Source organism: Triticum urartu, chromosome 6 (genome assembly GCF_003073215.2).
Source record: "Triticum urartu cultivar G1812 chromosome 6, Tu2.1, whole genome shotgun sequence".
NCBI lineage: Eukaryota > Viridiplantae > Streptophyta > Magnoliopsida > Poales > Poaceae > Triticum > Triticum urartu.
In genome coordinates this window covers 379,792,563-379,864,503 of record NC_053027.1, presented here as the reverse complement: position 1 = coordinate 379,864,503, position 71,941 = coordinate 379,792,563, and the positions used below count along the sequence as shown (strand labels likewise).

Genomic DNA, 71,941 nt, shown 5'->3' with positions numbered 1-71,941 from the left:
GCTCCTGGGTCTTCGGAAACCGCCGCCGGATTACGACATTCCTGTGAAGGAATCCGCTTACTTGCCTCCAGAATCGTCTCCGACTGTGAACCGTACGGTTCGGAGACGCCGGTCTTGAGCCCAGAACCTCGAGTGACAGAGGCACCGCCTTCAGGTAACACCTCCTTCATTTCCTGCACTACATGGTGTTCAGGAGGAGCCCGTCGGGACGATACCTATCATCTCCCCTGTGGGGCGATGTGGCCGGAGGAGGCGTGTCACTCTCCATCATCTCTGGAAGAAGATCCCCCGAGGAGGAGGACGATTGAGAAGCACCAGGCATTAACCTGCGTGGATGAACATATATCGGATGATTACTTCACTAATAGGAAAAGAATGAGGTGCGCTTAAAGTACTCCAGCCTCGCTTACCATCTGCCTCGAGGCTCATCCTCATCATCAAACTCTACGGCAGCCTCGCGCGCCCGGCCCAAGCCGCTCGACGACGGCGTTTTTCCTCTATTGGAAGGCTTCCCCTCCCGATCTTCGGAGGCAGCCCTCATCTTGCCCTGGAAGGCCCCCTCTGCACTCTTGCCCTTTGGCAAAAGGACTTCGGTTTCCCCGAATGCAGCCACCTGGTACGGTGCCGGAATCAACATTCTCGTTAGCAGGTCGGTCGCAGGGCCTTCGGGAAGAGGCGCCGGACACCAGATTAGCGCCGCTTTATTTATCCAGTCTTGTACAGGGACGGATTGATCAGTATCTTGATTAAAAGATACATGAATGGAAGGTTCTCGGATATCGAGTACTTACCGAAGAGCTCGGACGATTGCAGTCAAGACCAACGTCTTCGGTGGTGTCCGATCATTGCTCTCGTTCCCCAAAATATAACTTCCACATTCCTTCATGAGTAGTGCCGAAGAAGTGTTGTATAGTCCGCCGCCCTTCTGGGTTAAACTCCCACATACGAAGAGGCCGCCGCTGACATGGCAAGATCCAGCGGACTAGCATTATTTGAACGACGCTCGCGAGATCGATGCCCTTCTCGGTAAGGCTTCGGATGCGACTTTGCAGAGTCTGCACTTCATTGGCGGATCCCTAGGCCAATCCCTTGTTGACCCACAAAGCGCGTTGAATTGGAGCGCCAGGTCAGAACGCAGGTGTTGCCGCCCACTTGGGGCCCCGCGGCTTGTTGATATAAAACCACCCCTGCTGCCATGGGTCGAAAGATTTGGCGAAAGATCCTTCGGGCCAAACAGCGTCGACCAGCTTGCCTATTATGACGCTGCCGCACTCTGCCTGCTCCTCTTCCGCCACATGTGGCCTCACATCAAAGGTCTTGAGCCATAAACCAAAGTGCGGAGGAGTCCGGAGTAAGGCCTCACACGTGACGATAAATGTCGAGATGAGGAGAATAGAGTCCGGGGACAGATCGTGAAAATCTAGCCCATAGTAGAACATGAGCCCCCGAACGAAGGGGTTAAGCATGAACCCTAGCCCGTGAAGAAAGTGGGATACGAATACTACCCTCTCGCCTGATCGGGGAGTCGGTATGACTTGCCCTTTTGCCGGAAGCCGATGAAAGATTTCCGAGGTCAGATACCTCGCTGCGCGGAGCTTCGCAATATCCTCCTCTGTGACAGAAGAAGCCACCCACCGGCCCTGATGGTTGGATCCGGACATGACTAGGGCTGGTGGCGATTGGAACCCGTGGTTTGGAACTTGGGGTGGCCAGGGTTGAGGAAGGAGCAAGCGCAAGGGAAGAAAACGAGACTGGGCCTCTATATAAAGGCCCCGAATATTGGGCGTCTCCCCCAGGGTCTCTAAACTTACCTATCACCAAGGAGTTGTGCCCGGGGGACAGTTGGGTTACCCACGCCTGCATTAATAAAGATTCCGTAAATACAGGGACATGATATCTGCCTTGACGAGACGTTCCAGTAAAAACGCACCCGAGACGTGGGGCGGCTCGCTAGCTAACGGTTGGAAATATCAACCAGGCAGGCATGATATGATGTCATCAACTAGTTGGGCTCGCAAGGTATTATATTCTCTGCGATTATATACACAGGTCCAGATATACTTATTTTGTCCAAAGACTATTCGGGAGTTCGGAAGGAGGGAACCCGCCTTGCAATGCCGAAGATAAATCTGCGCGTCGGACTCCTCGTCATTGAAGCCAGGTTCAGGGGCTACTGAGGGAGTCCTAGACTAAGGGGTCCTTGGGCGTCCGGCCTGTTATCCGTGGGCCAGACTGATGGGCTGTGAAGACATGAAGACCAAAGATTGCACCGTGTCTGGATTGGACTCTACTTGGCGTGGAAGGCAAGCTTGGCGACCGGAGATTCCTTTTTATGTAACCGACTCCATGTAAACCCTAGATCCCCTCGATGTCTATATAAACCGAAGGGGATAGTCCGGAAAGGACACCACATACACTCATTAACATATTCATAGGTTAGACTTCTAGGGTTTAGCCATTACGATCTCGTGGTAGATCAACTCTTGTAATACTCATACTCATCAAGATCAATCAAGCAGGAAGTAGGGTATTACCTCCATAGAGAGGGCCCGAACCTGGGTAAACATCGTGTCCCCTGTCTCCTGTTACCATCGATCCTAGACACACAGTTCGGGACCCCCTACCCGAGATCCACCAGTTTTGACACCGATAGTTGTGCCTACATTTCTACTGTCAAGCTCCTATGGCTAAATGAGGGTGATAAAGCCACATAGTCCGATTGTCTGGTTCATTGCGCTAAACACCTCCTTCAAGGACCAATTTCTTAGATCAAGAGTGTTTAGATTCCATCCCAAACACCCCTGTACTACCTACGTGGGGGCTGAAGCCGACGACTGGCCAACTCTCAGATTTAATAAAAACGGCCGCACAGGAGGTAAAATTCCAAAATAAACAGCAAGCGTTATATTACACATCAGTCTTGTTTTCATCATACAGGGTGGGATAACACGAAGGTACTCATTCAAAGATAATGTCTTTTCAGCACTGGCCCTCTACAGTGAGGGATCCCTTCAGGACATCATCAAAATACCGCTCTGGCATGTGGTGCTCCTTGCCAGCGGGCGGTCCCTCGGTTGCGAGCTTGACGGCGTCCATCTTCGCCCATTGTATCTTGACACGGGCGAAGGCCATCCATGCACCTTTCTGATGCAGACCGACCGCTTGATGACGTCAAGCCGGGGGCAGGCATTGACCAGACGCTTCACGAGCCCGAAGTAGCTGCTGGGTATGACTTTGGCAGGCCATAGCTGGATTATCAAATCCTTCATGGCTAGTTCGGCCACCCTATGCAGTTCCACCAGCTGTTTTAGCTGATCGCTAAAGGGCACCAGATGTTCTGGCACAAGGTATTGCGACCAGAACAGCTTCTCCGTCGAGCCCCCCTCTTCGGCTCGGAAGAACTCCGCAGCAGCGGCAACACTGCGTGGTAAATCCACAAATGCTCCTAGAGAACTCCAAATCCGGGTTAGTAAGAGATACATCTTCTTCATATATTTGCTCTGCATAATGAAGGCCTTACCCGCCGCAATTTTTCTGGCCTCTTGGATCTCCTGAAGGGTGCCTTGGGCTTCGACCCGAGCATCTTGTGTGCTTTGGCGGGCCTTGGTGAGTTCGGAATCTTGATCCGCAACATGGCGCTCCAAGGACTCGTATTTCTTCACGGCGTCCTGGAGCTCCTGCTGGATCTCACCAACCCTGGCCTCATGCTTTTCACGGGCGGCTTATTCCTTTGCCACTCTCTCCTCGGCCTCGGCCAGCGCCTTCTTGAGGTCCTCCACCTCGGTCGCCGCCCCTAATAAATATCATGGCCCTATGGTCAGCACAAATCACTCATCCTTTCCGGATATATACAAGGTCATTGCATACCTTGCTTGTCTTCTAGCTACTTTTTTACACGGCCGAGCTCTTCCTTGGGCCGCTCCAGACTCTGCTTTAGTCCGGAGACCCCAGCAACATGAGAGGTTGCGGCCAGCAACGACGCCTGCTTATTCACATAAGACATATTTAGTTAGTCTCTTGCGAAAATTACTTGATCCTTTGTCCGGCTTTTCTTCCCGAACACCGGACAAAGTCTCAGGGGCTACTGTCTATACTATGACATTCTTTTTATACAACCGCGTTGCTTACCTCAAAGCCTGTTAGAAGGCTTGTGGAGGCTTCGGTCAGTCCGCTCTTGGCGGACTGAATCCTCTCAACCACCGTACCCATGAGGGTACGGTGTTCCTCAACAATGGAAGCACTTCGCGGCGCTTCCAATAGAGTATCCGGTGCCTCTGGATGGATAGAGGTCACCGATGGAATTGGCGCACCTCCTTCCTTCGAAGGAGGCTGCCTGCCGGATTTCGGAGCCATATAGGTCTCCGGGATCGTATTTGGCTAGGGGCCGAATTGTAGATGGCCCCCATCGCCAGTCTCCATGGGGATCTGCTCCCCCATGTGTCCAGCGGCCGAGGTGTTATCCTCTGGCGCCACCGTGACGGCCTCCTGTGCCTCCCCCTGATCCGGGAGTGTCCTTCGGGATAGCACTTCAGTGTCTTCCACATTCTTGGGAGAGGAGGCCGCCGGAAGGGACTCGCTGACCATTACCTTCGGTCCAGCGAGTTTCCCGAAGATGAGGATTGCTCGAGGTCGGAACAAGCCAGACTGCAAGTGCATGATTCAACATGTTAAAACTATGAAGTAAAGAAGCTAGATATTTGTGTGCGTCTTTGAGTACTTACGATTCGGCCAGGGGCTTATCCCTGGGGCGCCGCTCGGAGCTATTGTCAATGTCCCACGCGGGGTTGTCCACGGCGAAGGCCTTCTCCTTCTTGGACGCCTCTACCTCCAGATGCATGGAGGCCGCCCTTTTCTTCCTTCCCCTCTCGGGGGGAGACTCGCTTTCGTCCTCTTCCTCGTCGTCGGTGGCGGGAGGGGAGTGGGTGTCAGTGTTTTCGGACGTCACGTCCGAAGTGCCTTTATGGCGGAGACCACCCCTGGTCCCCTTGGCCTTCTTCTTGGCCTTCTTCTCCGGTGCTTGATAGGGCGCTGGAACCAGCATCTTCGTCAAACGCGGGATAGCTGGTTCTTCGGGCAGCGGAGCCGGACACTGAATCCGCTCTGCCTTCTTTGTCCAGCCCTGAAAAAACAAATAGGGAAGTTTAGACATCTTCCTTGAGTATGCAAGTAAAGGGTACACCTTGAAATACGGAAAACTTATCGCACTAGCGGGATGGGCCAGGTCATGCCCGCGGTCCTCGGTCATCACCCGCCACGTCTTGTTGGCCTTGAAGAGCACCTTCCAGAAGTCTTCATGTGTAGAGCCTAAGAACTATTGTAGGGTCTGGTGCTTGGCCGGATAGAACTCCCACAAGTGGCAAGTCCGGCTTTGGCACGGCAGGATCCAGCGAGCGAGCATCACCTAGATCACATTAACAAGCTTGGCGTTCTTATCCACCATGCGCTTGATGCGCATCTAGAGTGCAGTCAGCTCATCCGACGAAGACTAGTCCAGGCCCTTCTCTAGTCAGGAGGTGAGCCGCATCAGGGCACCGGACTGGAATTCGGGAGCCGCGGCCCAGGTGGCGTCGCGAGGCTCTGTGAGATAGAACCACTGCTATTGCCACCCCTTGACGGTCTCCACGACGGTGCCCTTGGGCCATGTGACATTGGGCAGCTTGCTCACCATGGCGCCTCCGCACTCTGCATGTTGGCCATCCACCACCTTCGGCTTCACGTTGAAGATCTTCAACCACAGTCCGAAGTGGGGTGGGATACGGAGGAAGGCCTCACACACAACAATAAATGCCGAGATATTGAGGAAGGAGTTGGGGGCAGAGCATGGAAATCCAGCCCTTAGTAGAACATGAGCCCGCGGACGAATGGGTGGAGAGGAAATCCCAACCCGCGGACGAAGTGGGGGATGAACACGACCCTCTCATGGGGATCTAGGGTGGGGACGATTTGTCCCTTGGCCGGAAGCCGGTGGGTTATTTCCTTGGCTAGGTACCCGGCCTCCCGGAGCCTGGTGATGTACTTCTCCTTGACGGAGGAAACCATCCACTTGCCTTGCACTCCAGATCCGTACATGGTTGGAGTGCTTCTTGGAGGCAGAAAGGATGGAAGCTTGGGTGCTGGAGCTCGAGAATCGATGGGCAGAGAGGAAGAGGACATTGGTGAAAGAGGTGAATCCGTATCCCTTTATAAAGGCATTGAATATCAAGCGCCTCTCCACTCGCCTTAAAACTCGTCTATTCCCCAAGGGTCGTACAGGCGGCGCAGTTGGGTTACCCACGCCCGTATTGATGAGAATCCTGCAATGAGGGGACATGATCTTTGCTTTGACAAGACGTGCCAATAAAACCGCATTTTGAAACATGGAGCGGGAGGCTAAAAATAGTTCGAAATAATGACCGGGCTATGACATGATGTCACGCTACAAAAGTTGTCAGTGGATCGGACTCATAAAATATTATACTCTTTGCGGATATATGTGGTGTTTTACAGAGCCGGAGACGTTCTCTGTATTCGAGAGCTGTTTGGAGTATTCGGAGGAGGAACCCGCCTTGCAATGTCGAAGACAATATGCACACCGGACACCTCGTCATTGAAACCTGGTTCAGGGGCTACCGAGGGAGTCCTGGATTAAGGGGTCCTTGGGCGTCCGGCCTGTGTGACATGGGCCAAACTAATGGGCTATGAAGATACAAGATAGAAGACTCTTTCCCGTGTCCGTATGGGACTCTCCTTGGTGTGGATGGCAAGCCTAGCGTTCGGATATGAAGATTCCTTTCTCTGTAACCGACTTTGCACAACCCTAGTCCCCTCCGGTGTCTATATAAACCGGAGGGTTTAGTCCGTAGAGGAAATCATAATCATACAGGCTAGACTTCTAGGGTTTTAGCCATTACGATCTCGTGGTATATCAACTCTTGTAACCCCCATACTCATCAATATCAATCTAGCAGGACGTAGGGTATTACCTCCATCAAGAGGGCCCGAACCTGGGTAAAACTTCGTGTTCCCTGTCTCCTATTACCATCAACCTTAGACGCACAGTTCGGGTGCCCCTACTCGAGATCCGCCGGTTTTAACACCGACACCTGCCAAGTTTCATGATTTCCTGGTGAGTTTTGGATTTACAGAGATTTAAAAATCGAGATTTGCAATGCTTGTGGCCAAGGCAGGACATCGAGACGGTTGAATTCATTCCCATTCGTTCCATGGGACCTAAACATGCACCCTAAGGACATATGTACATTTTTCTAGCCATTTTGGTGCACTGGAGCATGTACTTGTAGTTTAGATTTGAATTGTGGACATTAAATGTCTAGAAAACTCAATTAATGAATAAAAAGGGTCAAACGAACCCTGAATAATTTCAAAGTGTAGCCTGAATCTCCCGTTGTTCCGTGTTGCGTGTAGAAGAAAATACGAGGCTAGAAGAGGAACCAATTATTGTTTGGCCCACAAGGGGACACGTTTCCCTATGGAAACCACGATGGTTCTTGCGACAGGCTCCGGTTCGTAAGAGGTTTGTAATAAAGCTTAGCCCAAATTGGCAATGCTTTTACCACGACATATATGTGTCATGACGTGACACCATGCCACCTTTGATGACTTCCTGGTGAGTTTTGGATTTATGGGGATTTAAAAACCAAGAATCCAAATGTTGGAGGACGAGCCAGGACGCCGGTACAATTGTAATTCGTTCCCATTCCTGGCATGGGACCAAAACATGCACCCAAGGACACATGTACAATTTTTCTAGCCATTTTGGTGAACTTGAGCATGTATTTGTAGTTCAGATTTGAATTATGGACATCAAATGCCTAGGAAACTCAATTATTGTATAAAAAGGCCAAACGAACCTTGAATAAGTTTAAATTTCAGCATGGATATCATGTCGTTCGATGTTTCCTATAGAAGAAAATACAAGGTCAAAAGAGGGAGCGATTACATTTCGCCACAAGGGGAACATGTTTCCCTATCGGAACCACGAGGCTTCTTTGAGAGAAGCTCCGGTTTGTAAGAGGTTTGTAATAAAGCTTGGCCCAAATTGGCAATGTTTTTACCACGACATATATGTGCCATGACGTGACACCATGCCACCTTTGATGACTTTCTGGTGAGTTTTGGATTTATGGGGATTTACAAACCGAGATTACAAATGTTTTAGGACAAGCCAGGATGCCGGTACGGTTGTAATTCATCCCCATTCCTGGCATGGGACCTAAACATGCATCCAAGGACACATGTGCAATTTTTCTAGCTATTTTGGTGAACTGGAGCATGTATTTGTAGTTCAGATTTGAATTATGGACATTAAATGCCTAGGAAACTCAATTAGTGTATAAAAAGGACAAACGAACCCTGAATAAGTTTAAATTTCATCATGGATATCATGTCGTTCCATGTTGCCCATAGAAGAAAATACAAGGCGAAAAGAGGCAATGATTACATTTCACCACAAGGGGAATACGTTTCCCTATCGGAACCATGAGGCTTCTTTGAGAGAAGCTCCGTTTTGTAAGAGGTTTGTAATAAAGCTTGTCCCAACTTGGACAATGTTGTTACCATGACATATATGCACCATGACGTGACACCATGCCAACTTTCATGACTTTCTAGTGAGTTTAGGATTTATGGGGATTTAAAAACCAAGATTCTAAATGTTTGAGGACGAGCCAGGACGCCAGTACGGTTGTAATTCGATCCCATTCCTTAAATGAGACCTGAACATGCACCCAAGGACACATGTATAATTTTTCTAGCCATTTTGGTGAACTGGAGAATGTATTTGAAGTTCAGATTTGAATTATGGACATTAAATATGCCTAGGAAACTCAATTAGTGTATAAAAGGCCAAATGAACCCTAAATAAGTTTAAATTTCATCATGGATATCATGTCGTTCAATGTTGCCTGTAGAAGAAAATACAAGATGAAAAGAGGCAGTGATTATGTTTCGACAACAAGGGGAACACGTTTCCCTATCAGAACCACGAGGCTTCTATGAGAGAAGCTCTGGTTTGTAAGAGGTTTGTAATAAATCTTGGCCCAAATTGGACAATGTTTTTACCACAACATATATGTGCCATGACATCACACCATCCCTACTTTCATGACTTTCTGGTGAGTTCAGGATTTATGGGGATTTAAAAACCAAGATTCCAAATGTTTGAGGACAAGCCAGGACGCCGATACGGTTGTAATTCATTCTCATTCCTGGCATGGGACCTAAACATGCACCCAAAGACACATGTATAATTTTTCTAGCCATTTTGGTGAACTGGAGCATGTATTTGTAGTTCAGATTTGAATTATGGACACTAAATGCCTAGGAAACTCAATTAGTGTATAAAAAGGCCAAACAAACCCTGAATAAGTTTAAATTTTAGCATGGATATCTTGTCATTCCATGTTGCCGGTAGAAGAACATAGAAGGCGAAAAGAGGCAGTGATTATCGTTTCCCCCACAAGTGGGACACGTTTTCCTATCAAAACCACGAGGCTTCTTTGAGAGAAGCTTCGGTTTGTAAGAGGCTTGTAATAAAGCTTGCGCCAAAATGGACGGAAAAAATTCCTCGACATATATGTGCCATGTCGTGACACCATGCCAAGTTTCATGATTTTTGGGTGAGTTTTGGATTTACTAGGATTTAAAAACCGAGATTCTTCTCACGGAAAGTTTTCAAATAGCACAGGGTTCACTCATGAAAGCCGTGTGCCTACCAAACCGTGGCCGTGACACCCCCTTCCCCCCTACTGCGCGTGCGATCTGAGTCGTGTGTTCTGATTGGCCAGAACCCAAACCCCACGAATCATACGTCTGCACCGTTGGATGCTCCCAGATCGAACGGCAACCCTCAGCCCTTTCGACAGCACATGCAGTACATGGGTAAGCACTGTGCGCATGCATCGTGCTAGCTGACGCTTCCTTCTCTACTACGTTTTGTAAACAGGCCACCGTTTCCCGCCACTCCTCTAATCGGTTTCCCGCTACCAGTGTCAGTGCCCATTGAAGGCTAGATGGCGACACACCAGCCATGTAAATATCGCACACGGTTTCTAAAAGCAAAAATGTGCGTGATAGGAGGGAGTAGGTCCCATAGGGTGACCAGCGTGAAACGCCTAAAAGGCAAGGACGCAATTCCTATCAGCAAGGTGCCGCTTCCCATCCGCTAGCCTAGTCGAATAGAACACAGAAGTTAAGCATGCTCAGGCTGGAGTAGTCCAAGGATGGGTGACCTGGTGAGAAGTTACATATCTCAAGATTCATTTAATTGCCATGACACGGTCATTATAGAGATAAAGAGATAAATATCTCTATAATAACCTGACATGTTGATTATATAAACCTTGGGATCCTTGTTTTCCTAACTTGTAGACTATGTTTTTATAGGTTATTTTTTGTTGTAAAATCACCACGACTGCGCAAGCGCGAGCAAATGGTGGAGGTACTAGCTTAACTATGTGCGATGCAAGTGCGCTGTAAGATCACCACGACTGCGCAAGCTAAAGGCGGGTAAGTTTATTTAGAAATTAGGACGAACCGTGTACGATAGACCATCTAGATAGAAATATAAAAATAAACTACACGGCTTGAGCATTGCAAAAATCGGTGGTTCCGTCACTTGTCCTTATTATCATACACGCATATTCTTATTGGACCATGCGCGATCTTGGGCACTCCTGCCCCGCATCAATTCCTTTACCCAAATTTTAGTAGCCGTTGTACTTCAACCATCGCCCACACTCGTCCATCACCGACCTTATAGTAAAATTGCAGTAGCCAAGGCATTTGAACCGCCGCCCTCCCTCGTCCACCACCATTTCCACCCACCATTACTAAAATTTTCCATAGCCGCGGCGTATCCTCAAACACCACCATCCCCCCTCCACAGTCCCCCTACCCGGCCCCCCCCCCCCCCCGAACCCTAGCTCGCGGTCGCCGCCACCGCCAATCCATGCCGGTCTGCCCGTTCCTCCTAGCTTAGATAATAAAGTTTAGGTTACCCAGCGATTCCCATACCGTCGCCCCACTCCCCTAAGTTTTTAGATGAGGCTTGCGGTGTCCCTCCCCGCCAAATCCACATCCCCTGCTCCAGAATGTCGCAGCCTAAGCTCGACCACGTATCCCGGGGAGCCCGACAACTGTTTGGCCAAGAAGAGGTTTATCATGGCCTCTCCGGTGGATGTTGGCGAGGTGGCCGCCGTTCGCCCTGACCTGTTGATCCCGGAGCAACACGTCGCCGCGGAAGCCGATGAATACGTTGGCGAGATGGCCATGCCGAAGGCTTCATGTCAGCGGGCTTGCGTATTACTGTATCTCGGGAAAGTTGGCTACGACTCAAGCTCGTCGATAGGGATGGCTTCACGCGGGCCATTTCACAGGTTATGTGGTCCATCCCCAACCCCTCTGGTTCAACCACCGTCGATCTCTTCGACGGCCCTGCCGCTGATCTCCTCCGCCAAGCGGTCAAGGATTTGTGATCCTTATACGCCATTGAGCCCATTTTGTCATTTCTGAAGGGCATGTTCTACGGCAGCAGCTTGGGATCCTCAATTGCCAAGTCAGATCTCATCGACCACGACCACGACCACGAGGAGGGCACCCACAAAGGTTCTTCCAAGGTGAAACAACCCATCTGTGACATCAGAGAGTGCACCATGGGTCTGTGCTCTTCCAACTGGAAGGATCCCGTCCATGAAATGTGAGGCAATATTCTATCAGCAAATCTTACATTTTCTAGCTTGCCAACTTGTACCCTTTGTTGTAGTAGCATTTGTCGTGCAGTGCTATAACTGTGTCGTGTTTAATTATTTTAGTTATGTAAAAATGTATTTTTCAATAGGACTATATGATGTTTAAGTATGAATTGTCCACTTCAGTTTCACGAATTGCTATGTTTGGTTGTTTATAGTGAGTAGATGCCTTGTTTATCTGTGTTTGGTTGTTAGGTTGGTTGCAGTGAGCATTTTTCCAGTTATCGAGCCGATGCCTTGTTTATATGTATTTGGTTCTTAGTTTGGTTGCAGTGAGCATTTGTCCAGTTATCAAGTAGATGCCTTGTTTATCTATATTTGGTTGTTAGGTTGCTTTTTTTAGCATTTGTCTAGTTTTCAAGCAGATGCCTTGTTTATCTGTATTTTCTTGTTAGGTTGGTTGCAGTGAGCATTTGTCCAGTTTTCAAGCATATGCCATGTTTATCTGTATTTGCTTGTTATGTTGGTTGCATTGAGACTCTGTCTAGTTTTCAATGGCTATATTTAGTTGTTATACTGATCATTTATGCCTTGTTTATTTCAGTCATTCACAATTTGTTGTTCATTATGTGCAAGTCGGAACAATGCCGCTCGACTGCATCAATACCAGCTTGAACGGCTATATTTAGTTCTAGTTTATGCCTGGTGTAGTTAACACATGCCCTTTATTTCAGTTTTACACATTTATCCAATGTGATGTTTAAGCATTACTTACGTTCTATTCATTTTCAAAAATACCAGTTTGAATTGCAATATTTGATGGCTGTTAAGCCTGCTATCAGTAACATTGCCTTCCATTTTATATATGCTTTAACAGCATGCTAAAACCAACACATTCAAGCTATCATTTGGACATGATGTTGTTTACCTTAGCTATATTTGTTTGATGTTAAGGTTGTTGTACTTATCATGCATTTCCACTACTTATGCAGGACAACAACGGGAGTGGCCACCATTTTCCGCCGAGGTTAGCATCATCCCTCGGCTTGTACTCCCCCCATCGTTCCATAATGTAGTGCATATAGATCCAGTCCTGGACACTTGTTAGCTTCTAATATTGACTTGTTGCTTGTAGGTACATATGACCTTGGCAAGGATCCACGCATCGACCCTTTTTGCGTATGGGGCAATGAGATATTCATGAACAAGCATCAAGTGAGGAAACTGATAAGGATTATTAGCAAAAAGATACGGATGGTGGCAAGCAAATTATTTGTTTATGCTCTATCCAACACAACAGTGAGTTGTAAGATGGTAACTTCAAACTCTGCAACCTTCTCTTTTGACTGCCCATAATGAGTTGTTAGACAACAATGTCTGAATCTTTTTCGTCCGCAGTGGTTCCCAAAGCAATTCACTCAAGATTACCTCGCAAAGTACATGATTGGTGGACACGCAATGAAGGTTAAAGTATTTCATCCAAACTACAATGAGCATTGAGAAGTTGTGATGAAGATAGTGAAGGATGGACGGGCAGCCATCACAAGGGGTTGGCCTAGAGTCATGCGCGCATTACACATGGAGGAGGGCATAATATGGGCATTCCGCTTCACCTTCTCCAACAACCAGAATGTCTTTCGCCTCTCTCTTTACAGTCTTTAGTACAACTATGGTTCATCATTCTTTACTTGGTGCTTCTGTAGTTCTTTAGTATATGTACCTTTGCATCGAATTATGCATTCGTGGTTGAACCTATATTTGTAATAAACATGACTGGATATGAAATAAGTGATTGCCTACTATCAAATTCAAAACATATGATTTTTAAATTAGGGATTACACTACACACAGTTGGTGAAAGCGAAACATCTGCGATAGACGTGGAGATTAGAAAAGTTTCTAGCATCCGCTACGTGTGCGATCAATCTCCACTGCACACATGATCAGCCAAGAAAAAACGTGTGCGATTAACAACAGCATCGCACACAGTTCTTTCTTATTAAATATTTGTGATGGTCACCTTATCACACACACTTCGAAATTATGGACACGTTTCTGATGAAGTATGCATCATAAATGTTGCACCATAGAATAGCGTGTGCGATAGTTGTCGTGTACGACGATGTTATGACGGTCCGACGTTTCGTAATTTTATCCGACACTCGTACAATGATTAGCTAATCTTCTAAATTAGTTATCACATATGGTTTGGGACACGCGAATGTGTGTGATTGTATGCTTATCATACACATTCTATAATAGTGAACTGTTTGTGATGGGTCGCGCATCGTAAACGTAGCACCACAGAATACCGACTGTGATGGCAATGCAAGCACAAACGAGTAGGAGTACTGTATATGCATCTTGGCTCTCTATCCCCGACGGTTTCTGGGTTGTGTGGGAAGGACCCCCCCCTATCTCCAACACTCACTTGGCGACGGTTCCAAATGCCGTTGCAGAAAGGGGTTAAAAACCATTTGCATAGCACCGACGCGTACCAGTGAATCAACACTACTAGTCACCCACAAGTACCAATCTATAGTTCCGGTACAAAGATTGAACACAAGAGATGAACTAGGATTTGAGAGGAGATGGTGTTGTTGATGATGTTGATAGAGATTACCCTCCCCAAGATGGGAGAGTTGTTGGTGATGATGAGGACGATGATTTCCCCCTCCGGGAGGGAAGTTCCCCCGGCAGAATCGCTCCGCCGGAGGGCAAAAGTGCTCCTGCCCAAGTTTCGCCTCGAGACGGCGGCGCTTCCTCCCGAAAGTCATCTCCTTATTTTTTTTCTAGGTCAAAATGACTTATATACCAGAAGATGGGCACCGGAGGTGGGCTGAGCACAACCCACCAGGTTGGTGTCTTGTGCTCACCAGGTGCCCCCCCTCCGATAGTTATTTGCTCCACTATTTCTTATTTATTCCATAAAAATTCCTCATGAAGTTTCACCTCATTTGGAGTTGTGCATAATAGGTAGCCTGGCGTAGCTTTTTCAGGTCTAGATTTTCAGCTGTCGGAATTCTCCCTATTTATGTGTACCTTGCGTATTATGAGAGAAAAGGCATTAGAATTACTCCAAAAAGCATTATTATGCATAAAAGCATTATAAATGACAGTAGGTAAACATGATGCAAAATGGACGTATCACACTGTTAAACTAAATTCATTTCCATGCACCTGGACTGATTTCCAAACCATCAAATACATAGTTGATTACAAGGTGAGTAACCACAAAACAAAATGAAGTAAATCTTAATTAAACCAAAAAGCTATACAGGAGTAGATTAATGCAAGAACATCGCGGGCCAATTCTTAAAAGGAGATTTACAAGCTGCAATTTAATACTTGTGAGATCATAGGAGTAGTCCGCCAGCGCTTACTGTTTCATTTTCATGGTTGAATATTGCAGAATTGCGTCACTTCAGGAGGTTATGGGAGAAAATCCGTAGAATCCTAGAAGCAATCCCCATGCTCTTGTTAGTGATGTTGTAGATCAGTAAAAGATTCCGGGAAATGAATAACAAGATCGAATATCAACTTCTGTAATAGAAAATTGTTCCAAAAAATAAAGCTCTGAAAAATAATCTTCTTATACTCATTAATAGCAATGCAGCAAAGGTCGGTCTTAATTTATAGAAGGACAATTATAAGTCTTGTATATATAATTCATTCAACGGGTTTAGGAGCCTAAATGTAAGAACATGTATTGACATATATTTAGCACTATAAATGAAGATAATTTTATGGTCTATTGACACCACCAGATAAATAAAAAATGAGCTTCTTACATGTACCCTTCTTTACCACCTAGATGTGAACTATCGTCAAGAATTTCGTATAGGCATGAACTGTTTTTGATGGAGTATCGGTGTGAACTCAAGCGTTCGACGAGGTTACCTTCATCGCTGCCACCACAGCATGATGCTTCGCCATCATCTCCATGCCCCACTAATCAAGTAGTAGAATTTAGAGTAAAACCAAACCATATTTAGCAAACTAAACCACATATAACTCCCAGGCAAAGAAGGGTACCTCTGCATCGGTTCCATAGAGACACAATAAACAACATATACAGATTTCCCATCAGAGATGAGTAGACAATGTTGCAAACCTCCCCGGACCATTCTGCAAAGGGTTACAAAACGGTGGAAGGAAAATTGGGAAAACATTTTAGATCCGCCTAGAAAGGACAGAAAAATGGCGAGTTAATTTATTTCTTCTGAGGGAAAGAATTTAGTAAGCTAATTAATACATGCAATGGGAACTTACATTTTTCTTTTCTTCTATAAGGCACTTATTTGCCTCACACAAGATCTCTTCCTGCAAAATTATTCAGCGAACTGTTAGGAACAGTCAATTTTATATTTGAACAAGTCTGTGTGAGAAAAATTATGGATACATATTATGATCAAATTTATTTTGTTAAGGACGAGACCACTACTTGTGATATAGTGTGTTGAACTGTTCAATACAAATAATAAAGGTGTATTCAGGAGTAGGTGCAAGACCTAGAATAGCCCCCCTTCCAATTAGTACTAGCATGATATACAAAGAATGTTTTGAAGGAAATATGCCCTCGAGGCAATAATAAAGTTGTTATTTTATATTTCCTTATATCATGATAAATGTTTATTATTCATGCTAGAATTGTATTAATCGGAAACTTGATACATGTGTGGATACATAGACAAAACATTGTGTCCCTAGTAAGCCTCTACTAGACTAGCTCGTTAAACAAAAATGGTTAAGTTTCCTAACCATAGACATGTGTTGTTATTTGATGAATGGGATCACATCATTATGAGAATGATGTGATGGACAAGACCCATCCGTTAGCTTAGCATGTTGATCGTTCAGTTTTATTGCTATTGCTTTCTTCATGACTTATACATATTCCTTCGACTATGAGATTATGCAACTCCCAAATACCGGGGGAACACGTTGTGTGCTATCAAACGTCACAACGTAACTTGGTGATTATAAAGATGCTCTACAGGTGTCTCCGGAGGTGTTTTTTGGGTTGGCATAGATCGAGATTAGGATTTGTCACTCCGACTATCGGAGAGGTATCTCTGGGCCCTCTCGGTAATGCACATCACAATAAGCCTTGCAAGCAATGTGACTAATGAGTTAGTTGCAGGATGACGCATTACGGAATGAGTAAAGACACTTGCTGGTAACGAGATTGAACTAGCATAGCAAAAAAAAACGAGATTGAACTAGGTATGAAGATACCGACGATCGAATCTCGGGCAAGTAACATACCGATGACAAAGGGAATGATGTATGTTGTCATTGCGGTTTGACCGATAAAGATCTTTATAGAATATGTAGGTACCAATATGAGCATCCAGGTTCCGCTATTGGTTATTGATGGGAGATGTTTCTCGGTCATGTCTACATAGTTCTCGAACCCATAGGGTCCGCACGCTAGACGTTCGATGACGATTTATATTATGAGTTATGTGTTTTGGTGACCGAAGTTTGTTCGGAGTCCTGGATGAGATCACGGACATAACGAGGAGTCTCGAAATGGTCGAGAGGTAAAGATTTATATATTAGACGATAGTATTCGGACACTGGAATAGTTCTGGAGCGTTTTAGGTATTTTTCGGAGTGCCGGGAGGTTACCGGAACCCCCAGGAAAATAATGGGCCTATATGGGCCATAGGGGAGAGAGAGGGGAGCCCGCAGGGATGGCGCCCCCCTCCCCATGGGTTGTCCGAATTGGACAAGGGGAAGGGGGCGCGGCCCCCCTTTCCTTTCCCCTCTCCTTCCCCATTTCCCCCTCCGAAAGAAGGAAGGGGGGCCGACTTGGACTAGGAGTCCTAGTCAGTTTCCCCCTTTGGCGCGCCCCTTGGACAGCCTCCTCCATCTCCTCCTTTATATATGAGGGCAGGGGGCCACCCCAAAGCACAACAGTTGTTTCTTACCGTGTGTGGTGCCTCTCTCCACAGTTTACTCCTCCGGTCATATTGTCGTAGTGCTTAGGCGAAGCCCTGCGCGGATCACATCACCATCACCATCACCACGTCGTCGTGCTGACGAAACTCTCCCTCGACACTTTGCTAGATCAAGAGTTCAAGGGACATCATCGAGCTGAGCATGTGCAGAACTCGAAGGTGTCGTACGTTCGGTGCTTGATCGGTTGGATCGCGAAGACGTTCGACTACATCAACCGTGTTAAGCTAACGCTTCCGCTTTCGGTCTACGAGAGTACGTGGACACACTCCCCCCATCTCGTTGCTATGCATCTCCTAGATAGATCTTGCGTGATCTTAGAATTTTTTTTGAAATTGCATGCTACATTCCCCAACATGTTTACCAATAGAAGGGACCCAAAATATTAAATAAGAAGTTAGGGGATCATGGACGTACATAGCCCAATGAAATGGGCATAATCAGGAGACATAAAAATCACTTACCAATCTTTCAATTGCTAAAACGGTTTGCTGAATAGTTAGTGCAGGCATGAACATCCTATCTGAATCGATTTTCATCCTAATGACATTCTCCTCCGGACGAAATAATAGGAAAGACCCATCAGTTTTCCTATATGCTTTTAGTCCCTTAAACAATTTCTAAATACCCAAATAACAAATGTCCTTGACGACATCCAAGAATACTGCATATTTGACATGTTATTATTGCTACCAGTTCCTATTCCACCAATTGCTTCTTTGCAGTCTGCATAGCAAATGTATTGATCCAACCCGGATGAACATACATTGAAGATGTCGATTTCACTTGATAGGAAGACTACGAAGGTGCTTTGCAATCTTGTAGGGAATGTACCCGACATACATTGGAGATGCCCAATCATCAGGGATAAGTACATATATGGATCCAGAATAATTCACCTCATATTGCATATAAGTAACAATTCAATTAGTTGGAAATTAAGGGGATTACAACTGTTGAAAGTTACCTGCAGAACATCACTTACAAGCGAATTTCAGCCAAGCTTTATAACCACCATCCGTTGTAAATTTTTTAACCCACACAACATGATAATGAGTTAGGCATCTTGTTCCCTAGAAGACTTTTGAATCAACAATCAGACTGAATATTCATATAATATAGTAGAAGAAATGGAATCAACAACGTGTTAGGGACACCCCTTCTTTGTGCCAGCATACCTCCACATGTAGAAATCAAAATTTTGCAAATATGTAAACCCATCACAGTTTTTTAGACAAGTTAGCATATCCCAAAAAACAAAAGAAAAAAGGCTAATGCATCAAACGGAAGAACTACTTTGAGGACCCTTCTGGATCACTACAAGAAAAAAGAGAGGCACACCAACAAGCAAATGCACTCGAGTATGCGATCAAGTAGGTATGTTACCTGTAAGAAGAGTACCCATGATGCCTTACATGTATAGAAGCAATTGATTTCTATTCCAGCAGCTATTCCTATGTGGGATGAAACAAATATCTCCAAAATAAAAGCTCCTCGGAGCCTATTATGATGTTCAACAATCCTTCTCCCAAAATAGACCTTAACATTTTGTGGGCTCTTCCTCAAAATGGAATAGAATGACAGAAAAAGTATACAGAGACCAATGCTGATTCCAGCAGAGGTCAGAACAGCGCCAATTTTCATCTCTTTATAAACAATCTGAACTGAACTCCCTCTCCTGCAGATTTACAAGGGAACAGAAAAACTAGCTGTAAAATTATATTGGGAGGAAGACAGTTAAATACAGCAAATGTGGAAGTGAGCAGCAATGGTAAAGTCAATCATAACATAGACTTTATGCAGAAAACAAAACAAACGGGGTTTGAATAAATAAGACGATCTTTCATCTTTGAATTGAACATTCACGTCTCTCCAGCTGGCTTTGATCCATCTTTCACTTGGGAAAAATAGTAAAGAAGTGTGTGTGGGAGGGGGAGCACCGACAAGGGAACTCGCCTTGATCTCGAGCTTAGAGCAACTCCAACGGGCCGACCCAAACGGACGGCGATTTCGTTCGCTTTTTGTCCGTTTGGGTCGGCCAGACGGACACGGATGTCTACTTTCGCATTTGGGTCGGCGCGTGCGCCCAACGCTGGCCTGAACCCATTTTTGACGGTGCAAAAAAAATGAACGCATGCATATTAAAAAGAAAAAACGGCATTAATTAAACATTAAAGCTGACCACGAAGGCCGGCTAGAGTCCACGCGTCCACATTTGCATTTAAAAAATAAAAACAGCCTAAACTACGAGGCGGCGCGCTGCCTTAGGCGTCCTCGTCGTTGTCATTGGGGTCCGTGAGGTCGATGAGCGTCGGCGCCGGCCCGGCCCAGGTGAACGTCGTGTTCCAGAGCGCCGTCATGTCGGGCTGTGCCGGCGCGGGGGGTTGTGCAGCCGCCTGTGCAGCCGCGGCCTGGCGCGCCTCCTCCTCGGCCTCGCGCTGCTCCTCCTCGAGGTCGCGCTCAAGCATCTCGAGGTACTCGCCGTCGCGGCGCTCCTCGGCCACCCTGATGCTGCGGCAGTGCTCGAGGTACGCCTGCTCCTGCACCGGCGTCGCTCCCATCCAGACCGGCGGCGCGCGTACCCACTCGAGCACTACTCCCATCCAAGAGTAGCGCTCGATGGGGGACGGCTTGGGCTCCGCCTCCGGCTTGATGGGGGACGGCGGGGCCACCGGCGGCACCACGCTGTCACCCGCCGCGGAGAGGGCAAGGGCCTGCGACATTGCCGCCTCGTACCGAGCCTCCTCTTCTGCCTCCGCCACCTCCGCCGCCTACGCCCTGCACCGCTCATCCTCCTCGCTCTCCCGGAAGACGGCCGCAAGTGTCTCCTGGTAGGCGTCCTCCGCCGCCTGGTCCTCCTCGCGGACGACGAGCGCCGGTGGCGGCGACCTCCGGTCGACCTCGCGCACGTCTCGTCGCCTCGCCTCCTCGTGCTCGAAGGCGAACCACCTCGCCCAGTTGGGCGAGTAGGTTGCGTAGGCGGCCTCGCGGCGCTGCTCCGGCGTCAGCAGCGCCTGCCGGCGCCGCACCTCCTCCGCGTGAGCATGAACCGACTGTGGCACCGCCGGCACTGGGATCCTCACTGGATCCAGATGACAATCGTGCGGTAGCGTCATGTCGGGATACGGCAGAGGCTGGCGATGCTTCCAGTGCCACTCCGCCTGGTGCATTGGCACGCTCGCGCGCTACCTCTGCCGGCGAGGCGCCGGCGCCGACGGAGGCGGGAGGAACTGTGAGGGGAAAGAGGTGGCGGGGGACTTGCCCTTGGCCTTTCTGCCGCTGGCGCCGGAGAAGAGGCCCATCTCTGCTGTGATTATGGTGGCTAGGGTTTGCCGGCGACGAGGGAGCAAAGGATGGCAGATGTGGACGGCGAGTTTGGATGAGGACGGCCCCGCCGCACGGTCGGCTTAAAAAAGGACGAGCGCCGTCGCTAACGCGTGGGCCCGTCATCATAAATTAAGCTGACCGCGTGGGCAGCGGGTAGTTGGACGGCCGCCATGTAGGGACGCGGCGGACAACGAGAAGGCGCACGAAGCTGTTGGGGAACGTAGTAATTTCAAAAAAATTCCTACGCACACGCAAGATCATGGTGATGCGTAGCAACGAGAGGGGAGAGTGTTGTCTATGTACCCTCGAAGACTGGCAACGGAAGTGTTGACACAACGTAGAGGAAGTAGTCGTACGTCTTCCCGATCCGACCGATCCAAGTACCGAACGTACGGCACCTCCGAGTTCTGCACACGTTCAGCTCGATGACGATACCCGGACTCTGATCCAGCAAAGTGTTGGGGAAGAGTTCCGTCAGCACGACGGCGTGGTGAAGATCTTGATGTTCTACCATCGCAGGGCTTTTCCTAAACAGCGCTACAATATTATCGAGGAGTATGATGGAAGGGGGCACCGCACACGGCTAAGAAAACGATCACGAGGATCAACTTGTGTGTCTAGAGGTGCCCCCCTGCCCCCGTATATAAAGGAGCAAGGGGGGGTGCGGCCGGCCCTAGGAGGAGGCGCGCAGGAGGAGTCCTACTCCTACCGGGAGTAGGACCCCCCCCCCTTTCCCTAGTTGGATTAGGACTTGGGGGGAAAGGAAGAGAGGGGGGAAAGGAAAGGGGGGGCGCCGCCCCCCTCCTTGTCCAATTCGGACTTGGGGGGGAGGGGCGCGCGGCAGCCCCTAGGCCTCCTCTCCTCTTCCTCCACTAGGCCCATTAAGGCCCATTAGGTTACCGGGGGGTTCCGGTAACCTCCCGGTACTCCGGTAAAATGTCGTTTTCACTCGGAACACTTCCGATGTCCAAACATAGGCTTCCAATATATCAATCTTTATGTCTCGACCATTTCGAGACTCCTCGTCATGTCCGTGATCACATCCGGGACTCCGAACGAACTTCGGTACATCAAACTATATGAACTCATAATGAAACTGTCATCGTAACGTTAAGCGTGCGGACCCTACGGGTTCGAGAACAATGTAGACATGACCGAGACATGTCTCCGGTCAATAACCAATAGCGGAACCTAGATGCTCATATTGGCTCCTACATATTCTACGAAGATCTTTATCGGTCAGACCGCATAACAACATACGTTGTTCCCTTTGTCATCGGTATGTTACTTGCCCGAGATTCGATCGTCGGTATCTCAATACCTAGTTCAATCTCGTTACCGGCAAGTCTCTTTACTCATTTCGTAATACATCATCTCGCAACTAACTCATTAGTTGCAATGCTTGCAAGGCTTATGTGATGTGCATTACCGAGAGGGCCCAGAGATACCTCTCCGACAATCGGAGTGACAAATCCTAATCTCGAAATACGCCAACCCAACATGTACCTTTGGAGACACCTGTAGAGCTCCTTTATAATCACCCAGTTATGTTGTGACGTTTGGTAGCACACAAAGTGTTCCTCCGGCAAACGGGAGTTGCATAATCTCATAGTCATAGGAACATGTATAAGTCATGAAGAAAGCGATAGCAACATACTAAACGATCGGGTGCTAACCTAATGGAATGGGTCATGTCAATCACATCATTCTCCTAATGATGTGATCTCGTTAATCAAATAACAACTCTTTGTCTATGGTTAGGAAACATAACCATCTTTGATTAATGAGCTAGTCAAGTAGAGGCATACTAGTGACACTCTGTTTGTCTATGTATTCAACATGTATTATGTTTCCGGTTAATACAATTCTAGCATGAATAATAAACATTTATCATGAAATAAGGAAATAAATAATAACTTTATTATTGCCTCTAGGGCATATTTCCTTCAGTCTCCCACTTGCACTAGAGTCAATAATCTAGATTACACAGTAATGATTCTAACACCCATGGAGCTTTGGTGCTGATCATGTTTTGCTCGTGGAAGAGGCTTAGTCAACGGGTCTGCTACATTCAGATCCGTATGTATCTTGCAAATCTCTATGTCTCCCACCTGGACTAGATCCCGGATGGAATTGAAGCGTCTCTTGATGTGCTTGGTTCTCTTGTGAAATCTGGATTCCTTTGCCAAGGCAATTGCACCAGTATTGTCACAAAAGATTTTCATTGGACCCGATGCACTAGGTATGACACCTAGATCGGATATGAACTCCTTCATCCAGACTCCTTCATTTGTTGCTTCCGAAGCAGCTATGTACTCCGCTTCACATGTAGATCCCGCCACAATGCTTTGTTTAGAACTGCACCAACTGATAGCTCCACCGTTTAATGTAAACACATATCCGGTTTGCGATTTAGAATCGTCCGGATCAGTGTCAAAGCTTGCATCAACGTAACCATTTACGATGAGCTCTTTGTCACCTCCATATATGAGAAACATACCCTTAGTCCTTTTCAGGTATTTCAGGATGTTTTTTACCGTTGTCCAGTGATCCACTCCTGGATTACTTTGGTACCTCCCTGCTAGACTTATAGCAAGACATACATCAGGTCTGGTACACAGCATTGCATACATGATAGAGCCTATGGCTGAAGCATATATAGGGAACATCTTTCATTTTCTCTCTATCTTCTGTATTGGTCGGGCATTGAGTCTTACTTAATTTCACACCTTGTAACACAGGCAAGAATCCTTTCTTTGCTTGATCCATTTTGAACTTCTTCAAAATTTTGTCAAGGTATGTGCTTTGTGAAAGTCCAATTAAGCGTCTTGATCTATCTCTATAGATCTTAATGCCCAATATGTAAGCAGCTTCACCGAGGTCTTTCATTGAAAAACTCTTATTCAAGTATCCCTTTATGCTATCCAGAAATTCTATATCATTTCCGATTAGTAATATGTCATCTACATATAATATCAGAAATGCTACAGAGCTCCCACTCACTTTCTTGTAAATACAGGCTTCTCCAAAAGTCTGTACAAAACCAAATGCTTTGATCACACTATCAAAGCATTTATTCCAACTCTAAGAGGCTTGCACCAGTCCATAAATGGATCGCTGGAGTTTGCACACTTTGTTAGCTCCCTTTGGATCGACAAAACCTTCTGGCTGCATCATATACAACTCTTTTTCCAGAAATCCATTCAGGAAAGCAATTTTGACATCCATCTGCCAAATTTTATAATCATAAAATGCGGCAATTGCTAACATGATTCGGACAGACTTAAGCATCGCTACGGGTGAGAAGGTCTCATCGTAGTCAATACCTTGAACTTGTCGAAAACCTTTTGCGACAAGTCAAGCTTTTTAGACAGTAACATTACCATCAGCGTCAGTCTTCTTCTTGAAGATCCATTTATTCTCAATTGCTTGCCGATCTTTGGGCAAGTCAACCAAAGTCCATACTTTGTTCTCATACATGGATCCCATCTCAGATTTCATGGCTTCAAGCCATTTTGCGGAATCTGGGCTCACCATCGCTTCTCCATAGTTCGTAGGTTCATCATGATCTAGTAGCATGACCTCTAGAACAGGATTACCGTACCACTCTGGTGCGGATCTTACTCTGGTTGATCTACGAGGTTCAGTAGTATCTTGTTCTGAAGTTTCATGATCATCATCATTAGCTTCCTCACTAATTGGTGTAGGTGTCATAGAAACCGGTTTCTGTGATGTACTACCTTCCAATAAGGGAGCAGGTACAGTTACCTCATCAAGTTCTACTTTCCTCCCACTCACTTCTTTTCGAGAGAAACTCCTTCTCTAGAAAGTTTCCGAATTTAGCAACAAAAGTCTTGCCTTCGGATCTGTGATAGAAGGTGTATCCAATAGTTTCCTTTGGATATCCTATGAAGACACATTTCTCCAATTTGGGTTCGAGCTTATCAGGTTGAAGTTTTTTCACATAAGCATCGCAGCCCCAAACTTTCAGAAACGACAACTTTGGTTTCTTGCCAAACCACAGTTCATAAGGCGTCGTCTCAACGGATTTTGATGGTGCCCTATTTAACGTGAATGCGGCCGTCTCTAAAGCATAACCCCAAAACGATAGCGGTAAATCAGTAAGAGACATCATAGATCGCACCATATCTAGTAAAGTACGATTACGACGTTCGGACACACCATTACGCTGTGTGTTCCGGGTGGCGTGAGTTGCGAAACTATTCCGCATTGTTTCAAATGTACACCAAACTCGTAACTCAAATATTCTCCTCCACGATCAGATCGTAGAAACTTTATTTTCTTGTTACGATGATTTTCAACTTCACTCTGAAATTCTTTGAACTTTTCAAATGTTTCAGACTTATGTTTCATTAAGTAGATATACCCATATCTGCTTAAATCATCTGTGAAGGTGAGAAAATAACGATATCCCCACGAGCCTCAATATTCATCGGACCACATACATCTGTATGTATGATTTCCAACAAATCTGTTGCTCTCTCCATAGTACCGGAGAACGGCGTTTTAGTCATCTTGCCCATGAGGCACGGTTCGCAAGTACCAAGTGATTCATAATCAAGTGGTTCCAAAAGTCCATCAGTATGGAGTTTCTTCATGCGCTTTACACCGATATGACCTAAACGGCAGTGCCACAAATAAGTTGCACTATCATTATCAACTCTGCATCTTTTGGCTTCAACATTATGAATATGTGTATCACTACTATCGAGATTCAATAAATAGACCACTCTTCAAGGGTGCATGACCATAAAAGATATTACTCATATAAATAGAACAACCATTATTCTCTGATTTAAATGAATAACCGTCTCGCATCAAACAAGATCCAGATATAATGTTCATGCTTCAACGCTGGCACCAAATAACAATTATTTAGGTCTAATACTAATCCCGAAGGTAGATGTAGAGGTAGCGTGCCGACCGCGATCACATCGACTTTGGAACCATTTCCCACGCGCATCGTCACCTCGTCCTTAGCCAATCTTCGCTTAATCCGTAGTCCCTGTTTCGAGTTGCATATTAGCAACAGAACCAGTATCAAATACCCAGGTGCTACTGCGAGCTCTAGTAAGGTACACATCAATAACATGTATATCACATATACCTTTGTTCACCTTGCCATCCTTCTTATCCGCCAAATACTTGGGGCAGTTCCGCTTCCAGTGACCAGTCTGCTTGCAGTAGAAGCACTCAGTTTCAGGCTTAGGTCCAGACTTGGGTTTCTTCTCCTGAGCAGCAACTTGCTTGCCGTTCTTCTTGAAGTTCCCCTTCTTCTTCCCTTTGCCCTTTTTTCTTGAAACTAGTGGTCTTGTTGACCATCAACACTTGATGCTCCTTTTTGATTTCTACCTTCGCAGCTTTAAGCATTGCGAAGAGCTCGGGAATAGTCATATTCATCCCTTGCATATCATAGTTCATCACGAAGCTATTGTAGCTAGGTGGCAGTGATTGGATAATTCTGTCGATGACGCAATCATCCGGAAGATTAACTCCCAATTGAATCAAGTGATTATTATACCCAGACATTTTGAGTATATGCTCACTGACAGAACTGTTCTCCTCCATCTTGCAGCTATAGAACTTATTGGAGACTTCATATCTCTCAATCCGGGCATTTGCTTGAAATATTAACTTCAACTCCTGGAACATCTCATATGCTCCATGACGTTCAAAACGTCGTTGAAGTCCCGATTCTAAGCCGTAAAGCATGGCACACTGAACTATCGAGTAGTCATCAGCTTTGCTCTGCCAGACGTTCATAACATCTGGTGTTGCTCCAGCAGCAGGCCTGGCACCCAGCGGTGCTTCCAGGACGTAATTCTTCTGTGCAGCAATGAGGATAATCCTCAAGTTACGGACCCAGTCCGTGTAATTGCTACCATCATCTTTCAACTTTGCTTTCTCAAGGAACGCATTAAAATTCAACGGAACAACAGCACGGGCCATCTATCTACAATCAAACATAAACAAGCAAGATACTATCAGGTACTAAGTTCATGATAAATTTAAGTTCAATTAATCATATTACTAAAGAACTCCCACTTAGATAGACATCCCTCTAATCCTCTAAGTGATCACGTGATCCAAATCAACTAAACCATGTCCGATCATCACGTGAGATGGAGTAGTTTCATTGGTGAACATCACTATGTTGATCATATCTACTATATGATTCACGCTCGACCTTTCGGTCTCCGTGTTCCGAGGCCATATCTGTATATGCTTGGCTCGTCAAGTATAACCTGAGTATTCTGCGTGTGCAACTGTTTTGCACCCGTTGTATTTGAACGTAGAGCCTATCACACCCGATCATCACGTGGTGTCTCAGCACGAAGAACTTTCGCAACGTGCCATACTCAGGGAGAAACACTTCCTTGATAATTAGGTGAGAGATCATATACCGATCAATCAGCAAGATAGATTGCATAAAGATAAACATCACATGCAATCAATATAAGTGATATGATATTCCATCATCATCTTGTGCTTGTGATCTCCATCTTCGAAGCACCGTCATGATCACCATCGTCACCGGCGCGACAATGATCACCATCGTAGCATCGTTGTCGTCTTGCCATCTTATGCTCCACGACTATCGCTACCGCTTTAGTGATAAAGTAAATTACAGCAATTGCATTGCATACCAATAAGCGACAACCATATTGGCTCCTGCCAGTTGCCGATAACTCGGTTACAAAACATGATCATCTCATACAAATAAAATTTAGCATCATCTTGACCATATCACATCACAAACATGCCCTGCAAAAACAAGTTAGACGTCCCTTACTTGTTGTTGCAAGTTTTACGTGGGCTTGCTACGGGCTTAAGCAAGAACCATCTTACCTACGCATTCAAAACACAACCGATAGTTTGTCAAGTTGGTGTTGTTTAACCTTCACAAGGACCGGGCGTAGCCACACTCGGTTCAACTAAAGTTAGAGAAACTGACACCCGCCAGCCACCTGTGTGCAAAGCACGTCGGTAGAACCAGTCTCGCGTAAGCGTACGCGTAATGTCGGTCCGGGCCGCTTCATCCAACAATACCGCCGAACCAAAGTATGACATGCTGGTAAGCAGTATGACTTATATCGCCCACAACTCACTTGTGTTCTACTCGTGCATATAACATCAACACATAAAACCAGGCTCGGATGCCACTGTTGGGGGACGTAGTGATTTCAAAAAATTTCCTACGCACACGCAAGATCATGGTGATGCATAGCAACGAGACGGCAGAGTCGTCCACATACCCTCGTAGACCGGCAACGGAAGTGTTGACACAACGTAGAGGAAGTAGTCGTACGTCTTCCCGATCCGACCGATCCAAGTACCGAACGTACGGCACCTCCGAGTTCTGCACACGTTCAGCTCGATGACGATCCCCGGACTCCGATCCAGCAAAGTGTCGGGGAAGAGTTCCGTCAGCATGACGGCGTGGTGACGATCTTGATGTTCTACTGTCGCAGGGCTTCGCCTAAGCACCGCTACAATATTATCGAGGAGTATGGTGGAAGGGGGCACCGCACACGGCTAAGAAAACGATCACGAGGATCAACTTGTGTGTCTAGAGGTGCCCCCTGCCCCCGTATATAAAGGAGCAAGGGGGGTGCGGCCGGCCCTAGGAGGAGGCGCGCAGGAGGAGTCCTACTCCTACCGGGAGTAGGACTCCCCCCCTTTCCCTAGTTGGATTAGGACTTGGGGGAAGGAGGAGAGGGAAGAAAGGAAGGGGGGTGCCGCCCCCCTCCTTGTCCAATTCGGACTTGGGGGGAGGGGCGCGCGGCAGCCCCTAGGCCTCCTCTCCTCTTCCTCCACTAGGCCCATTAAGGCCCATTAGGTTACCGGGGGGTTCCGGTAACCTCCCGGTACTCCGGTAAAATGCCGATTTCACCCGGAACACTTCCGATGTCCAAAACATAGGCTTCCAATATATCAATCTTTATGTCTCGACCATTTCGAGACTCCTCGTCATGTCCGTGATCACATCCGGGACTCCGAACGAACTTCGGTACATCAAAATATATAAACTCATAATGAAACTGTCATCGTAACGTTAAGCGTGCGGACCCTACGGGTTTGAGAACAATGTAGACATGACCGAGACATGTCTCCGGTCAATAACCAATAGCGGAACCTGGATGCTCATATTGGCTCCTACATATTCTACGAAGATCTTTATCGGTCAGACCGCATAACAACATACGTTGTTACCTTTGTCATCGGTATGTTACTTGCCCGAGATTCGATCGTCGGTATCTCAATACCTAGTTCAATCTCGTTACCGGCAAGTCTCTTTACTCGTTTCGTAATACATCATCTCGCAACTAACTTATTAGTTGCAATGCTTGCAAGGCTTATGTGATGTGCATTACTGAGAGGGCCCAGAGATACCTCTCCGACAATCGGAGTGACAAATCCTAATCTCGAAATACGCCAACCCAACATGTACCTTTGGAGACACCTGTAGAGCTCCTTTATAATCACCTAGTTACATTTTGACGTTTGGTAGCACACAAAGTGTTCCTCCGGCAAACAGGAGTTGCATAATCTCATAGTCATAGGAACATGTATAAGTCATGAAGAAAGCAATAGCAACATACTAAACGATCGGGTGCAAAGCTAATGGAATGGGTCATGTCAATCACATCATTCTCCTAATGATGTGATCCCATTAATGAAATAACAACTCTTTGTCTATGGTTAGGAAACATAATCATCTTTGATTAATGAGCTAGTCAAGTAGAGGCATACTAGTGACACTCTGTTTGTCTGTGTATTCACACATGTATTATGTTTCCGGTTAATATAATTCTAGCATGAATAATAAACATTTATCATGAAATAAGGAAATAAATAATAACTTTATTATTGCCTCTAGGGCATATTTCCTTCAGAAGCGTCCGTTCGGCGTCCGCGCCGACGCATTTCCGGCGCAAATTTGGGCCGCAAATGCGTCGGCGCGGACGCGACGCAGACGTGATTTGGGTTTGGGTTGGCACGTTGGGCCATCACTTTTGTCCGTGCCGACCCAAACGGACGCAGGCGGATGAAATGGGTCGGCCCTTTGGAGTTGATGAAGAGTTGCTTTTTATGGAATGAGTTGATGAAGACATCGTCGGCGTCCACAAACTATTCGAACGGGCCCACCACTTCATGCAACAGCTGGTATGACTATGGCGCTGCCACAAACGACGACACTTCCATCGCTCAGCAGGCCCCGCAACGTGCTCCATTCCATGACCGGCGGGTCGAAGCGGACCGAGTAGACCTCCCCGTAGATGACGTCCACCAAGCAGAGCCGCGAGAAGAGCGTGGCCGTCGGCACGCAAGCGGCACGCGCCATGCAGCCCGCCCACGGGAGCCGCGGGTCGTACACAAGCACGCGCAAGCGCACGGGCCTCCCCGTCGTGGCCTCGAAAAGAAATAGCGGCTCGAGGGTGTCAAACACGCGGCCCTCGGCAGCGGTGTCCAGACAACGACCTGGAGGTACGCAATGAAGGCGGCGGCGGCTCCTCTAGCACCTCGGCGGCGGCAAAGGAGGATAGATCGGCGGCGGCGTGGACGTGGTTCCTGTTGTCATAGTGAATAGATCGAGGGCGGCCTCATTTTTTTGTGCGAGGGGCCTCGATACAGGGTTTGTGGTCTGATTTTTCATGCGAGGGGGGATGTGGGAGGAGAGACAAAAACAAAATCAGAAAAGTTACCAAATCTCTATAAAGAAACTGTAATTTTGCCAGTATGAAAAGATTAATTAATGTGATTGAATGATTTATGGTAAGGTTAATTAATTTAGATTTGATCTTTAAAGATCGATCGTGATTGATTTTTTCACACAAAGACATTACTAAATAATTTGCGTCATTATGAAAAGTTCTGATCTGTTTAGAATTTTTTTTCTTGTGTGAGAGGGTGACGTGAAACTAAACCGGTGGTGGGGTGGGGGAGGGGATGAAAAAAACAAGTCAAAAAAACGGACAAAAGTGATGGGATGAAAAAACCTGAACGCAATCATACCAACTGCTCCATCTCTACTCCTAACTAGTAGAACGCTCGTGCGTTGCCACGGGCCCATGGAACAATAAACTTAAGCAAACAAACATTATTAAAAAATATACGCTAGTTCACAATATGTCGCATGTGGCTCCAAATATCACATTATACTTGCTCATATTCAAAATCTTGATGAACATATTTATCATCATGATTGTCTTCTACACATCTAATGATGACAAAGGCGCGATAAAGACTGACCTTCGAGGCTACACTTCCCTTCTTCACCCAACTTGGTCAAATAAATACCGCTCTCATCCATCCTAATTTATATGGCACACACAGATTTCAAAATTAAGTTTTACCATCAACTTGATACTCTAAACGTGGGCTATGTGCACACAAAATATTATCAGCATTGGATGAAAGCCCCGCTTTAATATGAATAATGAAACTGAGACATACATCATTTGATAACATCTACACATTCAACAACAACTGAATCGAAGAGCGCTAACTCTGCTCTACTCTACAACATGTGTTACCTTCACTATACGTGACAGACTGTTCAGTAGCAATCACAGAACAACACATATTTCGTAAAGGAGAAACTGTTCGGTAGCGACCAATCACAGAACAACATATTGTATAAGGGTTAAATAATGTTTTTGTTGAAACTTGTATACATATTATTGACATATTTCAATAGTCATACACTGCTTGCACTGTTTTAGACAGCAAGCCTTTGCCCTTCTTCTCCCCATCCTTGCATAAGACACCATGATGGGATTATGCCTTCCTCTCAGTGTCGTCGCGACTAAGACATGAATTTTTTCATCGTATCTCATTTTTTTAGTATCTCTGTTAGTACACAAAAGCTGAAATGGCATCCGCAAGTTACAGAAGAATCATGTGGCTTTGGGTGTCGCCACCACAAAGAAGCAGAATACATGAAGAGTTAAAATTAATGCACATAAAGACTGAAACAATACGATAATATCATTTTTGTTGTTTCTACTTTCCTATGAGCGTAGGCCGCCATATTAGATCAAATATCCACCTACAATCTAAAGAATACAAAGTTGAAGTTGTGATGGAGCAGTGAGAATTTCTACTCAAATCATTAAGACAGCATATGCTAATTAAATGTAAAGTTTAGCTTAATGACGACCATAAATCTATTGGAAGTGCATTTGTTCATGGATGTTATGTAGTAGCTTTCAACTAATAACAAAAATACAGAGATAAGATTGTACCTCCAATAGTAAGATCGGCCAAGCAGCAAGCTTTCAGCTGTCAGTCAAAATGCAGTTGATGTCACAAACAAAATCATCTTCTTGGTCCAGAACATAGGAGGAGTTTACCACAAGAGCATCTTATCCTTAATGATCCAAGTTCTTCTCTTGCATGAGTGGAAAAGCATGGAATATGTACATGCACAATCAGAAATACTACTTAGGGTGCTAAATATCTTTGTGTTGGACTTCCTTATGAGGATATCACTCCAATCATATCCACTAAGCTCTAGTAAATCTAAAGCATGATGTGAGAAATATCAAGCGGCCGGCACATGTTTTTCCTCAATTTATGATGAGCAAGTACAAATGGCAATGTGACCATTCCAACAGATCAAAATATTTTGGTTCTAGTGATCACTTAGAGGCGCATGTAGTGGCTGATCCCGAAGGAGATGTCCCCGAGCGGCCACTTTCCTAGCGTCTATCTGTACGCGGATGACACATCCTCGCCGCCAAGGCCTCAGGTTCCCTCTCCAGCCATGCATGCCTTGTCTTCCCCCTCAACGTCAGTCTACCCGTGCCACAGAGATGTACTTGTAACAATCTAGTCACTACCTTTCTACGGAAAGGCTTGATAAATAAAAAGGAAAAATAAGGTATAGAATAGAAGTCTCTCATACTGCTTTTCAAGAGTGGCTTTGAGATGTTCACATTAATTATCTTAACAGAGCAGCATGGAGTCCTCACATTCAAAATTTGTACAAAATATATGAAATGCATATCATGTCTCTCACTGTGGAAATGAAGCAATGAAGAATGAGGCAGTCAATTGAGCAGTGCATCAAACACACACAAAAAACTATTGTCGTCCACATCAATGTCACTGATAGTAACACTAAAATATCATTTTTACCCTCTAATAAGAGCTATGAAGCAAAACTACAAATTTCATTTTTTTGGCGCATAAACAGAAGGGGAAACCCCTGTCAGCACTAATCTTGACGACGGCGTGGAGCGGCAAGCTGGCGGAGTCGCGTTCGTGCATAAGCAGCGTCCAGGGCGTTGTGTAGCTACATGCATGTTTGTTTTTGCTGGGTCAAGCGGCTGGTGTGGGCTGCCCACGTTCTAAGGATGACCTTGCATGTAGCTAGCAGGTTGTTAGTTGGCGCATGGGTTAGTGCATGGAGCGTGTGCTGTTAGCGGCCGGTTACGATGGGTAGTGCGTGCGTGCGTGAGGCCAACGCCTGATGAGTCTGGCTATATAAGCCATGTATTGGTGTTGTGTAGAGTGCCGAGTAGCTAGGAGAGAAGTAGTCTTCAGTAGCCACTGTGTTGTTGGGCGCCGGTATGAGCCGAGCCTAGAAACCAAAGATGAGGTAGTCTCCGCCAGGACCGTGGTATGCGCCCGGTCGGCTGTGAGAGAGCTCCTCTGGGTAGGCTGCGGTGTGTTGCCGCGTCCGGGGTATGTGCCCAGTAAAATAAGGCCGTTCGTGCGGCGGGGCGTATGTGCGCCGGAAATATCTGTGTCCCTCTCCTTCCACTTATGTCCGAGCGAGTGTGAGAGAGAGCGACAACAACAACCCCTACTGTAATTTTGTATTAAATAACAAAGGAGAAAAACTATAGAATAATACTGTACTACATTTTGTAAGATCTAATTTTGGCAAAACCGTACATCTAACTTAGGATCATAAGAGCCATTTGCATGAGGCACATCCATCTCGTGCCACCATCCAACAACTTCTTGAAACAATAACATGGACGTCAATATTGCTCTCCACCTCCAGATCCTTACGAAAACGGATGCAACTGCATTATGGCATACAAATAATAATAAGAAAAATACATTCTAGAGTCATGGTGCAAGCGCAGCAGCTAAATCATTTTAATTATGGTAGGTCACATATTGGTCTCTGTACCTGCAAAATGTGAACTACCAAAGTCCTCTGGCTTCTTGCCCATGCCAAAAGGATCATAGCCATAACTGGAAGTACAAAGGGACGACAAATAAGTTTGTTGACATGCATATCACTTACTCTCTCTGTCTCAAAACATAAGACATTTTTTGGTGATTACAAAAACATTTCGATCATGCAAGATGCAAAATGCTGCTAAAGTTTATCACATTTGGTTAGCAAGATTGATCAAACAATGATTCTCTGCAAAGATAAAAAGTAATTATCTCAAATAATTAACCCTAACTCATTTCGTTCTTATTTATTTATTGGGCACTTCAGGTAAATGCATTGATCAAGCAAAATAAAAATACTTCATCACATGCTCAGTGAAAGAGTTTAGTATATGTAGGCTGATTTACAATGTTTTACAACTTACCAGAATATGAGGTGTCATGATGGATACTTCTTCTTCCTATAGCAAGTGACAACCATTCTTGTAGAATTTCAACAAAATTCATATCTGACACTCAATAGGGACAAAGTTGTTTAAGTACTCCACGCATTAGCAAAGATCCTATCGTTTGATTGCAAAAAATAGACGGGCGCAACAACACGCGGCATTATGATCTAGTTGTTGGTAAAAATTTCCAAAAAAATTTAGTTCGATCAAAAAAATTAATTACAAAGTTCTGTGATTAAAAAGATTCGAAAGATATAATAGTACAAGAGCAAGCCAGGTCAAGAATACATGATGGGATGATGTAATAATTAATCCATTGCCTAGTTCAGTAAGCAGGGCTTCAGCCTAATTCATGTTCACAAAGCAACACTGTTCTTTGCATTATTATTCTACGTTCTCCAAATATGAACAGAACAATAAATAAAGCAAGTTAGAAGGAACCAAGAGAAGTTCATGTGGAATGGCAAGATAATTACGATTGTAGGCTTTTAGCGTTGGAGGCTAAAACAATTTTCCAAGAAATGAAACAACATGCCCATGCAAGGGGCTGCACTAAGGGCAGTAGTCTTGACCCGGAGGCGATACCTGCCGCCTCAGGGTATTCCTTCTCACCGTGCTTCACGTAGCGTCGCAGCCGCCGAGCCAGAGGGTGATGGAGAGGCGCACGTTGCGTCGAGCGAAAGAGGACGATGAGAGGGAGAACTCTTGATGCCCCAGTCGCGCGCCATTGATTGCGGCAAGCTAGACGAGCGCGTATATAAGAGCTCATCCTCCATAGCATTGGTTTAGATGGGCGTCGGGTTGCGGTGAAACTCATCGATGCTCGTGCTCTCCAGCTCCTCCACGTCCTCCTCCTCCCCTGTGACTGTCGCCATCGCCACTGCCACCACAACCTTCTCCGGCTCGTTGTAGGCGAACTGAGCGACGGCATCGGCACCGGAACCCTACACATACGGTTTGGGAGGAGATATTGGCCAGAGGGAGAGGGGCACCGAATTTGTGGGGGGTTGGGGAGGGGTGTTTATCCTGAGAAGAAGCTTTTAGGAAAGAAAGCGATGGTGGAGAAAAAGCACTATAATTGGAAGGAAATGCTTTCATAATAAGATTTGTTTGTCATGATTTACAGTTAATCTCCTTAAAATCCCTTATTTGTTTCCTGCAAATTGTTGTTTGTTTCCTAAAATAAATTGCACTAATGAGAAGGATCGGTTGATTTGTAAAGTTAGATCCGTAATCTTTTGTATGATAGGAAAGTGCTAAAGAAAATAGTGGAGAGGAAATAAACCAATGGATAAGAAAACCAGCATGGAAGGAGGTGGTGGGAAGTGGGAGGAAGTAAAACCAGACGAAAATAAAACCGGCGTACCAGGCTACCAACTGCTGCATTAGGAGTAGAGATGTCTGAGTTGGTTGAATAGTATGGTTTATTTTCGTCCCACCACTTACAACCGTTTTTTCGCTGGTTTTTTCGTCTCCCCTCCCACCACCACTCTCCACATTGGTTTATTTTCTCTTTATTTTTTTAGCAAAGCAGCACTTTCCTAACATATAAAAAATCACGGACTAAACTTTTCTAATTTATTGAAATCAATCAATCTCTCTTATTAATGCAATTTATTTTAGGAACAAATAACGAGTTTTCTGGAAACAAATAAACCTCATCATGAAAGCATTTATATACCAATTTAATTTGTTATTTGTTTTATGATTTTTTTGTCGTTTTTTCGTCACACCAACATCCTCGTCCACGGGTTGTTTCATCCTGTTTGGCAAGCAAACGGTTCCGCTCAGAGGCAGCCTGCTCGGAAGTTAGGTTTGTGTGCCGCCGCCGTCTTTCTGTTCGACGCCGACCTCCCACGGGCGCCGTCTTCCTGGAAGATGACGACTTACTGCGACTTCGTTGGCCGCACCCATCCCCGCCTCGCAATCTCTACTCCCAAAAAGGAGTCCGCGATCGTGATGGTAGGTCATGGTACGTCGTTTGTTTTGATCGTTTTGCTTCCAATCATACATCAGATCTCTTTCCTTCACCCAGGTCTCTCCTGATGGAATAATCGGCAAATTATCTCCCTGTTTTCTGGTAATAATGCAATCTCTTTGCATAATAATCCACAGTGGAGTGGAAGAAAAAAGGAGTGTCGCCTTCTCCCACCCCCTCCACGCCGCCTCCACGTCAGTGATGCCGACGCCCCCACCAGATGGACCACCACCCCATCGGCGACCCCGGCGGCCTAACACATGACGACCATTAAACCTAAGCACCCCCCCCCCTCTGCCATGATGCCCTAGCCGTCGCATGTCCCTCCACCGGGAGCCTCACGGCAACCGGGGAACGGGATCCAGTGGCGTCTTGGAACAACGAGAGGTGATGGAGAGAGGCTTGGAACGACATCCAAATATCCAGTAGTGGCCTCTCATCCGCCTAGGTCAGGTGGTTATTTCCTATCCGCTGATGCACTTTGTAACAAGGCGAAGCTAGGTTGGGTCAGGCTTGGGCAGGCGTAGCTTGAATAGATGGAGCGAAGCGGAAAGTACATCAGGTATGCAGCTACGTCGGGCGAGATGGCTGTAAAAGAAGTGGACGAGTTCTCGAAGATTCTTTGGCTTGCCGTGTTCGTCGGGCTCTCTTACTAATTTGTTATTGAGCATGCCAACTTACTGATTTGATTTGATAAGTTGGCTTCGGGAATTGGCGGTTGGGATTGAATGAAGTTGTTAATACAAATTCTTTTGGTGTGTGCTAATGATATATCCCTGAATCTGCATCTCTATTGTTTGTGTGTCAGGGCTATATTTGTGGTGGATAAGGCTGATGGGCATTGATGAATTTCATATAGAGCTTATAGCATGGCAAGGGAGAACCTTGATTTCTATCTCGTGTTACGTCTTGTACCGGTAATGTTTCATGCTGTGGTGGACCACCAAATTTTCAGAAATATAAGCATTAAGCATCAGAGCTTTCTCTTTCTCAGCATGACAATTGATGTGGTTGTGAATGAATCATAGTTTAGATGAATATATACTAAAGCTGGACTGAATAATTTGGTAGCTTGCCCCTAGCCCCTAACTGCATGCGCACATGTACATGCTAAATTCTGTAGCGTGTTTTACCTTTGAGTAAAAGGGATCAGGTAAAATGTAGATGTAAGAATATAAATTTTCATAACATATACAAATTTCAAATTTATATTCAGTCTCGTGGCCAGTTCAAATACTTCTCTTTTGATGTTATTGGTGATATAATAAATTGGCTTTTTAGTTTTTCACATCATTGCAATTTAAAATAATTTAGTCCACACTGTTTTGGAGATTAGTTTCGTCGGCAAAAAAATTACGAATTGAATTGGATGCACATATACTGGCACACTCACTGATATTTACTAGGTGCACATTCACTTTCCATGTTAAAATTATGTTAGAGACCTGGCCTTTGTAGCAGTAAGTAGAAAGGAGCAGATCAAGGAAGAAAAGAACAAAAAGATTGGGTATAGGCAGCTATAGCAGCAGCAGGTAGACTCAGAGCAGAGGAGGATACATGATTCATGTTCAATTTACAATCTGCCCAAAAGCAACCAACATATAGAGTAAGCAAAAGCTACTAAAATAAAAATCAATAAACACCTACATGCCGGCTCCTCATTAGACACAACCAATCTCATTACTTGGTCCGTTCGGGGCCAGTGATGTGCGCTGGACGCCGACTGGAAGGTCGAAGCTTCCTCCTATTTACCTGTCGGCTTTCGTTCAGCGTAGCTTATAGGCCCTAAGCATCTGCAATATGCAGGCCCATGAAAAATAATCGATAGATTGATTCTCATTTATGAAATATTTCTATTTTTTCTATAGGGGCTTATCCAATAATACGTTGAAGGATACGGTCCCGCATCCTCTTAACTTACACAGTTGTATCTGGTTTTCTTCATGTGCATAAACATGTGAGCGTGGTATGGTTATGTGTTATGAGTCAATGAAAAAATGATTATTTTCACAACCTATCTAGCAACCTATGCATGAAGATTCTAATAGGAGTAATACTATAAGATAATTTGCCAATTTTATTGAAACTTCGTGGGTTATCTTTTAGTTTGTTACTTGTAGCTATCTAATTCAATCTGCATATTCAATTCGTAAATGCATAGATATTGTTGTCATATACTTACTCTTTCTTTAAGGCCACCAATAATAAGCTATGCTACATTCCTTTTATATTGTTTCATCTGTATTTTCATATGTTAATGCAGCTTTACTGGAAATCCAATAAATAAAACCTCGTTTGGTATTGAAGAATAAATAGAAGATGAAGCAACTTGCACCTATTATCTAGTATTCCTTTTCCAATTCTAATAGTACTTACTTTTCTTGCCTTATAAATATGTTGGGCCCGTTCGAAGTGCAGTGGATGCGGTTGTGTTGGCATCGGGCGGCTGCGTGTGGGCCAAGTCCTGGCCAGATTCGACAGGTTTGTAGCTAGGATTTAGCTTGTGGCACGGGGCGTGGACAGAGGACCTCTAGGTCTCTGGTGGGGAGTGATCTGCCACGGCGGCTTGGGCGTGGCAGGAGTGGCTCCGGCTTGCCTGGTCTGTTCCAAATGGGATCCAGCTGGTGGAGGGCTTGGGCGTGGTGGGATGTGCATCCGGCCTAGCGGTGGCGTGTTGGCTTTGTTCAAGTCGTCTCCTTTGGCGGCTAGTGTAGAGCGGGCAACACGGGGTGGTGGCGGAGACCCTTGCAGGTCGAGGCGATGGGCGTGGTGAAGGCGGTGCAATCCTGTAGAGACATCAACATCAAGGATCTGACGGCCTGGTCTTGGATCTAGGGCTCGTGCTCAGGCGGACCAGATCTAGGCTCGAGGCAGGACGGTGGTTCCTACTTCGGACAGGTGTGGTTGGGCTCGGTCAGGGTGATGCCCGCGTGCAGCAAGATTTCTCCTTGTGGGCACTAGGCGAGGTGGAGGTGGTCGTTACGTTGCCATACCATCGAGTGCATCGGCGACGATGGTCACAGACATGGCGTCATGATTGCTTTTGGGCCAAGGTCACAGGGCTATGGCCGAGGCTTGCTTCACGGCGGTCAGCAGCAGGCAATGGATCCCCCCCTCCCCCAGTCCACCAAGATTGGCTGGGGAGGCAAGTGTGGTTGGTTCCTACCGTGGAGGCGCTGACTCAGACCCAGTTTCTGATGCTCGGCTAGCAGTGGATGGGATAACTCTGCTTCTTCTACTACGGTTCAGTCAGTTGCCATTGAATACTTATTCATGTTGTCTATGCTTTGAAACAGTAAGAAACATAGTTGATTATTCACCTTTCAGGGTATATCTTTTATAATATTTCTTATATTCCACAAGTTCTGGAGCTATTGAGTAAGTATAAATTGGTTGAACAAATTGAGGATGCTCGTGAAATTTTCTTTAAAGTTCATCAAATCCCTTTCACAATGGTTAAAATAGATTGGTTTCAGCTATTTCTCAACAGATTTCGAAGCCATTGGTTAGTTACTGAATAATAATTGACATGTTTTTTGTATACATCTTTCTTTCTTGGTTCTTATTTAGCTGTTTTCAGTAGGATCAAAGTAGATTTGGAGCAGGGTGACGAGGTAACATACTAGTGACACAATGACCAAAGAGGTTTTCATTTAGTTATATTCTGTAGAATCGAAGTGGAAGGGCTTGTGGAGGAGAAGATGTGATGACAATGATGCAACAAAAGCCTTAGGGTATCTCTAACACCGACCTTCAAACCGCCAGCAACCCTCCGGATGTGTTCTTCCATCGGACGCGGTCCTGTATCGGTCCGCAGGCCAGTCTAGACACGCTTTTCCCCACAAACGGAGACAAAGTGGGAGGGGGGCCTTTGCGAGCGTACGGACCGCTACCATGCCCTGCTCTTGACTACCCTGACTCACCCAAACCCTCTTCACTTGCCCGTGTGCGTTCCCGACGGACGCCAAATGTCCTGCATTCATGCCACTGTAGAGCGGACGCTTCGCAATGACGCAGGCCCAAAGCGGATGCTGCATTTCACTGGCGCCGACATTGGAATGGCGCGCACGTCATTTCATGTCCATATGCCCCTTTTTCTTACTATTTTTAGTACAATGGGGTGCCTTATATCTAATATCTTTTATGGTGTTTTACTTTAGACGGCGTACATAGTAAGAGTGAGACAACAAGATGATGACATAGAAGTTACATGTAGAGTCAAGAAGAACAATTAAGAGGATAAATGATGTATGGGAAGTAAGGGGCAATGATTAAGATGCTAAATGATGTATGAAAAGAGAATGTGATGGACGTCAAGTTCAATGAAGCCAAGTTCAATGAAAAGGAGCATGATGTTTGTTAGAATAGAGAGAAAAAATAATTGTTGGTCCGTGACAACACACGAACAGTCAATCAACTAATTAAAAATAGAGATTAGGAATAGAGATGTCATACTACGTATGTACTCCCTGTGTCAAAAATGCTATTATGGCACAGACGGAGTAGAAGAATTTATTCAATAATCCTACGAACCAAACAGAAGACATCTCGCCGTCGCCGAAGAGTGCCCCGCCGTGCGAATGCCATCTCCGCCGCCTTCACTCTCATCGCTATGCCGCTGCCTGTGCTTCCTCCTGACCATCCTCTTCCTGCTCTCCTCCGCGCGCAGGTGCGCTTCTTTCGTTGCCTCCATCCGCGGCTCTTCCTTGTACTGTGCGCCAACACCTCCCCCGTCTGTACCCCCGCAGCAGCCTGGAGGAGGCCAGGGCCCTTAGCGTCGGCGATGAGCTGGTGGGCGAGACCATCCCGCTTCGCTACGGCCGGAGGCTCTACAGGCTCGCCGAGCTACGGCCGCCCGCGTGGTACGAAATCAAGATCTCCTACCCGACCTCCGTACGATCCTGCCCTTCCCATCGACTGAAAAAGAAGAAGATAAGAAACCTTTTTCACCAGTCAATTGCAGCTTCTGGCTGCTGAAGGCTCTGCTTGTGTTTATAGATACCGTCCAGCTTCTCGATTCGCCTCGTGAACGGTCCTAATGCCGTTGAGGATTTGGGGAGTAAGAACAGGAGGTTGCTCAACACGGAGAAGATAATTTTCAAGGCTGAGAGGACCAGGCCGGTTGGTATTCAGCAACTCTTTAACCAGATCTGTTGTTAGGCTGCGATGATGATTTTACAATGTCTGTTTGTGACCGAGAATTTAGGTTTATGTTCTTGTCATGGTGGAGCCTGAGGGTGTGGTTGCAAAGCCAAATGTGCCAGAGCGAGAGCTTGCCCTGTTCAACATTGGTATGCTAGTGTTGTTTCATTACAGTTCATTTTCCCTAGTGATATTCAGAACTGAATAGTCATTGGTATGCTAACGGTAGTGTTTATATATGTTTCCTGTTTCCGCTGATATTCATTCATATCCAATTAGTCTAACTAGGACAGAAATTTTAGTAACTGTACTGACCATGCTGAGCAAACTTACCATTAGATTGGTCTGGTATGTAGTTTGGTCATTTTTGTGCAATCCCATAGAATGAATCTTAGTTTTCAGCAACATCATTTATTTGAAATCTTGGCTGACCCTACTCATTGCTCAATGTTTGTTACCCGGTTTAACTAGGAAGAAAAGGTCAATCCTAACAGGCTTAATAAGTGCTTGAAATTTGGATAACACCTTTCACACAACAAAATAATTTACCGATTTTGTACCTTTTCTTCTTCGAATAGGAGGTTGCACCCCTGGCCTCGGCATCGAGCAATGCACACTGTCTCTTTATTTATTGGTTGGGTTTAATACAAAATTATCTCATCATAAAGACTGAAGCAATACACCCATGCTACAACTCATGCATCAAAAGTCTACTGCTAAGCCGCCATCCATATTGGGGAAATAAACCCTGTGCTTAGCAAAACTCGTCCATATCCACTAACAATGAGCACACACTCCCACAAGAACTTGCGTCTTAAGCGGTCTATCAATACCCAAAAGTCAATTCCCGAACATATTAGAAATACTTCTATGCGGCACAAGGTTCAAAGCCACAAAAATCTCTCACCACACTAATTGAGCAAAGGGGCATGTGAAGAATAGATGTGGCATCAGTTCTTTTTTACAAAAGCAATATGCTGCCTCCCTTCCAAGTGTGTTTCGCCAAATTATCATTTGTTATAATCACTCCGAGCAGAGAATTCTTGTGAAGGATAGCCTGACATACTAATGTATACTACTAGTTAACCTGTAATACTAATGTGTATGGGTGAAGGAGATGATCTGCAGCCTGAAAATTTAAATGATATAGACATAGGACTGAGATCCAGTGACTTCACTTGGTGAAGTCATGTTGCAACTTTAGGCTCTTCATCTCCATCCAAAACAGATCCAATGGTCCATATCACACAAAGGCAAAAAGTTCACTTGGCCAGTTTTGCAGCCCAACAGCGACAGAACACTGCTGGTAGGATTCAGTTAAAACAGATTACATGCCAACTATCTAATCTTCATTTCTGAATATATAAACTGCATGTCTATAGCTGTTTCAACATACAGGAAGCGAGGTTATCATTTGGCTGTACCTTCCACTTAGCTGAAATAAATAGATCATACATGCACATACATATTTTTACTGACAATACTCATGAAACAGATTATATAGTAGCATTTGACATTGAAAGGCTGCATCATAGAACATCCAAATGCTACAGCAAAAAATGCCAATGTCGAGTAGTCATTCAAGTACACAAAAGCAGGCCATTTCACTTGTACACTTAGGCCAAAAGAGACTATGGTTAAACCCCAAAATATTGTAGTTAGTCCTGTCCAAAATACTACCTAACCACTTTGAAGATACTAGATCAGATCATCATAAAGATATGATCGTCAACTCGTGAAGTTGTCAAGAGCTCGGTAAAGCTGCCGATTGCATCATATTCTTGACGCTTCTCACTTTCTCCCATGGGACTCCCTCCTTTGTTTGTGCCATCGTTCTCCACTTGCACTTGAGGTTGCTGGCTATCTTTTTTCTTTTGTTGTTGCTGCTGCCAATGTAAATGAGAAATCATTTTGTTAGTTTAGCAATGAATAACAACTCATTATAGATACATACTGCAGCTTACCTTTGCTCCTTTTTTTGTTGTTGCCGCTGATTTAGTTGGCTTTCGCCCCTTGCGTAACTTCTCAAACCAAGTTAGCTTCCTTCTTAAATTTTTAGATGGAACCTCCTTTTTCTTCAGTCGTGCTGAACTAAGCAACTCATTGGCTTGCTGCACATTTGGATCAACATTTTCTTGGTCATTGGAACATGCATTTGTAGCACTCGTAGCTGATGCATTGAGTTTATCCTCTAGTTGTGGCCAAACACAATGCATTCGCTAGCAGCAAACGACATTCGGGAGAGTTGGCTATTTTATATGCCATATCATGAAATTTATGAGACATGTCTTTGTACCAAAGTTGAGCTTCCAATTTTGGATTTTCTACCACTTTCCTTCCTTGCCTATCATGTATACTTCCATTTCGTGCTTCTCTAGTCCATCTCTTTAGGACATAGTGTGGTGGCAATGTCTTTACATTCATCAAATCAAGAACTTTCAAACTATGTCCACACAATATTCCCGCTCTATGGAACATTTGACAACTACATGAAACTCTTTGGTTCAAAGGATCACCAACCACTATGCGCTCCTCCTCCTCCTCATAAGTCAAATCACCATGCAACCTCTCAATAGTAACAGCGAATTTGTTATTTTCATCCAACACTCTAGTGCAAGCAGCCATGGATCTTTCATATTCACTTTGGAAAGCTTCAAGAATAGTCGGAGTGTACACTTTGCTTGCTTGCACCAACATCCGTGTGCTCATTTTTATTCTTGGCAACTTTTTTCTTGCCTCATATTCCGATTCCAATTCCTTTCTTCTTTTTACTTCAACTGTTCTCTCAAAATGCATCAAGAATCAAACAATATGGAAATCAGATTTCAAATGGTTCTTCAATGCCGCTTGGTTCGCAAATGATTTTTTTGGTCACGGCAAGTATATCCAAGGTTAATCGGTCCACCAACTTGACGAGAAGCAAACTCATGTGCAGCTTGTGGCATAATGCCGGAATCATCAGCGGTTTCAATTTCAAAAGCTTGTCTTTCTGAAATCTTTCTTTGGGATATCATCAAGTGGCGAGTTTGTGGCAATTGCAGCAAGTGGTTGTGTTCAAGCACAACCTCGGTTACTTCATAATTTCCGGCCTCTCGATCCAATTGAAAACACATATGAGCTTGGCAGTCAGTTCTTGTTTCAGCTCTAAAACGCTTTGGTGCACGATCAGTTTACCCTTTTCTTTGACGACCCTCGTTGGAACAAACAAATCTGCATGAACCAACCTTACCATCAAGTCTACTTTTATTTGTGTATGTCTCTCACATCAAAGCCGGTGTGACCCCCATATGCATCCCAAAATGCCCAAGCCTCATCTACACTTCTGAACCTCATACCAACTTGAGGTATTCCCTTACCAATTTCTGTCATCCCACAACACTGAAAATTGTGAGGCACAACAGAATTCTCGATTTTCAGAGCAGAGCACTCGTGCTGATTTCAGTTACTCACACCTGAAAAAAGTTCAGTTAGTGACAATATTAGTATGCTAGAGTTCAGTTAGTATGCTGGAGATGTAGTTTTACTTACATATCACTAAAATAAATCAGTTTCAGTTTAGTAAAGTTAATTAAAATATGACTAACAGTAATCAGTTTTACTTAGATATGACTACATGTACTGAATCTGTACATGAGCCTGATCAGTAATCAGTTTGCTTATGTACTGAACCTGATTGGTACTAGTATATGGACCTGTACATGTACTGAACTTGTACGCCCGGCCAATTGGCCATGCCAAACCTCATGAGCTACATACATGTACTGAACTGGCCAGCAGGGACATGTAAAATTACCTCGCGGGCGTGACGCTGATGGACTTCTCCTTCAATGGCGGCAGCGATGGACTTCCCCTTGGCGGAACGATCTTGTAGTGGCGGCGTGTCCCTACTCCTCTCCTCCGGCGGCGGCCGCCCCTGCTCTCCTCCAGCGACGGTGCGACCTCAACTGGATGCGGAATGGCAGAGGTCCCGCCCGACGGCAGCGGCGGCGGCGGCACGCGTGGCCCTCGTACTCCTCCGGCGGCAGCCCGCCCCTCCCTCTCCTCCAGCGACGGTGCGGCCGCGTGGCTCCTTTTCCTCTTTGGTGCGGCGGCCGGCGCGGCCGCGCGGCTCCTGTTCCTCTCCGATGCGGTGGCCGGCGCGGATCCCTTGCTCTCTCTCCGTGATGCTGCAGTGTGGTGCGGTTCCCCTTCCTCTCCGATGCGGCGGAGCAGCGCCGTCTCCCTGTACGACACGCCGGCGCGGCGCGGGAGAGCGAAGCAGATTCCGGCGAAGTGTTTTCTTCAGTCCGCCCTCGTCCAAAACTGCGAAGTGCTGAGGGCTTTTGCCTTTGTGTGATATGGACCGTTGGATCTGTTTTGGATGGAAATGAAGAGCCTAAAGTTGCAACGTGGTGAAGTCACTGGATCTCAGTCAAGCCACCAAAAGTAACCAAATGATATAGACATTCATAGGTCACTGGCTTTAATGGATAAAAATTCGAGAGTGGTCTTGAGAAGTTGGCCCTGGTAGAGATCTTGGGTTTATACATTATGAATTCCGACAGAAGCAATTCTCAGTTGGAAATATCTAAAATTGGCTCTTGAACATTGGTTCTATACACATAAGCAACAATAACTATAAGTAGTAAGTTTCCGTATTCACAAAGCAGAAATGTGCAGCTTATTTACTCTGAGACCATCTGATGACATCGATAAGTAAGCCCAAACCTGTCTGGTAAACTGTGGCTTGCGCATATTCAGTGGTTTCTATTATAAATCATTCACCGTCCTCATCTCACAAAAGGAATTTAGAAAATTGCATAGCATGAGCTTCACTGAAAATAGTTCCAGTCATTCTCTTTGAATTTGTCAAATTATTTAGATCTGGTTATGCATTTCTTTGCTCTTGGCCATCATTGCCTGGCCCTTGTATAGATTAGATTGATAGTTTGATGCAAGCACCTAAACAGCATGTCTAATACAATGTGTGTGATTTCCATTGTTGTGCAGTTTGCGACGAACTTTTGCTCGGGATCCCACATTTTGCCTGGTGGGTGGGAGCTGCAGCATTAATTTGCATTGTGTTGGCATCAATAGCACCATATTTCCTCCCGCTGCACAAGCTACTTAACTATGAAGCTGCAGAATTGAGCAGCGTTGATGCAGCTAAGCTTTCCTGATAAGGCCGAAATGTGAACTATGAATGTTCAGTTTTGTATAGCAGGCTAGTAATATACATCGGTACATGTACAGATGTGGAGTTTTTAAGCTTGAGCTCAAATGCTCCCGTGTGAACAGTAAATTTGAAAAAATAGAAAAAAATTCAAAAAATTCTGAATATTTTTTGTGGCAAACTTTAAAGAATGTTTGGAGTGCATGCGAAAATTCATCACAAAATCACATCGGTGCAAGGCGTGGTAGAAAACAAAATCGATACTATGAAAATGTTACTTTCAAACGCATTTTGAGCGCTGATTTTTTTTTACCACGACTTGCTCCAATGTGATTTCATGATGAGAATTTGCATGCACTTCGAACATTTAAAGTTTGCCATAAAAGAAAATCAGATTTTTTTGCTTTTATTTTATTTTATATTATATTTTTCATGGCAGGAGCATTTGAGCTCGAGATTAGAAGGATACTTTGGCCAACCTTCTTCTTTCTATATTTTTTGCATCCTATTAGTCGCAGCTGTACACAAATCTGATGGCGACTGCACCCTAGAGTTCAGCACTAGATAATTTTTGGCTATTTTAGATATCTATCACTCCATGTGGCAAACCTCCAAATTTCCCATGAATTTTAGATGTCATTTTCCATCTTCATTTTATTATCGTGACTCATAATCAAGATATCATCTTGATTGAAGATCTTTTATGCCCTAATGATCTGGAAACATGATTTGACGTTGACGCTACAAGTTTTGAGTACTCTCATCTTGTTACTGTCTTTTCAGCCATACCTTCCTGCACTTCACAGCCTCTTACTCTACCATGCCATTAAACACATTTTCAGGGTTAAACTTTGCCATACAAGTGTGACTACTGTCTATGGCTATTGTTTGTGTCATTGCCACAATTATGGCATGCCACACTTTCTTAGGTCGCTTCACATGCCGTAGACTCAAATCTTGCCACGGTTACAGCCACCAATTTCACCGAGCTATTTGTGGCTTTTGACAACTTAGTAGACAAGGTGTGGCAAGGTTCTGCTAATTTTGTTTACCCCAAAACAGTAAAGAGTTTGCTACTGCAATTTTGTATCAAGTAAAAAAAAAGTTTCATGCACATCTGGAAAAAGCTAAGAAGCTACAAGGAAATACTTGTGGTAAAAAGGGAGCATTATGGAGTGCTGAAGCCATTCGGAAAGAGGTAATTTGCGCAGAGGACCATGGTAATATCTACTTCTACCCTGTGCTTCCAACACCATCCAAAGAAGGTTTTTCATTCTGAAAAATGAGACCGTTTCTAGTTTTCCAGATCCTCCAGATTGCAAGAATGATGATTTCCATTGGAAAAGGGGGCTTGAGGAAGTTGAGATTGTAAATTTCATCAATATGAGAGATGCCTCTGTTTATTAAGGGTCAGAAAATATTCCACATTGTTCTGCAGAAGGGCAGTCCGAGAGATGGAGAATGGGGTTGTCCCAAAGGAGATGCAGAAGGTGCATGTTTTTTTCCCTTTGCAGAGGACTACTCGTATTGATTTTATCATGTAGAACTAGCCAAAACTAAACTTTCTGCTTCAGTTTTTTAGCCGATTTGTGCTTAGCAAAGTACTATAAAGAAACAAAGTATCAAAAACTAGAGTAACTAGCAAATATGCCCGTGTGTTGCAACGGGAGAAAATTATTAGATGATGCAGAAAAAAAGTCTGGATCAAATGCCAGAATGAGATAAGGACTTTTAAAATGTCATTTCACAAACTATGTTTAAGTCATGTCATGACGAGATACGAGACTTTTAAAAAGTCACTTCAGAAACTAAAAATGCGATGGTCTTATCACGACTTGATTTCCTAACGCGACATAACGAAATATTTTTTTGGCTGAGCAAACTGCATTGATGGACCCTGTCTGAACTAGACTGATGAATGATGTGTCTCGCCTTGACCTAGCGTAGCCATGTTTATTATAATCAGTATTGTGGTACCAGAATAAACGTAGCTATGTATGCAGGCAAAATAGAAATTTAGTCATTTTATATAGCTTACAAAAATTAACCCATAGGAAGTTGTGTCAATTTTTTGTGGGCTCAAAGTTGTACAAGACACGGAAACCTTTTTTACCCGATTCGAGGGACTAAATAAAATCATAAGATGACCTCTTCAGATCCCCTAATGAAACCTCTACGTAAGCGACGGTCCGTTTTGTTCATTATTTATGGATCTGTTTTAATTTTTGTGAACATATTCTAAAATTTCCTGGACATTTTTTAATATTCCCAAAAGTGTTTTGAATACTGTATCTTTTTTAAAAATCATGAACATTCTCTATTTCATGAACATTTATTTGAAATTGTGAAAAAAATTATAATGTGCGAACATTTTTTTGAAATAATGATCATTTTATAATTTTCCGAATGTTTTTTGAATTCACAAACAGTTTATGATTTCTCAATATTTTTTAAAACTCACTTTGAAATTTGGTTCGAGATCCCAAATTAATTTAAAGTAGGAAGAACTAAAACAGAAATGAGAAAGTAAAAGGCAAATAAATAAATAAATAGAAACAGGGGGTGCTACGGCCTGCAAATGGGCCGACCCGTAACCGCGTGTAGGAGATGGAGAGAAAAAAGGAGATAAAAAAGGGGGTAAAAACCAGGTATGGAACCTTTGGTCGCCCTCGAGGGCGGAGGTCCTAGGCATTGCGCTGCTCAGGTGCTCATGTTATGTAAGTGTATTAGTATATGAGAACAATGAATCCGGGTGCGACTTTGAAATAAAAACGAATCGTTTTTCTTCACTTATAGATGGCATAATGAGTAATTTATGACTACTTTGAGGGCAACTTTTGTGACGTACCGTTAAAAGCAATAGTTCATTTATTATTAAGTAGAGATTTAACCTGTAGGTACAAAATACCATGATTTTAATATAACAACGTTTTTTCAGAGTACTCACAATACAGAGGGCCTGTTTGGCTACACCACAAAACACAATGAAGTCTCCTTCACCGGAGGCACATGCAGATAGCAATGAGTTCGGCAACAAGAACGAACAGCAGTAGACGAAAAATAGTGGATGGAAGTACCACCGTGGTGGAGTACTAGAATATATGGATTGATTAGACTAATGGTGATTAGCAGCAGCAACCACGGCGGAGTAATTAGCTCATGGATAATGAGAACTAGTAGGAGTAGGAGGAAATAAGGATCCGTCCTTTGAAGATAGCAAGAACCGAGTTGTTGAGCACAACGGGAAAGAAGATAATGACGCCGGTCCCGTCTCTTCGGTTGCTCAGTTTTTTAAAAAAAGGTCCGAGGTTCTTTTTTCTGTGCAGAGAAAAAACTATAGTTTGGTTTGTAGTAATTAAACCACAGTTTTTAGAGGCAATAAAACAGCTCATTGTAAATAAAATTATGATAATCTTAAAAACCATAGTATTATCAAAAAACTTAAAAAATACTCTGCTATCAAACAGGGCCTTAGTTGACAGCAGTTTTGCTATAACCAAAACTAAACAACCTCTATCTCCCAAAAGAGGGCATATAACTTTCTCTCACTTTTCTCCTAAACCAAGGCCTATTGTAACCGGAGATAAGATGAGTGAGTAGACATTAGCATGATTGGTGATTTTTGGTTTGTCTTGGTAGGGTGAAGCACCATGCACATCCCTTATTTAGAATCGGAGAAAATAATTACTCATATAAAGGATGTTGGAGTACCTGCCTACTGAGAGTGCCCTCGGTAGGATGGCGAACGTGGCCAAAAGTGCCAGAAGAGAGTTCACACAAAGGGGCTCCTCAGGTTCGGGCCCTCTAGGAATAACAAGTGGTAAGAGTCTAAACTTGGGGATGCTTGAGACACCCCAAGGTAGTATTCTAGGACTCTCAAGCGACTAAGCTTGATGCCCTGAAACACATCCCCTCTTTCTTCAACTAACTATCGGTAATTTTACTTAGAGCTATATTTTTATTCGTCACATATCATGAGTTTTCCTTGGAGCATCGTGTATTATGTGAGTCTTTGCTTTGTTTGCTTTTTAGTTTATCACAATCATCTCTATTGAACACACATATTTGAGAGAGCCACACGCTTATCATGATTTGTTAGAGAGTATGTGCTTCATTTAAATCTTTTGAGTTAGGTAGTTGCTCTAGTGCTTCACTTATATCTTTTTTAGCACGGCGGTGGTTATATTTTAAAGAAATACATACACTCTCATGCTTCACTTATATCATTTTGAGAGTTGATAAGATTATATTTTGAAGAATATACACGGGAATTTCATCTAGTCACTTTCACCATGTTGGTTTGATTTGTGTTCACTACTTTGATAATTTGATATGTGGGTGGACCGGTGCTTAGGTGTTGTTCTTACTTGAACAAACATACTACTTATGATTAACCCCCTCGCAAGTATCTGCAACTACGAGAAAAGTATTAAGAATAAATTCTAACCATAGCATTAAACTTTTGGATCCAATCGATCCCTTACGGAATAGCGCATAAATTAGGGTTTAAGCTTCTGTCACTCTCGCAACCCATCATCTAATAACTACTCCACAATGCATTCCCTTAGGCCCAAATATGGTGAAGTGTCATGTAGTCGACGTTCACATGACACCACTAAGGGAATCACAACATACATATTATCAAAATATCAAACACATATTAAGTTCACACGATTACTTGCAACATGATTTCTCCCGTGACCTCAAGAATAAAAGTACTACTCACAAGTGATAAACATGTTCATGATCAGAGGGGTATTAAATAGCATAATGGATCTGAATATACAATCTTCCACCAAATAAATCATATAGTAATCAACTACAAGATGTAATCAACACTACTAGTCACCCACAAGTACCAATCTGAGGTTCCGGTACAAAGATTGAACACAAGATATGAACTAGGGTTTGAGAGGAGATGGTGTTGTTGAAGATGTTGATGGAGATTGCCCTTCCAAGATGGGAGAGTTGTTGGTGATGATGATGATTTCCCCCTCCAGGAGGGAAGTTCCCTCGGAGGGCAAAAGTGCTCCTGCCCAAGTTCCGCCTCGAGACGGCGGCGCTTCGTCCCGAAAGTCCCTCTCCTTATTCTTTCTAGGTCAAAATGATTTATATACCAGAAGATGGGCACCAGAGGTGGGCTGGGCTGAGCGCAACTCACCAGGGCGCGCTTGGGGGCCTGGCGCGCCCTGGTGTCTTGTGCTCACCAGGTGGCCCCCTCCAGTAGTTATTTGCTCCAGTATTTCTTATATATTCTACAAAAATTCCTCATGAATTTTAGCTCATTTGGAGTTGTGCAGAATAGGTAGCTTGACGTAGCTTTTTCAGGTCCAAATTTCCAGCTGCCGGAATTCTCCCTCTTTGTGTGAACTTTGCATATTATGAGAGAAGGCATTAGAATTACTCCAAAAAGCATTATCATGCATAAAAACATTATAAATAACAACAGGTAAACATGATGCAAAATGGACGTATCAGGCTACTGCCCCGAGGAGTGGTTCTTCCACATGGCAAAGTATAAATCTGCTCAAAGATTGAATATCTTTCCCACATCTTATTCATCCTAACAACTACCGATTTGATTTCTCTACTTAATTATTCTAATCTAGAAGTAGGTAAAGGAAGGTGTATCACAAGCCTAATTTTCTTTTTCTTCACTTCCAAAACGACTTCTAGCATCATCAGAGGGATCAGAACCACATTCGTATGCTGACAATTTTTCTGGATAGGCCTTCATGTCAAGCAAAGGAAATAATTTCCATATGTGGTGGTGAAGCACCTGTTTATGCACCTGGGTCATTGTTCACAAACTAAGATGACTTAGCCGCCTTTCTTTGGGCATGTTTGGGCATGCTCTGATGGAAGAAGAATTCATCTGAAGAATAGGGTATGAGGCAAATATTGAGGGGCAGTCCGGTAATTGGATTCCAAGATAGGGATCAAGAAGACCGATGGGAGCCAGGGAAAACCTGAATGTCAACACCATCAGCGATTTGTGAGGACTAGGATATGCCAAAACCTCAATGGGTCTTCTACAATAGTGATGTCTTAGATATAAAGCAAGTGGTGTTTGGCAGTTCAAACAGAGAGGATTATGTGGTGTGAAATTACACAAAGAGTGGAACTTATACAGTTGGATTGGCCTATCATTTGAAAATGGAGCTGAACAGTCACAAGGCGGGAATACCAGAGATCTTATCTTATGTGGCTTCACATCGAGGATGGCAAGAGTTGTGGGCCCTTGATGTTCCAAACAAAGAAATGATATGTGTTTGGCGCATAGTGCAAAATGACTTGGCTCTGGAAGCGGAATTGCACTGTCGTCACATCAACCACAAAGTGTTTTGCGTTGTTTGTGGACGAGAGGAAGGGGCTCACGGGCTAGTTGACTGGGTATCCTACACCAATCGAGAGATGACGCCTTCCAATGGTGTGTTGGCTGAAGCCAAATGCAGACGGGCTGCTATAAAGCTAGATGGCTATGGTGGCGGTGGAGCGGCCGTGCGTGACCATTATGGCAAGTTCTTGGCTAGAACATGTCATCCCCCACCCTCACCCCATCTGCTACGAAAACCGAGCTAAACGAGTTGCTTGCTTGCCGGCGAGTAGTACAACTCGCCATGGACGTGGTAGCTCATCGACTCTTGCTTGAGACACACAACCAAGACGTGGGCACAACCCTGATGTCACAGGAGCTGGACCGGTCGAGGTATGGCCCTATCATAGAAGAGATCAAGGAACTGCTAACCTATCATGAGTGAGCATAAAATCAAATGGGTTAGACGCTGTGCCAACAGAGCAACACACATATTAGTCAGGGAAGGTTGTCTTCATAAACTTTGTACCGACATTGTTGCACATTCCTTCGGGTTGTATTGGTGATGTGATTTTCTCGAGTGTACCGCGAGAACTCTTGAACAACCACCACCACTACCATCACCAAAAAGTTTTTTGAAGCTAAAAAAGAATACCACAACCATTAGAAATTGCTTATTTTGAAAAATGCTTTAAGATAAAAGTGACTAGCATCACTTATACATGCTTTTTTTAGGGGATCATTTATACTCCCTCCGTTCCGAATTACTCGCCACAGAAATGGATGTATCTAGATGTATTTTAGTTCTAGATACATCCATTTCTACGACGAGTAATTTAGAACGAAGGGAGTACATGCTTAAAACACGAGGATGTACGAGGACGTATATCGGGCCTATCCATGTAACACTTAAAATTTTCCGTAAGAAAAAAAGGGCAACACTTAAATGCTTAAATACACGCCAAAATTATACACCTTGGCGTTTAAGATTTTCCTTGGAATGCGTGAATAAGGAAAGAAGCAAATACACACCAAAATCAGAATCAGATCCTCAAGTTTTTAATTGACACCAAACATAGAACTACTACCCCGGTCGGGTTGGAGACCAGAGATTCGGTTCCTCGGACCAGACCTACGCAGCGCACTACCAGGAGCAATTCTTCCATTTTAGTAACACAAATCTTTTGTTCCTCCACCTTTAACGCACGCAGCCCATTGAATCGTGACACATAACGTCACCATATCCGGCCCGCGGAGATTTGTTTCTTTAATCGACGGACCGATCGCCGGGCGCGCTAGTGGCATGTGCCTGGTGACATCCCAGCACTTGAGATAAGTGTCCACCGAGCCATGTTGCCCCCCCCCCCCCCCCCCCCCCCCCCCCCCCCCCCCCCCCCCCAACCACCATGTTGGAGCTGCGCTGTGCCGGGTGCGCTCGATCTCATCCCAGACGTGACCAACAGCGACGCGCCACAAGGCAAAAGCAGCGAGTAATCACCAGCGGGCATCCCGGCTTATAAAAGGGCGGCCGCCGCGCTGGCCAACGCCGCTGACAGGCAGTCGCAGGCGCGGCCGGTCGGGCAGAAGTTTCCCCCTTCCTAGGCGCGGCCGAGTCGCCGAGGCCACGTCCGATCGGGCCAAAAGCAGAGACGAGTCCTGCTCGCTCCCAAACGGCCGTTTTCCCCTTCCGCGCATCGCCACAAATATCCTTCCTCCTCCCGCTGCTCCTCGGCGTGGTCGCTCGCGGGCGGAGATCCGGGAGGGGAGATGGCCAAGAACGCAGGAGGGGTGCTGCTGCCGGTGTCCGCCGATCCGGGGAAGGGCGACGGCGAGGCCGCGCTCTTCAAGGGCTCCGCCATGACCCGCCGCGGCGCCGTCGCCGCGCTCTCCTACATGTCCTGCTCCGGTACGCGCCTCGATCCGCGCCCTCTCTTTCTCTGCGCGTCTGTGGTGTGGCGTCGAATTGGCGCCTTGTCTGTGTGATTCCGTTCACGGCGGCGGACGGGTGGCTCGTTTTGCGTGAGGTCGGGAACAGGCAGCGTGCGGTCGGCCCTTGTGATTTGCTGCTAATCGTCGCCAACTCGTTGCTTCCGTTGGCCGTTATTCAGCTACTTGGGGTTGGAGTTAGTGCTGGCTGGTTGACTCGTGTCTAGCTAACTCAGCCGTGCGTTTGTATGAAACCATTTTAGTACTGCTACTTCGGTTGCCACAGGGATATGGGCAAAGTACATACTGCTCAGTAGGTATTCACCAGCAAGAGCTACTTAGACTTGGAGATGGTCTAGCATTAGTAAAAACTGGTTGTTTTTACTATGTCTAGAACTAGAAGGACTAACTGTCTCAAACACTGCTGCACAATTATGCTGTAAGATGATCGCAGCGCTCTGTTACATGTCCTGCTCCGGTACGTGCCTCGATCTGCGCCTCTCTTTCTCTATGCGGTTGTGCTGTGGTGCAGAATTGGCGCGTTATCTGTGTGAGTTCGGGAACGGGTAGCGTGCGGTCGGGCCTGGTGATTGTTGCTAATCGTCGCTAACTTGTTATTTCCGTTGGCTGTTACATCCTTTATTCAGCTACTTGGGGGTTGGAGTTAGTGCTGGTTGGTTGACTTGTGTCTAGCACGAAACCATTTTGGTACCGCTAGTTCAGTTGCCACAGGTTATACACAAAGTACATACCGCTCAGTGGGTGTTACCGTAGGTATTCGTCAGTAAGAGCTGCTTAGACTTAGTAAAAACTGGTTATTACTGCCACATATGTATATTTGAGTCTAGAAGGGCTATCTATCTCTCAGAAACACAATTCAGTAAAGACAATCTCATTTGGCTTGTCGAGTTCCGCAGCTAGAGGCGCTCCATAGCCGTTAGGGGTAGGCACTAGCGTGGAATATCTCTTTGATAGATATCTAGTGTTGTATTCCTTATTGTGTAATTGGCTTGTTTGCCACTTCTATGAAATTGATATGCCATTCCATGGCGTATTCTTGAAAAAGACACATTTGGCTTGTAGTAAAGGTCACAGCGGCGGATATGTCAAATATAATCATGATCAACTTGGTGGTGTAATTTATACAACTAACTGTGCTGGTTCTTGTGGATCCGACAAAAGTATGTTGCTCGTTTTCTTGTCATGGCTTTGCGAATCTCTTAGGAGGCGGTGGCGCTGCTGCTCTCTTCAAGGGTCCACAATGATGACATGCCGCAGCACCTCCATCACGCTCTCCTACATGGTCATCATTGATACGTCAACCCACTTCTTTTTTCTTGTTTGGTTTTAGATGCAGTTCTATGTGGCATGAATTGCATGCTTTGGTCATCATGGGGTAGCTCATTCAGTGCACTGTAAGAATTTGGAGATAGAATGTTGGTACTGGTACGGTCTTGTGATGTAGCACTAGTTGCAGTTTGTTTCTGTCAGGCATTACTTCTGTTACTGAGGTGCTTGGGGTTGGGATGGGAGCTGGTATGTTGACTTCTATCTAACTGCTCAGCAGAGCTTCAAGTAGGAATCATTTCGATAGTACCTACCAGGGATACAGGATTTCTGTTGTATTGAGGAAGAATTTTACCCTGCTTGAATGGAGACTTTGATGAAAACTAGTAAATGCATACGATTCACGTTCATATTTGGTAGAATATATTTTTTGTGGGATATTTTGTAGAATATTAATTGCACCGCTGATGTTAGGTAAGGTATTAATTGCATGATAATTATGTGATTAGTGCTGATATTGATATTCTGTATAATATTTATTGCACGCTAAACATGTTGAGCGCTCGCCATTGAAGCAATCTAGGTCGTTGGATTGACATGAATTGATGGCCGAGAATAGTTGGATCTGCCCTTTGGGTCCTTTTATATTTGTATATGTATATATATGTATAGATGAATTTTTAATACAACACACATACATCTTCTAACCTTGTATGTCTGAAATCTGTCCAAATTGCTGTAGTGTCATGGTAAGAGAAAGCAAATTCTGATGGGCCCACTTACAAAAAAAGGACAGAGAAAATAGAACTTTGAAAATCCCTTGCCATTTAGATAGAATAATAAAGTGGATAATAGAATCATTGCCAAATTATAATTGCGAATGAAAATTTCTTGATTTTTTCTGAAATTGTTCCTATTTATCTTTTATCTTCTGAGAAGCATTACGAACTGGTTTCCGCACAGCAACTTCCTGATGACATTTCTGTTTCTATTCTTTATGTTGTGGAAGTCTTGAATTCCCTTGCTAATACTTTTTACAATGTGCAGTTTTGCTGGTGATGTTTAACAAGGCGGCTCTATCTTCATATAAATTCCCTTGCGCGAACGTCATTACACTCCTTCAGGTGCTTCATTCTGTGTGGACATATTCTGGACAGTCTGTATTGTTAAATACCCTCTTCTCATTGTAGTCCATCCATATCCTTATTTTTCTGAATAACTGTAAATTCATCCGACAGAGTGTATAAATGTTTTGTGCCCACGTTCTGTCCGTTCAACAGTAAAAAAAACTGTACTAGACTATCTGTGACCTGCTTGTGGTCTTGGAAAGTAATGATAGATTTCCAAAAGCTACATACTCTACTTCTAATTCATCTAGTTGAAGAATGTTCACTTTCTTATTGGAGCTGTAGACAATGGGCCTGCTATGAATTGCAGCTTGTTAAATATTACAGTGATATAGTTGTCGGTGTATTGCGACTTACGTAATATGTACTAACTTTCTTTAGCTGTACAGCTCTGTTGGCTGAATTTGTTACTGTATGATATGTTTGGTCCTGTCTTTCCTTTCTGACACCTAATTAACATGTGCAGATGGTGTGCTCAACGTGCCTTCTCTATGTTCTGAGACGGTTAAAGATCATTTCTTTCACAAATAGTGAAACATCAGTACCCTCTGATTCACTATTCTTTGTGCCGTTCAGAATACTGCTGCGCACTTCACCGCTTTCGCTGTCTTATTTGCTCTACATGGTATGCTTATTCCCTCGCACACAATTACAGCCATGAGCTGCAAATATGGAAATTGTTGCTGTTTACTTTGAATTCTGAATGATGCTTACCTTCCATGATGGTTTGCTAAAAGCTAGCTTCAATGGAATCTGTGCGTGGAGTAAATGTTCCTATGTATACAACTCTAAGGCGCACAACAGTAGCATTTACAATGACAATGGAGTATTTCTTGGCAAAGCAGAAACACACCCCACCTATAATTGGCAGGTAAATGTTCAGGCATGTTACTTTACTTTGCATTTGTACTCTCAAAATTGAAGTACATGTGCTAGCTAGCTAATATGAGCCTCTATTTGTGCAACAAACTCCTGCCTTAGCCACAGTCAAACATATATATTAACTCATTAATTCTATTTTATTTTGACTGCCTGTCATATCTTTAGTTCATCAGTAGTGATCGAATCTGCTTGTTGCTCTTATCATTATCAAGCCTTGTAATAAGGTATCAGAATTCACATTCATGTAGTCAACTTAGTGGACAGTATGGTTGTAGCTTGCAACATGGTGATCCTTGTGTTTCATTATACTGCATTTTTCAGAACATAGTTGCTTTCTCAATCTGCCATACTCCTCTTTCTGGTTGCTAACCAACTGTTTATCAGTGTCGCTTTGATTGTATTCGGAGCATTTATTGCTGGGGCTCGAGACTTATCATTTGATGCTCGTGGGTATGCCATTGTCTTCGTCGCCAATATAACTACAGCTGTTTATCTTGCAACTATAAATCGTATTGGTAAGCACCTTCCTTTTTGCCACTTATTATATGTCAATCAAACTTGCAAAAATTTCTAATCAACACTTGTTTTGTTCTTCTAGGAAAATCTAGTGGGCTGAATAGCTTTGGCCTGATGTGGTGCAATGGTAGCATCTCAAAGACCTGTACCACTAAGATTCAACTTCATACTTCACACGTCCTAAATATATATTCTGCTTATCTGGATTTCAGGACTTGTTTGTGGACCTGCAGTACTGTTCTTGACATATATTCAGGGCGACCTCAAGAAAACTATTGAATTTCCCTATCTTTATTCCCCTGGTTTTCAGGTATATGCGACTTAAATTTTGAAATTAATGCTAATTTGATTATCCGAGGCATCTAAAGACTGCAGTACTTGGGGATGCGCATCACAATTTTTTACTAACAAAAACACAATCTTGTTGCCTGTTTATTGACTTCACTGGAGATGCTTGAATCTCTGTATATTTGTTCGCAACTAACCAGTTGGTGTTGAGGGTCGAGCTTTGACTGACACACTAGCTCGTGAGGCATTATTTTGTTCCTTCCCACCATTTCTGTGATCTTACCCAATAACGTACTGAGTTACTGACCCAATCCTAGAAAATAGTTCGGATCATACACACTGTTTCACTCGAGCCAGTGAAACCCTTGCACTATTATATTCACATATTACCATGTTTTAGTCCACTGTTCTTGATTTCTGGTTGATTATTATAGGTTCTTAAATCTTCTTGGTTGCTGATTAATCTTACTCCTGACTTATCTCTATAGTATGCCTAGTTCATTGCAGTTAATGTTTTGTGGATGCTTCTAATTACTCTTGAAAGCAAGGGGAAAAAAATCATACTCCCTCCGTTCACTTTTGTAAGTCGTTTTAGACAAGTCAAAATGGGCCGTTTTGCACATTGTCTGAAATGTCTTCAAGGTCTTATAAAAGTGAACAGGGGGAGTATTTATTTATGTTATAGTTGACATGAAGGTCTTGGGATTGCTTTATGTGTTTATATTGTATGTTAATTTTTTAAGCCTCATAATTTATTTTTCCTGGGATAGCTAGGGCCCATAGGTATCAATCATTTTGACGTAATTCCATTTGTAGGTGGTGCTGCTATTTTCATGTATACTAGCATTTCTATTGAACTACACCATCTTCTGGAATACAATCCTGAATTCTGCACTTACACAGTCAATGTGTGGCAATTTGAAGGTATGGTCTCCATCCAATTCCTCCACGTGACTCAACATGCGTAGTATTTTGAAATCTTCTTCATGATGCTATTTCTGCAGGATTTCTTCACTGTTGGACTTGGCTGGGTACTCTTCGGCGGGCTTCCTTTTGATCTGGTGAGTTTAAGCTTGTTGCTCGGCCACAATTAGCTCTTCAATTTCCTTTCCTGAACACTGACTTAATTTTCTTTCTCATGGCAGCTTAATGTCATCGGCCAAGGGCTTGGCTTCGTTGGCTCAGGCATGTATGCCTACTGCAAGATCAAAGGAAAATAGATACTGATCTTTAAGGGACCAAAGGAAAGTAGATATTGATATGGGCAGTATGGCTTAACCAAAGTAGCGTTCATCATGCTGTTTGCTCCTGCATACGGGAGAGAAAATTTTGTAGGTTTTCCTGGGTGTACATTTATAAACTCCAATTCTCCTGGGTAGAACATGAATGAACTGCCATTGTTTGGCCAAGGAAATATAGAATACAACAAGATTTCAGCATCTATGTACCATCGTTTTGTCTGTTCACATCTCCGTATTTGTCTGAAATAGATTACAACAAGATTTCAGCCGCCCCATCCATCCAAAATATAAGGTCCACAGCCACTATAATCAAGTAATAGATGTGTCGATTTTTTTCTATTTTTTGTGACTTTTAGAATTTATTTTTGATTTTTTCGAAAATATATTGTCTCACTAGAAACCAGGCTCCAAAATGCAACAGAAAATTTCCAATATATCACCTAGCAAGAGGCTATTGTCTCAGCGTTGGTGCAAAATATTACCCTCTTTGGCCCTGTTTGGATTGGATATATTTTTTCGTGTGCTGCCTGGTATTTAGTTCAAACTTGAGTTAAATACTGGGGAGCACACTAATTTTACACTCAATCAAAACAGGGCCTTAGTTTTGTTGGATGAATAGCAACTGTATTCTCAGGAGGGCCAAGGGCCAATACATATACAAGTGTGTGGTAAAGTGCAAGAGACCCCTTATATAATGGGGATTAACCGAAAAGGGGTATACACATCTAACACCCCCCCTCAAACTCATGGTGGGTCGACAACACTGAGTTTGGAGAGAAGAAAACTATGCTGCGCTCGAGTCTGTGCCTTCGTGAATAAGTATGCCAACTGTAACTCAGAGGGCACATAGTGAAGAGCGAGAGTCTGATCCTGCACAGCAGCACACACAAAGTGGGTATCCATATCGATGTGCTTGGTGAGCTCATGCTTCACCGGGTCACGCGTAATACCGATAGCACCAGTACTGTCTGACAATAAAGGAGTCGATGTAGTAGCAGACACACCAAAATCCTCAAGTAGCCATCGTAACCAGATCACCTCAGCCGTCAGCATAGCCATGGCTCGCAACTCAGCCTCTGTACTCGAGCGAGAAACTGCAGTCTGTTTCTTTGTCTTCCAGGCAATAAGAGAGCCACCAAGAAAGACACAATAAGTAGACCGTGAGTGTCGATCAGAAGGATCACTAGCCCAGGTAGCATCAGAGTAGGCCTGGAGCTTAAGAGAGCTGGAGCGGGAAAAGAAAAGGCGCTGAGAGATCGTGCCATGAAGATATCGTAGGACACGGAGGAGATGACTATAATGGACAGAGGTGGGGGCTGAAACGAACTGACTCAGAATGTGAACATGATAGGAGATGTCAGGACGCGTAACAGCAAGATAGACAAGACTGCCAACAAGGTGACGATAGCGAGTGGGATTAGGGAGAGGGGCACCATCAGAGGCACGAAGCTGAACGTTGAGCTCCATGGGAGTGACAACAGTGCGCTCATCACCAAGAGCAGCGCGAGCAAGAAGATCCTGAATATATTTTTCTTGGGAGATGTAGAATCCATCAGAGGTCGAAGAGATCTCAATCCCAAGAAAATAGCGAAGTGGACCAAGATCAGTCATGAGAAACTGGTCACGAAGACGAGCCTTAACAAAGGCAATGTAATCAGAGTCATCACCAGTGATGATCATGTCATCAACATAGAGAAGGAGAAGAGTCCGACCACGAGAAGACGTGTGAACAAACAACGCTGGATCATGATTACTGGGCAAGAAACCAGCGGCAATCACCACAGAGGCAAAGCGCTCAAACCAGGCGTGAGGGGCCTATTTGAGACCATATAGGGAGCGGCGAAGTCTACAGACCATACCATCAGGAGCATAGTACCCCAGTGGTGGCTGCATATAAACCTCCTCACGCAACTCACCATTGAGAAAAGCGTTCTGAACATCAAGTTGAGAGATGGACCACTGACGAACAGAAGCCACATCAAGAAGAGTGCGGATAGTGGTCATGTGGGCCACATGAGCGAATGTCTCTTCATAGTTGCGCCCCTGCTCCTGCTGAAAACCACGGGCCACAAGACGAGCTTTGTAGCGCTCGAGAGAACCATCGGAGCGAGTCTTAATTTTGTAGACCCACTTGCAGGTGATGGGACGGACACCAGAAGGAAGGGGAACTAGATCCCATGTGCCAGAGCGCTCAAGAGCATCAAGCTCTTCGGCCATCGCAAGTTGTTATTTAGGCTGATTCATGGCAATCCGATAGGAAGTGGGCTCAGCAATAACAGAGAGACCGTACCGATCAGGAGAGTAGCGATCAGGCGGGGGGCGAGGCCGAGCACGGAGGTTGTGAACCGGGGGAGGCGTGGGAGGTGCAGCAGAGGTGGAAGGCTCGTCAGAGAAGACATCGTCAGTACGAGAGCGACGAGTATAGTGGAGAGGAAACGGGGAGAGAGGACGACGGACTGGAGAAGATGGTGGAGAGGTGGAGGAGGAAGAAGGAGAAGACGAGGTCGGTGGTGAATGAGAAGGAATGAGAGGTGCCGGAGGAAGAGGTGACACAAGAGGCACGTAGCGAGGCGTATCGGGAAGGAGAAGGAAGGAAAGGTCGTCGACAGAGAAACTCAAAGAAGAAGAACGTGGGTAGTAAGAACGAGACTCGTCAAAAGTCACATCAAGCGAGATGCGCAAGCGACGACCTACAGGATCCCAACATCGATAGCCCTTGTGCTCATCACTGTAGCCAAGGAAAACACACTCAACTGACTGAGCAGTCAGTTTGGTGCGTTCTCGGGGGGCAAGAAGAACATAGCACACACATCCAAACATACGAAGAGCTGAGTAGTCAGGAGAGCGACCAGTGAGACACTCCATAGGAATACCACCCTGAAGAGCAGTCGATGGCTGAATGTTGTTGAGATAGGCGGATGCTGAAACAGTCTCGCCCAAAAATGGGGTGGAAGGGAAGCAGCAATCATGAGCGCACGAGTCGTCTCAAGCAAATGATGATGCTTGCGTTCGGCAACGCCATTCTGAGCATGAGCCCCAGGACATGAGAACTGAGCAAGAGTACCCTATTCTGCTAGAAAGCCACGCAACAGCTGAGAGATATACTCCCCAGCGGAGTCAGCACGAAAAGTACGAATGGACGTGGAAAACTGAGTGTGAACCATGGCAGCAAAACGTTTGTATATAGAGAGAACATCGCTACGAGATTTCATGAAGTAGAGCCAAGTGTAGCGAGAGAAATCATCAATAAACAAAACATAGTAGCGATGAACACCTTTTGAATCAAAGGGAGCAGGACCCCAGACATCAGAATGAACTAAGTCAAACGGATGCTGAGATACTGACTCACTAGTAGGATAAGGTAACTGAGTCTGTTTGCCAAGTCTGCAACCATTACAATGTAAGGACATATCTCCAGATACAGACCCTAAGAGGCCCTGACGAACTAAATAAGACAAGCGAGAGCCACAGATGTGACCAAGGCGATGATGCCACTGCTGGAAGGACGCAGACGAAGAGGCAGCAAGAGCATGGGAGCTGGCAGAAGTGATGGCAGTGGAAGGAACACAAAACCAGTCAACCTCCCAAAGGCCCTCTGACTCACGGTGCCGAGGGCCAGCACCAACCAAAACCTTGGTGCGACGATCCTGAATGGAGCAAGAGTCGATATCAAGAATGACACGACAACCAGAATCAGTAAGTTGGGCAGCGGAAAAAAGATTCATGGTAAGACGAGGAACATGAGAAACACTTGGAACAGAAAAGGACGGAGTGGAAAGAATACCACGACTAGCAACAGAAAGAGATGTGCCATCGGCAGTAAGAATATTAATAGGTGAATCAAGAGGTCGGAGAGAAGACAACGCGGAAGAATCAGAAGACATATGAAAGGAAGCTCCAGAATCTAGAACCCACGAGGATGTACCTGGCTGTGTAGATACCGGTGATGGTGAGGAGGGGGATACTGTCACAGCAGCAGCGGAGCCAGTCGATGAGGAGCCCGAGGAAGCAAGAAGACGCTTGAGGCGAACAATGTCCTGGTCAGTGAGTGACAGAGTCGAGGAAGACACAGGAGTCCCACTGAAAGAGGAGCGCCGCTGGTCTCGCTTCTTCTCACGGCAATCAGACTCTGGGTGACCGGGCCAAGAGCAGTAGCCACAGAAGGTGTCACGGCGCGACCGGGCCTGCTCAGAATAAGCAGGGCGACTCACCCCCCTGAAGGTGTGGGGAGGAGCGGTGGAGCGGTGAGCCGAGCAGACGACACAGGAGCCCGAACAGCCAACACAGACGGGACCACCAGCAAACCAGCAGAGCGAAGGCGGGTCTCCTCAGCACGAAGCTCAGCAAGCACCTCCGAGATTGGAACACGACCACGAGCAAGCAAGTGAGCACGTCTGGGCTCAAACTCAGAGCGGAGACGAGATAAGAACTCATGGACCCGCTGAAACTCCAGATCAGACCGAGTAGTCTGACAGCAACGACAGGTGCCGCAAACAATTGTCTGAAGAGAGTCAAGCTGACGCCAGATGGCAGAGCACTGTGTATAGAACTCATCAACAGAGGAATCACCTTGCTGAAGGGCATGCTCCTGACGCACCACAGAGAGATAGAGAGCATCACCAGAGGGCTGCTAGCGCTGACAAAGATAAGACCACATCGCTGCAACTGTGCCAAGTCCCATGAACTCGGAGGCAAACTGAGGGAGAACACTCGCAGTGAGAACAGCAGCAGCTCGAGCATCATCATTTCACCACTGAGTGTAAGCAGACAGATTATCCCGGTACACAGAGAGAGCATCGGAATAAGAAGATACCTGCTGATCATAAGCATCAACCGCAGCATCATCTAGAGCCTTGGCAGCATCCCGGTCAGCCTGAGAAGCATCAGCAGCAAGGACCGGCTGCACTGGTGGGATTGGGGCCACTGGCGCAACCGGGCATGGCGGACAAGGGACCTTGCCAGAGAGAACACCCCACAGAAAAAGGCCACGCATATGAATGCGCATGAAGCCCACAAACTCAGCATAGTTGGTGCCATCGAAGATCACCGAACAGCGAGGAACAGCAACATAGCCCGAAGAGGACATGGCAAACTTGCTGTTTTTGTTTGGAGTCAACTGCTCAAGATTCGATCTGGATCGAGGAAGCGGCAGAAGCGCGAGCCCTCACGTACGAGCGACGGGGAACAAGGCCCAAGGCCCAGCCAGAGCGAGCGAGGCAGGAGCACCCGGCCGAGCAGGATACGGGCGGGGGACGGGCTGGCCCCGAGGAGCTGGCCCCGGCTGGAGCGAAGGAACCATGCGGCGGCGACCAGCCCGCAGGGAGCAGCGGACGGGACGGGGTTGGTGGGGGTCGGGGAGGCCCGATCCGCGGCGAAGACTGCCGGATCCGCGGCGACCGGGACCGAGCTCAGCTTGGTGCAGGGGCGGCCGGCCGGTTAGGAAACACCGGCGACCGGGCCGATCCTGGCAGCAGACGAGACGGGGAAGCCGGGGGAAGCCTAGGGCGAGCCGGGCAGGAGACGGGCCAAGGGCGACAGGCTCCACGACGAGAGAGAGCAGCGGCAGCCGGAGGGCAAGATCGGGGGAGGAGCTAGCACGGAGTTGCAGGGTGCGGGAGAGAAGGGAACCTAACATTTGATACCATGTTGGATGAATAGCAACTGTATTCTCAGAAGGGCCAAGGGTCAATACATATACAAGTATGTGGTAAAGTGTAAGAGACCCCTTATACAATGGGGATTAACCGAAAAGGGGTATACACATCTAACAAGTTTCAAATTATATGACATTCTAGTTTTGTCCTAAATCAAACATTCTTAAGCCGGACCGAGTCTATAAAAATATCATTGCTGTACATATAAGCATATGTGTTGTAGATTTGGTCAAATAATATAGAGAATTTGAAATGAGATGTGTTCATACTTGATGAAATGCGCATCACCCAATTCGCGATTTAAGAACACAAACAGAGAGATACTGACCTTTCTCACATCTGCAACTAAATTTGACTTAGGGAAAAGCTAGAACTTCAAATAATTTGAAATGTAGTACTTCCTCCGTCCTATAATATAGGACGTTTTTTGATACTAGTGGTGTCAAAAATCGTCTTATATTATAAAACGGAGGGAGTATATCAAAATGCACAAGTTTAACCAATGTGTCATTCTAACTGGTGCCAAGTTATTGCCGATATTACAACTACCTAATTGCTTATAATGCACTTTCAGCACACGGGAGTATCAGATCAGCGAACATAACTACTGAACATGCAACAGCTTATTGTGTCGTATAGGCCAATACCTTTCAGAAGAATACATATAAATTCATATTGAAACTAGTGGAACAAAATTTGTATAGCTTTAGAAAAGCTCAAAGGTCCTTGCTGAGCGAACTTATGTCTAGAGCCTATATAAGCCGACACAACTAACATTTCTGAATAGCTCAAACCCCACATATTCTCTGGAAGATACGACACGGCTTCTATCTACCACAGGCCACCTCATCCAAAATTACTCAGTTGGCTTGTCTGGGTCATCTTCCTCAGGATCCTCCTTGTCAGGATCATCCTCCTGCGGTTCTTCTTGAGGTTGTGCCTCTTCCTCTTCTTCTTCCTCATCATCATCCAATGGATCATCAGCTGGTAATGGATGGGGCAATGGTGTTTTCATAGGGCTGAACTTTGGGAAGATGTCAGGTCTCCTCCCAGGCTTAGGTTTCTCCCATTCCTGCAAATGTGTGATAAGACAGTGACCATCAGCTTCAGTGCCAACACAAAAGAAGAACGTCTGATGGAACATCTTTAAATAATTAACTACACCCTCTGTAAAGAAAACGCTCTTATATTTCTTTACGGGGGAGTACTCTATTTTAGAGATTATCCTACAGAAATCTTGCTACAGCTTAGACAAATCACACATGAAAATTGACAGTTATCAATGTGAAACACTGCAAATAAATAAATGGCAGGTTATAACCATGATAAATGTCACCGCGCAGCTCAGCAAGTCCGCAGAACAATAAAATGAAGGTTTGCCTCAAAATATGCAGGAGTCGCATTCAACAGTCACGGAATGGAACACAATTGCAAGCAAAAACAGAAAGGTAACATGAACACAATTTGAATTTTACCTTAGGAAAACTTATAAGTGTCCCCTATCAATTTACCATGAAGATGTTCTTCCACTATTTTTATCCTAAATGATTAGGGCATCTACAGCACCCTAGTATCACACAAAATTTATTTGTGCTTGAAACAAGCAAATATAGAACAAGTCTTAGATCAGTAGGCCATATATTTCAAAACTTGTTTGTAAGAAATTAGATTGTTAGCATCATGACAACGAGACACCAGCTAGAAAATGGAAAGTTCCTGCAGAAAGCGATCTAATAGGCCGTCTGATCCCTAAATAACTACTGTCTGATTGTTTTAAATACAAGTACGACTCAAGACAAGCATTCAGTGGACGCACACATTTATTTTGGAACGATTTTGGCATTTGAACCTCGGTTTGCACAACTCCAACCTAGGTGGAAACCTTCAAAGTATCTTATCATACACGCTATACATATTGTTTCAGTGTGCAAGAGCACCATCTACAAAACAATCTACAATGTCCTAACCTCACATCATTGTTTGAACTCATGCAACTCAGGTCCGCTCCTAAAATGCAACAATGATGAAACCGTGAAGCCACCATAACGCAGCTCCGGTACAGTTATGTATATATTTCCTCGCATGAAGATCTTTAAATAGAACTCCAAGCTAACATTTCTACAATACGCAAGAACGATGAGACTAGGATGCCACTAATTATCTACTAAGAGCATCTGTAATATCCACAAGCACAAACAAACTTGCATCTGAAGTTGCCCTGTCCAATCAAAAGAACTCAGGTCCACTCTAAGCTAACATTCCTACTGATTTCACCCACTCTGAATACCTAAAACCTCATAATCCGGGTGTAGTAAGCTAAAATGACCAAAAAATTCTGAACCGGAGAATTCGGTTCACCATGAGAGGAATAGCAAAATGACTACAGGCGGGAAAGGGCGGAGAAGGATTACGATGGGGAAATCGAGGGGCGAGCGCCGCGTAATCTTCTCCTCGTCGGGGGCTACGCACACCACGAGCGAGTCCCACCTGCGCCGCGTCCTCGCAGGGACCGCCGCCCGCGCGGCGAAGACGCCTCTGGATTCGGAGGCGGAGACGCCGAGAGCGCCCGGCGCCGCCACCGGCGCGGCGGCCGGCGCCAAGAGGCACCACGCGGACGCCATGGGGAGAGGTCAAGAGAGCTTAAGGGTAAGGCGCTTCCGGCTTAGGGCTCTCCTGGGTGGAGGCCGGAGAGGTAGAGAAGTCGGGATGGAATTTGGGTTTCCCCGTGTGGTTTGGTCGAGTTGCGGCGCCTACCACGCTGTTACCGGCGGCTGTCTCGCTTCGAGTGATAAGAGTCGGTCCGGTCCCGTTTCAGCTGAGCTGAGCTGAGCTGGCGGACGAATGTGTGAACTGTGAGCATGGCCAAAAACAAAACAAAAACAGACCGCCCGGTGTTTACTATGTTCAATATATGTTATCCCTTTTTCGAATATTAAATTGAAAATATACATATGCAAAATCTGTTCCACTATACGTAGACCAGCATATATTGTCGTCTCCAGAAAAAAAATCATCGATAATGACATGTAGGAACTCTGAAGACAAACGAAATCTAATCGAATCCAAACGAATGCACCGAAACCTAAACCTATTGAATCTCGGAAGACTCGCCAGAGACACGACTCCACACGCGCTCCACTGAAACAAAACACACCAACGAAACAAGGATGGTGTTAGAATTAATCTAAGGTGCATATCGATTTACCGAGTATCAAGCAATCGCACAAGGCACGACATCATGATTTCACACCGCTATAATATCGCACACTGGCCACCCGAACGCTGGCATGTGTCGTCAGCTCTTCTTGAGTGTATGCGCTATTATGTTAACATAGGTTACATCGTGTGTCTACCCCATGTTATATATGAAGCCTAGGATATGAGTGTCCTAATTAGGACACAACTCCTTGCCATGTTTACACATAATACGACTCCAAGTCCAGCCGTAACCTACCTTATACACAATTCTCGACATAGCTCTATTAAGCTTCACATAGGCGAATATTTTCCACCACCTTAAATTCGTCCACACGTCAAACTTCTATGTACACTGGACTTGAGTTACACCATGAGTATGGCTGCTATTCCCAGACTTCATGTGACTCCACCAGCAACTTCTAACCCCTTTTTTTCCCGATCATAGTCAATATTCAAGCAAAATTAAGTACCCCTTTACTCTAGTATGCGCTCCCAACTTTCGGATTATTCGTTCAACGTCATCACACACTGATCACTGACTTGCGTGATAGTGAATAACTCACATATTACATGCCACACATAAGAGTTACATGAACTCAACATCCTTACTCCTTCTTGACCACCTGTCTTAAATTTGAAGGAATTTCATTGTTGCTAGTCATCTTGAGTCAAATTCACGGTTGATACCAAAGCCCTGGTTTGTCTCCCTATCCTGTGCTAACCACACACCTCGTCAGTATCACCCCGTCGAGCCTCTGCTATCTCGGTCAAGTCTCCTGGGTAGCTAACCTGCACTGCCTCAACTCCTACTTTAGAGTACCATCGATCATCAGCAACCGACGACGAGGTATACATATCCCTTGGACCACTAAGTTCCAACCGAACAACGTGTCTCTCGCTTTTTCAGTTGAATAGGTGATACTTCAACGTGTCTACTTTTCCAAACACTTTTGCTTGTGTTTGGCCTCTAATTTGCATGATTTGGATGAAACTAATCCGGACTGACGTTGTTTTCAGCATAACTGCCATGGTGTTGTTTTTGTGCAGAAATAAAAATTTCTCGGAATTGGACAGGGATTTTTGGAGAATTATTTTGGAATATATAAAAATACTGGAATGAAGAAGTACCACAGAAGAGCCACATGGGGCCCACAAGGGCAGGGGCGCGACCACCAACCTGGCCGAGCCACCCAGGCTTGTGGGGCCCCTAGACCTCGTCTGGACATAATTCCAGTGCTATAAAAAATTCACATCCTTCTGGAAGAAAAATCAAGAGAATAGTTTTGGGACTTTTCGCCGTCGTCTCGAGGCGGGACTGAGGTAGGAGCACTTTTTCTCTCCGGTGGAGAAATTCAACCGAGGATACTTCCCTTCGAGAGGGGGAAATCGAAGCCTTCATCATTACCAACGCTCCTCTCATCGTGGGAATCATCATCTTCATCAACACCATCTCATCTCCAAACCCTAGTTCATCTCTTGTGTTCAATCTTTGTAGCAAACCTAAGATTACCACCTGAAGGTGCTAATAGTGTTGATTACATCTTGTAATTAATGCTTGTTGGTTTAAGAGAAAATTCCTTATTTGACACTATCTTAAAATTTGCTTCCTTATTTGACACTGGAAAAAAATTTCTTCCCTATTTGACACAAATTCTAAATTTTATTCCCTATATGACATTTTCGTTCATTTTGAGCCTAAATGACACCTGAAAAGACTCTTTTGCCCCTCATGTGGTATGTGTGTGGGGGGCAATAGCGCACACACGCAGCACCGATGCGAGGGCAGGAGCACACACGCAGCAACACATACACATGCACCAACACACACACACGCACGCGCACACACACGCAACAACACGCACGCGCACGTGCACACACACGCACACACACGCAGCAACACACATGCACGCGCACACACACGCAGCAACACACACGCAGCAGCAGCACACACGCAGGCAGCACATAGGCACGCAACAGCACACACACACGCACGTACACACGCAGTAGCAAACACACACGCAGCGGCACACATGCACACACACATGCAGCAATAGCACACATGTGCGCGTGCACCCACACACGCAACAGCACACACGCGCGCACACACATACTGCATGGGGGGCAAAATCGTCTTTTCAGGTGTCATTTAGGCTCAAAATGAACGGAAGTGTCGTATAAGGAATAAAATTTAGGACTAGTGTCAAATAGGGAAGAAAATCTTTTCCAGTGTCAAATAAGGAACCGGATTTTAAGACAGTGTCAAATAAGGATTTTTCTCTTGGTTTAATTGGTGGAGGATTATTATGTTCACATTGTCAATCATATATCTATACCCACTGATCATGAATACTGAGATGAGTTGCGAGTAGTTCTATTTGTTCTTGAGGACATGGGAGAAGTCTTGTTATTAGTAATCATGTGAAGTTGACCATCGTTCAATGTTTTGATATTAGGTTGTGTTGTTCTTCCTCTAGTGGTGTTATGTGAATGTCAACTACATGACACTTCACCATCTTTGGGCTTAGAGGAAGGCATCATGGAATTAGTTTGTAGATAGTAGGTTGCGAGAGTCACAAGTGCAGGCAGGTCCTATATAAACGGTTTTTACCCCTAATACATCCATTTTGCATCATGCTTTTATGTTGA

The 71,941-nt window shown here is 45.0% G+C and overlaps 3 protein-coding genes across 5 annotated transcripts; 2 read left to right on the top strand and 1 right to left on the bottom strand.

The window, feature by feature from the left end:
• Nucleotides 1-41,066: 41,066 nt before the first annotated feature.
• Nucleotides 41,067-47,454, top strand: LOC125513609. 2 transcript variants are annotated; one of them, XM_048678768.1, is made up of 5 exons: nucleotides 41,067-41,235; nucleotides 41,318-41,459; nucleotides 41,565-41,687; nucleotides 41,773-41,857; nucleotides 46,698-47,454. In XM_048678768.1, exons 1-5 carry the CDS (start codon nucleotides 41,147-41,149, stop codon nucleotides 46,865-46,867), a joined length of 609 nt encoding a protein of 202 aa, XP_048534725.1. In that variant the 5' UTR covers nucleotides 41,067-41,146; the 3' UTR covers nucleotides 46,868-47,454. The 2 variants fall into 2 exon arrangements, with proteins under 2 accessions (XP_048534725.1, XP_048534724.1); XM_048678767.1 differs by having other exon boundaries at nucleotides 41,068-41,235; nucleotides 41,315-41,459.
• Nucleotides 47,455-54,600: 7,146 nt separating this feature from the next.
• LOC125513608 (UDP-N-acetylglucosamine transporter UGNT1) lies at nucleotides 54,601-60,643 on the top strand. Of its 2 annotated transcripts, XM_048678765.1 has the most exons (10): nucleotides 54,601-55,082; nucleotides 57,437-57,513; nucleotides 57,983-58,141; nucleotides 58,254-58,387; nucleotides 58,783-58,913; nucleotides 58,997-59,041; nucleotides 59,127-59,224; nucleotides 60,019-60,126; nucleotides 60,207-60,263; nucleotides 60,348-60,643. In XM_048678765.1, the coding sequence occupies exons 1-10, from the start codon at nucleotides 54,944-54,946 to the stop codon at nucleotides 60,420-60,422; spliced, it is 1,023 nt and encodes a 340-aa protein (XP_048534722.1). In that variant the 5' UTR covers nucleotides 54,601-54,943; the 3' UTR covers nucleotides 60,423-60,643. The 2 variants fall into 2 exon arrangements, with proteins under 2 accessions (XP_048534722.1, XP_048534723.1); XM_048678766.1 differs by lacking the exons at nucleotides 54,601-55,082; nucleotides 57,437-57,513 and having other exon boundaries at nucleotides 58,000-58,141; nucleotides 58,258-58,387.
• Nucleotides 60,644-66,705: 6,062 nt separating this feature from the next.
• Nucleotides 66,706-68,861, bottom strand: LOC125513607 (cell surface glycoprotein 1-like). Its single transcript, XM_048678764.1, has 2 exons — nucleotides 68,509-68,861; nucleotides 66,706-67,169 (listed from the first exon to the last, which is right to left on the bottom strand). Exons 1-2 carry the CDS (start codon nucleotides 68,716-68,718, stop codon nucleotides 66,954-66,956), a joined length of 426 nt encoding a protein of 141 aa, XP_048534721.1. The 5' UTR covers nucleotides 68,719-68,861; the 3' UTR covers nucleotides 66,706-66,953.
• Nucleotides 68,862-71,941: the final 3,080 nt, after the last annotated feature.

What these genes read in the sequence shown, in the direction of transcription:
- LOC125513609 (XM_048678767.1), top strand. Translation starts at nt 41,147, where the DNA reads ATGCCATCTCCGCCGCCTTCACTCTCATCGCTATGCCGCTGCCTGTGC. An exon ending in AGGCTGAGAGGACCAGGCCG is followed by an intron (nt 41,688 to 41,772) that starts GTTGGTATTCAG and finishes CCGAGAATTTAG; the next exon opens with GTTTATGTTCTTGTCATGGT. An exon ending in GCTTGCCCTGTTCAACATTG is followed by an intron (nt 41,858 to 46,697) that starts GTATGCTAGTGT and finishes ATTGTTGTGCAG; the next exon opens with TTTGCGACGAACTTTTGCTC.
- LOC125513608 (XM_048678765.1), top strand. Translation starts at nt 54,944, where the DNA reads ATGGCCAAGAACGCAGGAGGGGTGCTGCTGCCGGTGTCCGCCGATCCG. An exon ending in TGCAACTATAAATCGTATTG is followed by an intron (nt 58,914 to 58,996) that starts GTAAGCACCTTC and finishes TTGTTCTTCTAG; the next exon opens with GAAAATCTAGTGGGCTGAAT. An exon ending in CAATGTGTGGCAATTTGAAG is followed by an intron (nt 60,127 to 60,206) that starts GTATGGTCTCCA and finishes CTATTTCTGCAG; the next exon opens with GATTTCTTCACTGTTGGACT.
- LOC125513607 (XM_048678764.1), bottom strand. Translation starts at nt 68,718, where the DNA reads ATGGCGTCCGCGTGGTGCCTCTTGGCGCCGGCCGCCGCGCCGGTGGCG. An exon ending in CGCCCCTCGATTTCCCCATC is followed by an intron (nt 67,170 to 68,508) that starts GTAATCCTTCTC and finishes ACACATTTGCAG; the next exon opens with GAATGGGAGAAACCTAAGCC.